The sequence below is a fragment of the Lolium perenne genome, chromosome 6 (genome assembly GCF_019359855.2).
Source record: "Lolium perenne isolate Kyuss_39 chromosome 6, Kyuss_2.0, whole genome shotgun sequence".
NCBI classification, from domain to species: domain Eukaryota; kingdom Viridiplantae; phylum Streptophyta; class Magnoliopsida; order Poales; family Poaceae; genus Lolium; species Lolium perenne.
The window spans coordinates 197,177,607-197,249,695 of NC_067249.2; the positions used below are offsets into that span (position 1 = coordinate 197,177,607).

The 72,089-nt window shown below is 41.4% G+C and overlaps 3 protein-coding genes across 3 annotated transcripts; 2 read left to right on the forward strand and 1 right to left on the reverse strand.

Moving 5' to 3' along the window:
- The first annotated feature begins 40,820 nt into the window (after positions 1-40,820).
- LOC127306475 (histone-lysine N-methyltransferase SUVR5) lies at positions 40,821-53,604 on the forward strand. The gene is made up of 12 exons (XM_051337111.2): positions 40,821-41,099; positions 42,426-43,315; positions 44,071-44,373; positions 44,453-44,563; positions 45,268-45,378; positions 46,805-49,573; positions 49,704-49,865; positions 51,696-51,812; positions 51,924-52,027; positions 52,634-52,771; positions 52,863-52,950; positions 53,040-53,604. Exons 2-12 carry the CDS (start codon positions 42,545-42,547, stop codon positions 53,145-53,147), a joined length of 4,782 nt encoding a protein of 1,593 aa, XP_051193071.1. The 5' UTR covers positions 40,821-41,099; positions 42,426-42,544; the 3' UTR covers positions 53,148-53,604.
- Positions 53,605-65,493: 11,889 nt separating this feature from the next.
- On the forward strand, positions 65,494-67,717 carry LOC127306473 (RNA exonuclease 4). Its single transcript, XM_051337109.2, has 7 exons — positions 65,494-65,702; positions 65,922-66,073; positions 66,155-66,285; positions 66,415-66,584; positions 66,820-67,029; positions 67,116-67,196; positions 67,289-67,717. Exons 1-7 carry the CDS (start codon positions 65,668-65,670, stop codon positions 67,515-67,517), a joined length of 1,008 nt encoding a protein of 335 aa, XP_051193069.1. The 5' UTR covers positions 65,494-65,667; the 3' UTR covers positions 67,518-67,717.
- A 60-nt stretch (positions 67,718-67,777) lies between these two features.
- LOC127306474 (uncharacterized) lies at positions 67,778-70,370 on the reverse strand. Its single transcript, XM_051337110.2, has 2 exons — positions 69,631-70,370; positions 67,778-68,221 (listed from the first exon to the last, which is right to left on the reverse strand). Exons 1-2 carry the CDS (start codon positions 70,229-70,231, stop codon positions 67,902-67,904), a joined length of 921 nt encoding a protein of 306 aa, XP_051193070.1. The 5' UTR covers positions 70,232-70,370; the 3' UTR covers positions 67,778-67,901.
- Positions 70,371-72,089: the final 1,719 nt, after the last annotated feature.

Below are 72,089 nucleotides of genomic sequence, written 5' to 3' on the forward strand. Positions count from 1 at the left end.
AATATGAAATGGAATTTATGAAACAAATTCAAAATTATGAATTTTCAGAATTTAAATAATAACTTGGAATTTAAAATTATTATTTCCTTGTAATTAAAATTCAAGGAAAAATCTCAAATAAGTTCAAATACTTATTTTCAAAAATTTCAAAATGAAATTCTACTAATCCAAGCCATTTCTTTTGAAAGAGGGTATTTTCCCAGAAAAATACTATACTCCTTTTTATTCCAAAAACTATAGAGTTCACTCTATAATTTCAAATTATTTTGGAATGACTAAGGTAATCATCAAGTAAAATCATTTTACTTTGAATTGTTGTACTTTGTGTGAATCACAATGATTAATACTTTTAAATCAATTGTAAATTACCGTCAAAGACATAAATCTTAAATACAACCCTAAATTGTAATAACTCATTGGGGTAAAGGGATTCAACATAAAATAATCCATCCATGATTGCATTATTTGGATTTTTATAACATTGTCCTTACCGGACAATGATGCTTCTTACAGAACCCGAGGTCCAGGTTCCATCAACTGCATTGAACTGCACTATCTCGCAGTCCACAGGCAAGTTCACCCTTGCTCATGTCAATTTGATTATTTTCTACTACTTTAATGCAAAGCTATATACTTATCATTCCTGCATCGCAAATGAAATGTTATTTTCCAACTATGAATATGACTATGTGGCTGGCAATGGAACCATGGTATGTGTTGATATGGTGGAGGTTCCATTGCAATGGGTTATATCACCCTAGGATTAATTACCAATGCCGTCCAGTGATTCTAGCGCCGTACAAACCGCGTTGACCATGAGATCTATAATGGCTCTGGAAAAGCCAGCTGTATCTTTTCCCTTCTGCACGCCAACGGATCGGAGAGCCGGTGGGGTCTTAGGCACTGCCGCAATAGGTTGGGAAATCCTTTTAAATCCCCATCCATTAGTGATGATAAGCTCTACGATCTATGAGGGATTGTCCGGAGTACACCATGAGTAAAGCCGTATTATCGGGGGAAGTCTACTGGAGGTGTACGGTTGGACAAAAGGGTGGGTTTGCAGTCGCGGAGAAGGCGGTGTGGGCTTGGATCTTTATACCTGGCCTCACACCAAAGGAAGTGTGAACGGGGGCAAGTCCCTGCGGATGGCAAAAAGGGTGAGATCTCTTGTGGGAAAAGTAACGCACCTCTGCAGAGTGTATCAAATTGTGGCTGTCACTCCTTGTTCCGGGAAGGGAACTGCGAACGCGGCAGGAAAGGAACTCCACGAAGTTCTGGTCAACCTGTGAAGACTGACGGGCATAGTTTTCATAATAAAAGCAACCTTTTGAAGAAATGTTTTCAAAACATGCATTGACCTGCGATTTCCTGATCAATGGTCGTAGCTAGTGCATCAAACACCTTTTTACTCTTTTAGAACTTGCTGAGTACCTCTGTACTCACTTTCTTTCGACACCCTTGCTAGACTGTGATCCGGAAGTGGAGGCTATCAACGATAGAGCACCAGAAGGAAGCTACGAGCTGGTCTACGAAGAACCTGATCTTACCGGCGGAGTGGAAGGCGTAGACTATGGGATAGTCTACGGACCAGATGACACGGAGGTGGAGGAGTAGTGACATACCCTAGCATCATAGAGCCGAGCAATGTAGAACTTACCTAAATAAGTTGTTGAGCTCTTTATATTTGTTATGAGTTGTAATCGTACTTAAGTAGTATCTTAGGGTGTTCTCATAGGACCTGTGAGAATACCAACTTGTTAAGACAATGTTTGTAATAAAGTATGGAGTGTTATGACCTGCAATGTTTCTGTTGTACCACTCTGAGGGATATGGCAATTTGTGAGGAAGCCCCTTCACAAAGATCATATCAACGACTTGTATACTACAACATGCAGTGGTATGCTGGGTCACCGCACACACGTCCGATGCTGATGCAAGGGCGTGCCACCTGACCTATACCTGGTCAGGAAGGTGATGGAGATGCCTCGCTTAGTTTCCTGCATGGCATACACGTAAACATTAAATACGAGCCTCGATCGGCTCTCAGGTTATCCTGTGAATCGGCTCAAGGAGCCGATCCACCCATGATTCGTACGAGGTGCACGAATATATGGTGGTCCTGCTTGATCAAGATAAAGCTAATGCGATCTACGACGATTTAGGGTTTTCACCGCATAATCGGATCATCCTACTCACGATTGGGCCTCGCGGCCACACACGGTGATCATAAGCCGATCCTAGGTAGGGCCTAAAAACCAACACGAGGTTGATCCCCGGAACATCCTGCCTAGGACTAGCAAACGACACCCTACGTGCCGCTGGATCCTCCAACCCTTTGTAAGGCCTAACTATTGCAGATATTAAACTAATCCTTGAAGAACAAGGAGCAACCGTAACGGATCGGATCTACTAAATAATGATCAAGCGGGGTGCCGCCCCTACACCTAAGATAGGTGTAAGGGCGGCTAGATATGCAAGGGTTGCACTACGATAGCATGTTATACGAAGAACAATGCTAACCCTAACATATCTAAGATAACTATGTTGCTCGCCATCAAAAAGGCTTCAGTACGAGCAACGCATGAACAACATGAAGCTTATGCTGCCTAGATCGCAAGATGCGATCTAGGCAGCATGATGCTTACCGGTAGAAACCCTCGAGACAAAGGAGTTGGCGATGCGCCGAGATTGATTTGTTGGTTGAACGTTGGTTGTTGTTTATTCCGTAAACCCTAGATACATATTTATAGTCCAGGGGACTTTCTAATTTAGGCGTGCACCTAACCGTGCACGGGTAAAACTCTAACTAACCGACACGTATCCTAATATGTTACAGATACACGGGCCAACTAGCCCACACTTTGCATATAAAGGCCGATTCACATATTTCTTCCATGTATATTCTTCAAATCCATCTTGATCGCGGCCCACCTCTGACTCGGTCAAATTCTAGTGATAACAAATTCACAAAGACCGGAACCGCATATATAATTTTTGGCCTCATGATGGAGAGAGTATTGCCCAAGCGTGGGGGAGATTGAAGTCTTTAATGCTCAAATGCCCCATTCATGAGCTTCCTGGTAATATTATTATTGATAATTTCTATGCAAAACTTTCTTTTCAAGACAAGACCTTGCTGGATACTTCTTGTTCTGGATCATTTACACGCAACAAAGAAGAGTTTAAAAGGGACCTTCTTAATCGGATCCAGGAGAATACTGAAGGATGGGAGAACGACAAAGATAGAGAGTCAGGTATAAAGTATGATTATAAATGCATTGAAGCTTTTATGGATACTGATAAATTTCGTAATATGAGTGCTACTTATGGTCTTGATTCTCAAGTTGCTGCAAATCTTTATAAAGCTTTTGCCTCTCATTATGAATTGCCTAAGAAGAATTTTGATAAGTATCATGAACCGTATAAAGATAAAATTGATTCATCTATAAATAAATATGTTGTAGTTGAAACTGTTGATCATGTTATTCCTGAAGCTTATATTGAAAAAACTCCTTTCCCTGCTAAAATGAAGGAGTACTCTGTTATAAATAGTGTGGTTAATAAAAGTGAAAAGAAACCTATAGAACCTGAAGAGCAAATAAAAGTTGAACCTGCTGTTGCAATAGTTAAAGATCTTGTGACTGAAAATGTGGAAGATGGTCATATTATTTTTTGTGAAGATGCTTCTAATATTGTTTCACATCCTATTAAGTCTAGGAAAACTAGTGTTCCTATGCTATCTGTTAGAATTGGTGATCATTGCTATTATGGTTTATGCGATATTGGTGCAAGTATTAGTGTTATTCCTTATGAGCTTTACACGGAGATCATGCAAGAAATTGGTTCTTGTGAACTTGAAGATATTGATGTGGTTATTCGGCTAGCTAATAGAGAAACTATCTCTCCAATTGGTATTGTTCGAGATGTGGAAGTTCTATGTGGTAAGATTAAATATCCTGCTGACTTTTTGGTACTTGGTTCTGCTGCTAGTAAGTATTGTCCTATCATTTTTGGTAGACCTTTTCTAAATACTTGTGGAGCTGTTATAGATTGCAAGAAAGAGAAAATTTTGACTAAATTTGCTGGTGAATCTTATGAGTTTAATTTCTCTAAATTTGCCAAAACTCCTTATAAAGCTGATTCGCCTAATAATGATTTTAGAGTTGAACAGTGTGCATCTATTGCTCTTGCTCCTAATAATCCTTTGCAGCAACATTTGGAGAATAGTGAGAGTGAAGTTTTTAGGGAAGAAAGAAATGAGCTTGATGAAATTTTCCTTCGTCAACCTATTCTTCAGCATGATTTACCGGTAGAAGATCTAGGTACAACATTGCCACCAAAGGAAGATCCTGTTTTTGATTTAAAACCATTGCGTGATAATCTTAAATATGCTCATATTGATGATAAGAAAATATATCCTGTTATTATTAGTTCTAAGCTTTCAGAGATTGAGGAAGAAAGGTTATTGGAAATATTGAAGAAACACCGAGGAGCTATTGGCTACACTCTTGATGACTTGAAGGGGATTTCTCCCTCTATTTGCCAACATGCCATTAATATGGAAGATGATGCAAAGCCTGTTGTTGAACATCAGCGTCGTCTAATTCCTAAGATGAAGGATGTGGTAAGGAATGAGGTATTAAAACTTCTTGAAGCTGGTATTATATATCCTATTGCTGATAGTAGATGGGTTAGTCCTGTGCATTCTGTTCCTAAGAAAGGAGGAATGACTGTTGTGCCTAATGATAATGATGAGCTCATACCTCAAAGAGTAGTTGTAGGGTATAGAATGTGCATAGATTATCGGAAAGTTAATAAGGTTACTAAGAAAGATCATTACCCTTTACCTTTTATTGATCAAATGTTAGAAATGTTATCTAAAAATACTCATTTTTGCTTTCTTGATGGTTATTCTGGGTTTTCACAAATTGCTGTTAAAACTAAGGATCAAGAGAAAACCACTTTCACTTGTCCCTATGGAACTTATGCTTATAGACGTATGCCTTTTGGTTTATGTAATGCTCCTGCTACTTTTCAAAGATGCATGTCTGCTATTTTTCATGGTTTTTGCGAGAATATTGTAGAGGTATTCATGGATGATTTTTCTGTCTATGGAAATTCTTTTGATAATTGCTTGCGGAACCTCGATAAAGTTTTGCAGAGATGTGAACAAACTAACCTTGTTCTTAATTGGGAGAAATGCCACTTTATGGTTAATGAAGGAATTGTATTGGGACATAAAATTTCTGAGAGAGGTATTGAAGTTGATAGAGCTAAAGTTGAAGCAATTGAGAAGATGCCCTATCCTAGGGATGTTAAAGGTATTCGTAGTGTTCTTGGTCATGCTGGGTTTTATAGGAGATTTATTAAAGATTTCTCCAAGATATCAAAACCTCTTACTAATTTTCTTCAAAAAGATGTACCTTTTGTTTTTGATGATGATTGTAAGGAAGCTTTTGAAACTCTAAAGAAAGCTTTAACAACTGCACCTATAGTTGAACCTCCTGATTGGAACTTACCTTTTGAAATTATGTGTGATGCTAGTGATTTTGCTGTAGGCGCTGTTCTTGGACAGCGAGTAGATAAAAAATTGAATGTTATTCTTTATGCTAGTAAAACCCTTGATGCTGCTCAAATAAATTATGCTACAACTGAAAAAGAACTGCTAGCTGTAGTCTTTGCTTGTGACAAGTTTAGATCTTATATTGTTGATTCAAAAGTTACAATTCATACTGATCATGCTGCAATCAGATACCTTATGCAAAAGAAAGATGCTAAGCCAAGGCTTATTAGATGGGTGCTTTTGTTGCAAGAATTTGATTTGCATATTGTAGATAGAAAAGGTGCTGATAATCCTGTTGCTGATAACTTGTCTAGATTGGAAAATATTGCTTATGATCATGTTCCTGTTAATGATAATTTTCCAAATGAACAATTGGCTGTAATAAAGGTGAGCTCGCGAGATAGCCCTTGGTATGCTGATTATGCTAACTTTATTGTTTCCAAGTACTTGCCTCCAACCTTTTCAGCTCAACAAAGGAGGAAATTCTTTTATGACTTGAGGCATTATTTTTGGGATGACCCACACTTATATAAAGAAGGAGTGGATGGTATTCTGCGAAGATGTGTTCCCGAATATGAACAACAAGAGATATTGAGTAAATGTCATGGTAGTGCTTATGGAGGACATCACGCCGGAGATAGAACCGCGCAAAAGGTTTCTACAATCAGGTTTTTATTGGCCAACTCTCTTCAAGGATGCAAGGAAGTTTATTTTATCTTGTGATGAATGTCAAAGGGTTGGTAATATCTCCAGACGCAATGAAATGCCTATGAATTATACTCTTGTTATTGAACCATTTGATTGTTGGGGATTTGACTTCATGGGACCTTTTCCCTCTTCAGAAGGTAACACTCATATACTTGTCGCTGTTGATTATGTTACTAAATGGGTGGAAGCCATACCCACAAAAAGTGCTGATGGTGAGACCTCTCTAAGAATGCTTTTAGATATTATTTTTCCTCGATTTGGAGTTCCTAGATATATTATGACTGATGGAGGTTCTCATTTTATTCATGGTGGTTTTAGAAAAACTCTTGCTAAATATGGTATTAATCATAGAATTGCTTCCGCTTATCATCCTCAAACTAGTGGGCAAGTAGAACTATCAAATAGAGAAATTAAATCTATCTTGCAAAAGACTGTTAATAAATCTAGAAAGAATTGGGCTAGTAAATTGAAGGAAGCACTATGGGCTTATAGAACTGCTTACAAAAATCCCATGGGTATGTCACCTTATAAAATGGTTTATGGGAAAGCTTGTCATTTACCTTTAGAACTAGAGCACAAAGCTTATTGGGCTGTAAGAGAACTAAATAAAGATCCTAAACTAGCCGGTAAGAAGAGATTGCTACAATTGAGTTCTCTAGATGAATGGAGGAATGAGGCTTATGAAAATGCTAAACTCTTTAAAGAGAAAGTTAAGAAATGGCATGATAAAAGAATTATCAAAAGAGAATTTAATATTGGGGATAAAGTCCTATTGTATTGGTCTCGTCTCAGATTCTTTGCAGGGAAATTACTCTCAAAATGGGAAGGACCATATGTCGTTGAGGAGGTGTATCGTTCAGGAGCAATTAAAATCAGTTCTCTCCAAGGCGATGCCACACAAGTGGTGAATGGACAAAGACTCAAGCATTATATCTCAGGTGATTCTTATAATGAAGATGTTGATGTTATTCGAGTGGAAACTCAGGAAGCTTTCATCAAAGGACAAATTGACAGTCCGGCAGAGTTCGACTTTGAATAGGTAACAGTACTGGTAATAAAAAGTTCGCGTTTTACTTTCTGAACAATGTTTTTGCTGTTTTTGGAAAAAATGAAAAATTACGAGATCGAAACGGAGTGGAGGAGATGCACGAGGGCGTGCCCCCATAGGCCGGCGCGGGCCCCAGCCTGGCCACGCCGCCCTATGAGGTGGCTCCCTCGTTGCCCCTCTCCGACTCTGGTTCGACCTGGTACTTTCCTTTTGTCGTAAAAATTCCTGCTATATAATCCCCCGGACCCCTGGAGGTCCGTATATCCTTTTCTCGACGTGTTTTGTTTCGAGCTGTTTCTGCCAGGATATGTTTTCAATGTATAAGCACCATGGTCTCCAACAACAAGGGCAAGGGGCTTTCGGATGAAGATATTCAAGATCCCGAGTGGAAAGAGGGGGACGAGAGCGTCAAGGAAGAATATGAAGAAGAAGTGGAGGAAGGCTCGCGTGCGTACCCGCGTGTTGCCATCGCAAGCATCGAGGTGGTGGAAAACCCTTTCAGTGCCAAGAGGAGCGCAAGAATTCGCACCGGAGGAAGGGTTCCACGTCACTACCTAGCTCCAAAGACATCTTCTCCAGGCACTTACCATCCATTCCGCAATCTAATTTACAATAGTCAAATTGAAAGGACTCCCAAGGCAGCATTGCCTAGCAATTGGGATATAGATCGTTCTAACACCGCAGGAAGGATGAAGCCTGAAGCTGAAGAGTGGGAGAATAACTCCAAGAGTTGGGACTCGCCGTCGGACATACTTCTTAGCCGCGTCGAGCACAATTCGGAGATGATCCGCAACCTCATGTACAAGATTGATGAGCTTCAGGAGCTTGTTGACAAGCTTGTCAAGAATGCATCACCACCGCCGCCGAAGGAGTAATTCATCATCGGTATTGGCATCCCCTTGGTTTGTTCCAAGCTTGGGGGAGTGCCGCGGTATCACATCATCACTATCTTTTACTTTTTACTATCGAGTAGTGTCATATCATGAGTAGGGAAGTTAGCATATAAGATGGGTTGCAGTGTGGAAGTATCTCTCTTTAGTTGGTTGTCTATGTATCCCTTGGTGTGAGTTATCGTTATGGAATATTAATGAGAAGTCTTATCATTTACATATTGCACATCTTATTTTAGTTTGCAATCTCTATTATATGATTGATCTTGTTGTTAGTATTGGTATCACTATGGGAGCATTGAATAAATCTATTTGGTTTTGGCAAACTTAGCATTGGTCAATAGCAACAACACTTTGAGGTTTAAGTAGAAAAGAGAAATACTTGTAGATATGTTGTTTCATTGTCTTTCTTTCTTGTTAGCTCTTAAGCTTATTATTCTGAAGTTAAAATTGTTTGTGCTTACAAGGAAGATGCATGATTGTTTCTATCACATGTATATTTGTTTGTTTCCCTCAACTCTATGCTTGCTAATCAACCTTGCTAGCCAAAAACCTGTACTGAGAGGGAATGCTTCTCGTGCATCCAAACTTTAACCCAAACCTATGCCATTTGTGTCCACCATAACTACCTACTACATGGTATTTCCTACCATTCCAAGTAAATACTTCGTGTGCTACCTTTAAACAATTCAAAATTTACTATCTCTTATTTGTGTCAATGTTTTATAGCTCATGAGGAAGTATGTGGTGTTTTATCTTTCAATCTTGTTGGGCAACTTTCACCAATGGACTAGTGGCTTCATCCGCTTATCCAATAATTTTGCAAAAAGAGCTGGCAATGGGGTTCCCAGCCCCGATTAATTAATTTTCATAATTTTACAAATAGACACTCCTCCATGGTATGTGATTGTTGGAAGGCACCCGAGGATTCGGTTAGCCATGGCTTGAGAAAGCAAAGGAGGGGAGGAGTGTCATCTAAATAAAACTAAAATAAAAAGACACTCCTTCATGGTATGAGATTGTTGGCAGGCACCCGAGGATTCGGTTAGCCATGGATTACGAAAGCAAAGGTTGGAAGGAGTGTCAACTAAGAATAAATTTTATGGGAGCCGCTCTTCGAGAGTTTGTCTGGCAAGGGGGTTAGAGAACCCGCTACCAGTCGTTGACAACAACAAACACCTCTCAAAATGTTACTTTTTTTCTCTTTATATGATTTCAAAACTGAAAAAGCTCTAGCACATGATTTAATCCCTGCTTCCCTCTGCGAAGGGCCTGTCTTTTACTTTACGTTGAGTCAGTAAACCTATTTCCCTCCATCTTAAGCAAGTATTTGAGTTGTTGTGATCAAACCATCTATATTGTGATCTATTTCATCATGTCCTTTACTCTTCCCTGTTTAGTACAAGTTTTATCTGAATGAATATAGCTTTGAGAGTTCTCAATGATTATGAAGAGATTATTATGATTGAGTACGCAAGTTATGCCATATAAACTTTAACATGAGAGCGCTGCTCGATAGATAAGTATAACCTGTTAATTGTTCTCTGACCAAGAACGAAGTTTGCCATCACCAATTATGATTTCTTATGCACCTTTATTCGTGATTACCTTATAGTTGTTTCAAGATGAATTATATGAGGAAGTTGTTCACTAGAATGTCTTGTGTGAATGAATATGATGCTTTTTGTCCGTATTTTATTTATCGACTCTTCACTCCATAAACATGTGGTCCTGTTTACCGAGTTCAGTTTCGCTTGGGGACAAGCAAAGTCTAAGCTTGGGGGGAGTTGATACGTCCATTTTGCATCACTATTTTATATCATAATTTGCTGTTATTCATTGATATATTTCATATTTGGAGATGATACTTATGTTATTTCATCTATTTTGCATGTTTCATGATTATTGGAGGATCGCGCACCGGAGTCAGGATTTTGCTGGAAAAAGCGTCGTCAGAATGCAATATTTCGGAAGATCAACAATTGACGGAAATTATATGAAAAATCCTATTTTTCCAGAAGACGAAGGGAGCCAAAAGGAGGAGCCGAGGAGGGGCGCCATGGGCCCCCCTCACAGGCCGGCGCGGGCCCTGCCCTGGTCGCGCCGCCTTGTGGGGAGGGGGCCCACAGCCCCCTCTGGCCTCCTCTCCTTCGCGTACATCTTCGTCCCGAAAACCTAAGCTCCAGAGGATAGTCGCGAAGAGTCACAGCCGCCTCTGCGGGGCGGAAAACACCAGAGAGAAAAGAGCTCTCCGGCAGGCTGAAATCTGTCGGGGAAATTCCCTCCCGGAGGGGGAAATCGACGCCATCGTCACCGTCATCGAGCTGGACATCATCTTCATCATCATCACCATCATCTCCATCATCATCACCGCCGTCTCCACCGCTGCACCTCGTCACCGCTGTAATGATTTGGGTTGGATCTTGATTGTTTGATAGGGGAAACTCTCCCGGTATTGATTTCTACTTGTTATTGATGCTATTGAGTGAAACCATTGAACCAAGGTTTATATTCAGATTGTTATTCATCATCATATCACCTCTGATCATGTTCCATATGATGTCTCGTGAGTAGTTCGTTTAGTTCTTGAGGACATGGGTGAAGTCTAAATGTTAGTAGTGAATTATGGTTGAGTAATATTCAATGTTATGATATTTAAGTTGTGGTGTTATTCTTCTAGTGGTGTCATGTGAACGTCGACTACATGATACTTCACCTTTATGGGCCTAGGGGAATACATCTTGTACTCGTTTGCCAATTGCGGGGTTGCCGGAGTGACAGAAACCTGAACCCCCGTTGGTATATCGATGCAGGAGGGATAGCAGGATCTCAGAGTTTAAAGCTGTGGTTAGATTTATATTAATTACTTTCTTATAGTTGCGGATGCTTGCAAGGGGTATAATCACAAGTATGTATTAGTCCTAGGAAGGGCGGTGCATTAGCATAGGTTCACCCACACAACACTTATCAAAACAATGAAGATTAATTAGCTGTATGAAACGAAAGCACTAGACTAAATTCCCGTGTGTCCTCAAGAACGTTTGGTCATTATAAGTAAACAAACCGGCTTGTCCTTTGTGCTAAAAAGGATTGGGCCACTCGCTGCAATTATTTCTCTCGCATTTTACTTACTCGTACTTTATTCATCTGCTACATCAAAACCCCCTGAATACTTGTCTGTGAGTATTTACAGTGAATCCTTCATCGAAACTGCTTGTCAACACCTTCTGCTCCTCGTTGGGATCGACATTCTTACTTATCGAAAATACTACGATACACCCCCTATACTTGTGGGTCATCAAGACTATTTTCTGGCGCCGTTGCCGGGGAGTGAAGCGCTATTGGTAAGTGGAATTGGTAAGGGAAACTTTTACTGTTAGTGCTGATTTTATTCTTGTATGCTGCTATAATTCATTATGGAGAGATCTTCTCTTGAATTTTTATTTGAAAAATCTACTACTACTGCAAAGGTAGTGGATGAGGCGCCAGGTGAGGAAGAAGTTCCATACAAAATACCTATAAAAATTATTGAACGTGTTGTGGATAACCGTTATACAGGGGATGGAATGGTTCATCCTGGAGATCATTTACTGTTCTTACATGAATTATGCGGTTTATTCAAGTGTGCAGGTATTGCTATGGATGAAGTGAGGAAGAAGCTAATCTCTATATCGTTGTCTAGTAAAGCGGCGCATTGGTATAAATTACTGGATGATGGGGATTCTCTTGAATGGAATGATATTGTGCCCCGATTTTATTCTAAGTTCTATCCTCCAAGTGAAATTCACAAAGACCGGAACCGCATATATAATTTTTGGCCTCATGATGGAGAGAGTATTGCCCAAGCGTGGGGGAGATTGAAGTCTTTAATGCTCAAATGCCCCATTCATGAGCTTCGTGGTAATATTATTATTGATAATTTCTATGCAAGACTTTCTTTTCAAGACAAGACCTTGCTGGATACTTCTTGTTCTGGATCATTTACATGCAACAAAGAAGAGTTTAAAAGGGACCTTGTTAATCAGATCCAGGAGAATACTGAAGGATGGGAGAACGACAAAGATAGAGAGTCAGGTATAAACTATGATTATAAATGCATTGAAGCTTTTATGGATACTGATAAATTTCGTAATATGAGTGCTACTTATGGTCTTGATTCTCAAGTTGCTGCAAATCTTTATAAAGCTTTTGCCTCTCATTATGAATTGCCTAAGAAGAATTTTGATAAGTATCATGAACCGTATAAAGATAAAATTGATTCATCTATAAATAAATGTGTTTTAGTTGAAACTGTTGATCATGTTATTCCTGAAGCTTATATTGAAAAAACTCCTTTCCCTGCTAAAATGAAGGAGTACTCTGTTATAAATAGTGCGGTTAATAAAAGTGAAAAAAAACCTATAGAACCTGAAGAGCAAATAAAAGTTGAACCTGAAGAGCAAATAAAAGTTGAACCAATATGGGCTAAAACAAAGTTAGACTTTAAGATTTAGTCAAATCTAAAATATAAAAATTGCGTTCATCAAACTAAGATTGGCCCGATTTGGCCTCCGCTATACGGCAAGAGTGGTCCCAAGGGCCTCCCAAGCTCTAGCTAATACACATGACGTTCTTATTGCACCACCTTCTATTTCCGAGTGCAACAAAATCGCAATAAGGGTTGGGTAATAACTTGTGACGATGACCTTACGAGTTTGTACATTAAGTGATCGAATCAAAGAGACAAAAAAACATGGACCATGCGGAACCGAGCGAGAGGGATTGGAATGATGGATAACATGAGGCATGGGCGGATCCAGGCACAAGCCCAGGGGGCGAATGCCCCCACTCGATTTTCTGGCCTCCTTGTACCTGGCCCATAGTATAGGGATTTGCCCCCACTCAGCCCAATACATTTGCCCCCACTACTCAGTTTTTCTGGCCTGTTTTCAAACACCGTGTATGGAAAAGCATAACCCAGCTCATCTTTTTTTTTGCCCCCACTCGTTTTTTATCCTGGCTCCGCCCATGACATGAGGAAGTGAGAAAAAAACGTGGTCACTTATCGTCATGCGGTCAAAAGGAAATTTTGATGTTTTGGTTTGTAAAACTTAATAACTTGCGTTCATTATATGTATCCTATATAACTAAGAAGTTCATCCCCACTAACCTATTTCTCTCAACATGCAGCTATGCCACGTCATCTTGACATGCCAACTCAGCACTCCAATTTTTTTCTTTTTAGTGTTTAGTTTCTATGCATGTGTTTTTCTGGGGAGATTTTTCATGCATGTGTTTTGTTTCCAATATGTACGTCGCACATAAGAGTAACCACACAACCCATTAGTTGAGCCAACATGCAGCCCATAACTACATCCTCTTTAATGATCATCTGATGAAACCGGACAGTCACACTCTCTCTTCCTCTCCTCAAGGAGTTCCAGAAATTTATGTGTCAGAAACTGATGGAGGCATGATACTAGAAGTTATACTCCATCTCTTCATCTCCTCCGTGATCTCAATCACTCAACAACCAGGATATTTATGGATGCATTTGAGACATGCAGGGACCGACCTTTAGGTAACTCGCCTCCTTTGGGCTTCAACCCTATAAATTCACCATTGTCATTAGCAGTGGCAGTCTCTCAGGCCCAACTTCACATTCAGCGGAGCACCACAGAGATGCTACTCTTTCATCCAGCTCCACTGCAATCATCGTTGCCGAGCAGTTTTGGCCGCTGCACGTTTTGGCTAACGTTCCGGGTAAAAGAAGGCCAGACTTTTGCTTGAGTTCCATTCCCATCTAGCCTCTGCCATGCTCGACTTGGAGAAGCTTGCCTGGAGGCTCAACCATCAACCGCTCGAAACAACAGGTGCAACAACGATGCCATATCAGTTCCTCGATCTCTAGATATTTTATAAATGAAGTTCCTCTTGGTTCTCCGTTTTCCACTCTCCCTTAAGTTATTTTTCGTATATGATTGATCTAGGATGCATCTTTTTTCTAGGATTTCGGTAGGACGGACAAGGCGAGTACATCCGTGGTTTGTTCGAGTTGGTGTAGTGCTAAGGAATTTCTGGATTGAGCAGAACAAGATGTTTTATACACAAGACATGGATAAAACCAGTCATTGTATGATTGGGAAGAGTACTACCGCTAATAACCGTTGACCTCATTATCTCTATTGAAGATAATTTTTAGTTTTTCTTTTGTCCAAACACTTGCAAATGTCTCTAGAGAGCAAAGGTTCTTTCTGTATTAGCTGATTCTTATAAAAAGCTTATTTCTTCTGTACTTTTTTCACGCTAACAAACAGAACACCACAAGGTATCATTATACGATAAACTTTTCCAGAATATCTACTCGGCAATAGCTATACAGAGCATTTTACAGAAATGCTGGATATTTACATGTGACAAAATGAATGTGCAAGAGATGTAGTCTTTTACTATTGAAGATTGTATGATTCACCCAGTAATAGCGAGCTTTGTGCGAACACTGTATATTTACATATGGCAGAATAATGTGGTAATTCTGTTTTGTGAATCCACCTCCATATGCTCTCTGTCAAATTTAAGTCAAGACATTTATATATTTACAATTCAAATTTCTTCAGATGAGTGATTCGATGTTTGCCTCTGATTCACATCCTTTTAGTGATGATTCATTTTCTATCTACCAACTTTTACTAGCATAGTTGATGACACAAACACAGATATTGTTTGCAATAGAAATTTTGTGGGAATTATGCACTTTTCTTCTTTACTGTGCTCCAAAGATTCTAAACAAATATACCGCAGCAACGTGCGGGACATCATCTAGTTACTTTAAAATATTGTAGCAACAAAAATACACTTAGCCTTTTTTAAGAGAACACATACACTAGCCTTTTTAGTGTGAGGTGAAAGTGAAACACTAGAATTTTTTTTTGCATGAAAAGCATAGGTTAGACTAGCGGAAGTCCTACATTTCCGGAGGCTAGCCATAGGGTGATCGGGCTCCGAGCGTCTCCGCTCGCGCGTAGAAAAACCGGTTGTTTTGTAGGCTACTTATTTTTGTCACTTTTAATAATTTTTTTCCTCTCGATCCTTATATTTTTTTAATTTTCAAAGTATATGACAATAAGAAGTACTCCCTCTTTTTCCAAAATAAGATGCTCAATTTTTTTCTAGGTACAAATGTATGTACACACTAAAAACATGTCGTATTTAGACAAACTTCAGCAGACTATTTTTGAGAGGAGGGAGTATAATATTTAGTGAGGACTTAGCTAGGGTAGTGGAGGTGTATAACACCAAATTCGTCCTAAATTTGTTTAGAACACCAAATTCGTCCTAAATTTGTTTAGGGCATCTCCAGCGGCGCGACGGAAACGGACGCTAAGCGACCGTTTGTGTCCGCCGTGACCGAAAATACGTCTGGAGTCTGTTCCAGCGGGGCGACGCAAAGTGATTGGGCCGTCCGCGGAGACGCAAATCTGGTCCAAATATGCGCCAGGGTTGCGTCTCTGCGGACGCTCGGCGGACGCGCAAAGTGTCCGCTCGGTCCTCGCATGGGCCCGCCTGGCAGCGGCACAACTGCTTCGTCTTCCGCGGCATTACTTCCGGGCGGCGCGCTCCAGCCTTTGCAGGCCGCGTTAATGGCGTGCCTCGGCTTCCGCGAGCGTGCACAGCTAGTAGGCGTTGCACTGGCAGGCCATTGAAGGCGAAATGGCATCGGAGCCTCTTAAAGGGACGCTGCCGACGCCCATTTCCCCGACCAAAACCATTGCCAAAACCCACAGTATCCACCACACCGACGCCATGGGGAAGAAATGCTGGCCGTTCCGGAAGACGAAGAACGACCAGGAGGCTAGCGGCTCGCGTTCCGGCAAGAAGGCACGGGTCGGCCGGTACGTCCGCGTTGACCTCGCGCGGCAGCTATGGGAGGAAAACCAGCTGGTACCATGGCCGGACACGAACTCGCGGCGCGTGCTGATACGTCTCCAACGTATCGATAATTTCTTATGTTCCATGTTTGTTTTATGATGATACTCACATGTTTTATACATACTTTATATCATATTTATGCATTTTCCGGCACTAACCTATTAACAAGATGCCGAAGAGCCACTTGCTGTTTTCTGCTGTTTTTGGTTTCAGAAATCCTAGTAAGGAAATATTCTCGGAATTGGACGAAATCAACGCCCAGGGTATTATTTTTCCACGAAGCTTCCAGAAGTCCGAAAGGGAAATAAAGTGGGGCGACGAGGCGGCGACACGCCAGGGCGGCGCGGCCCAAGCCCTGGCCGCGCGGCCCTGTCGTGTGGGCCCCTCGTGACGCCCCCTGACCTACCCTTCCGCCTACATATAGCCTTCGTCGAGAAAACCCCAGTACCGAGAGCCACGATACGGAAAACATTCCAGAGACGCCGCCGCCGCCAATCCCATCTCGGGGGATTCAGGAGATCGCTGATACGTCTCCAACGTATCGATAATTTTTATGTTTCATGCCACTTTATTGATGATACCTACATGTTTTATGCATACTTTATGTCATATTTATGCATTTTCCGGAACTAACCTATTAACGAGATGCCGAAGAGCCAGTTGCTGTTTTCTGCTGTTTTTGGTTTCAGAAATCCTAGTAAGGAAATATTCTCGGAATTGGACGAAATTAACGCCCAGGATCTTATTTTTCCACGAAGCTTCTAGAAGTCCGGAGAGGAAACGAAGTGGGGCGACATGGCGGCGACACGCCAGGGCGGCGCGGCCCAAGCCCTGGCCGCGCGGCCCTGTTGTGTGGGCCCCTCGCGTCGCCCCTAAACCTACCTCCTCCGCCTACTTAAGCCTTCGTCGATAATAACTCCAGTACCGAGAGCCACGATACGGAAAACCTTCCAGAGACGCCGCCGCCGCCATCGGGGGATTCAGGAGATCGCCTCCGGCACCCTGCCGGAGAGGGGAATCATCTCCCGGAGGACTCTACACCGCCATGGTCGCCTCCAGAGTGATGAGTGAGTAGTTCACCCCTGGACTATGGGTCCATAGTAGTAGCTAGATGGTCGTCTTCTCCTAACATGATCAAGATCATCTATCTGTAATGCTACATGTTGTGTTTGTTGGGATCTGATGAATAAGTGAATGCTATGTTATGTTGATTATCAATATCATCTATGTGTTGTTTATGATCTTGCATGCTCTCCGTTGCTAGTAGAGGCTCTGGCCAAGTTGATACTTGTAACTCCAAGAGGGAGTCTTTATGCTCGATAGTGGGTTCATGTCTCCATTAAATCTGGGGGAGTGACAGCAACCCCTAAGGTTGTGGATGTGCTGTTGCCACTAGGGATAAAACATCAATGCTATGTCCAAGGATATATTTGTTGATTACATTACACACCATACTTAATGCAATTGTCTGTTGTTTGCAACTTAATACTGGAGGGGGTTCAGATGATAACTTGAAGGTGGACTTTTTAGGCATAGATGCATGCTGGATAGCGGTCTATGTACTTTGTCGTAATGCCCAATTAAATCTCACAATACTCATCATAACATGTATGTGCATGGTCATGCCCTCTTTATTTGTCAATTGCCCAACTGTAATTTGTTCACCCAACATGATTATTCTTATGGGAGAGACGCCTCTAGTGAACTGTGGACCCCGGTCCATTCTTAACATCGAATACAATCAACTGCAATACTCGTTCTACTGTTTTCTGTAAACAATCATCATCCACACTATACATCTAATCCTTTGTTACAGCAAGCCGGTGAGATTGACAACCTCACTGTTACGTTGGGACAAAGTACTTTGGTTGTGTTGTGCAGGTTCCACGTTGGCGCCGGAATCCCTGGTGTTGCGCCGCACTACACTCCGCCGCCATCAACCTTCAACGTGCTTCTTGGCTCCTACTGGTTCGATAAACCTTGGTTTCTTACTGAGGGAAAACTTGCTGCTGTACGCATCACACCTTCCTCTTGGGGTTCCCAACGGTCGCGTGCTGCACGCGTATCAAGACTGTTTTCTGGCGCCGTTGCCGGGGAGATGAAGACACGCTGCAAGGGGAGTCTCCACCTCCAATCTCTTTACTTTGTTTTTGTCTTGCTTTACTTTTATTTACTACTTTGTTTGCTGCATTATATCAAAATACAAAAAAATTAGTTGCTAGTTTTACTTTACTTGCTATCTTGTTTGCTATATTAAAAATACAAAAAATAGTTACTTGCATTTGCCTTACTTATTTCATCATGTTTCCTCCTAATTTTACTTTAAAAGATATACCGGTAGGACAAGGGTCTATAATTGGAAGAGATAATATAGAAGAATTTTTCACCCATGTTAGTATGCATGAAGATCTTGAAGATATACCCCTGGCAAAACTGTCCCTACCTATGAAGATGTCTCTGTCTGTTTGGTGCGCATGATGGAAACTAGATTTATTAGTCTCAACCCCATGATACAACACATGTTTCTTACATTTTCTGATATGGAGAGGGGAGAAAAGAGAGATTTTGTTTTAAAAGTCCTTGTGCGAGAATTTGAGGATATAGCCAAAGAAGCTAGGAAAGTTTTTATTAAGCATAAGAGGCTTGGTATGTTCACCGATTTTAAAAGAACACTTGAAAAGATGGATATTGATAGAATTAAGTACACTAATAATGTTAATGATGGTGGGGAGATTAAAGGACCAATACCTTCTAAGCTCCTAGGAATGCATGAAGCTCTAGATGATAATTATGCTTGGCTTGTTCCGGAAAATTTGTTTGATGAGAGTAGCAAGCCCAAGACTAATGAAAAGGGAGCCTCTGAAACTTATGTATACAAAATACAATGCATGGTTGAGAAAACTCAAAACCCCGTTGTAGATGCATCATCTCTTGATAATACTTGATACACACTTTCTGCGCCTAGCTGAAAGGCGTTAAAGAAAAGCGCTTGTGGGAGACAACCCATGATTTTACTACAGCACTTTTGTTTTATATTTGAATCTTAGAAGTTGTTACTACTATAGCAACCTCTCCTTATCTTAGTTTTGTTGCATTGTTGTGCCAAGTAAAGTCTTTGATAGTAAGGTTCATACTAGATTTGGATTACTGCGCAAAAACAGATTTCTTGCTGTCACGAATCTGGGCCTAATTCTCTGTAGGTAACTAAGAAAATTATGCCAATTTATGTGAGTGATCCTCAGATATGTACGCAACTTTCATTCAATTTGAGCATTTTCATTTGAGCAAGTCTGGTGCCTCCTAGAAATTCGTCTTTACGGATTGTTCTGTTTTGACAGATTCTGCCTTTTATTTCACATTGCCTGTTTTGCTATGCTTGATGGATTTTTCTATTCCATTAACTTTCAGTAGCTTTGTGCAATGTCCATAAGTGTTAAGAATGATTATGTCACCTCTGAACATGTGAATTTTGATTGTGCACTAACCCTCTAATGAGTTGTTTTGAGTTTGGTGTGGAGGAAGTTTTCAAGGATCAAGAGAGGGAGATGATACAATATGATCAAGGAGAGTGAAAGCTCTAAGCTTGGGGATGTCCCGGTGGTTCACCCCTGCATATTTCAAGAAGACTCAAGCGTCTAAGCTTGGGGATGCCCAAGGCATCCCCTTCTTCATCGACAACATGATCAGGTTCCTCTAGTGAAACTATATTTTTATTCCATCACATCTTATGTACTTTGCTTGGAGCGTCTGTTTGTTTTTGTTTTTGTTCTGTTTGAATAAAATGGATCCTAGCATTCATTGTGTGGGAGAGAGACACGCTCCGCTGTTGTATATGGACAAATATGTCCTTAGGCTTTACTCATAATGTTCATGGCGAAGGTTGAATCTGCTTCGTTAAATTGTTATATGGTTGGAAACGGGAAATGCTACATGTGGTAATTGGTAGAATGTCTTGAATAATGTGATACTTGGCAATTGTTGTGCTCATGTTTAAGCTCTTGCATCATATACTTTGCACCTATTAATGAAGAAATACATAGAGCTTGCTAAAATTTGGTTTGCATGATTGGTCTCTCTAGAGTCTAGATATTTTCTAGTAAGGGTCGAACAACAAGGAAGACGGTATAGAGTCTTATAATGCTTACAATATGTCTTTTATGTGAGTTTTGCTGTACCGGTTCATACTTGTGTTTGTTTCAAATAACCTTGCTAGCCTAAGCCTTGTATCGAGAGGGAATACTTCTCATGCATCCAAAATCCTTGAGCCAAACACTATGCCATTTGTGTCCACCATACCTACCTACTACATGGTATTTCTCCGCCATTCCAAAGTAAATTGCTTGAGTGCTACCTTTAAATTTCTATTCTCTATCTTTGTAATATATAGCTCATGGGACAAATAGCCTAAAAACTATTGTTGTATTGAATATGTACTTATGCATTTTATTTCTTATAAGTTGCTTGTTGAGCGATAACCATGTTCCTGGGGATGCCATCAACTACTCTTTGTTGAATATCATGTGAGTTGCTATGCATGTCCGTCTTGTCTGAAGTAAGGGCGATTTACCATGAGTTGAATGATTTGAGCATGCATATTGTTAGAGAAGAACATTGGGCCGCTAACTAAAGCCATGATCCATGGTGGAAGTTTCTGTTTTGGACAAATATCCTCAATCTCATATGAGAAAATTAATTGTTGATGAATGCTTAAGCATTAAAGAGGAGTCCATTATCTGTTGTCTATGTTGTCCCGGTATGGATGTCTAAGTTGAGAATAATCAAAAGCGAGAAATCCAATGCGAGCTTTCTCCTTAGACCTTTGTACAGGCGGCATCGAGGTACCCCTTTGTAACACTTGGTTAAAACATATGTATTGCGGTGATAATCCAGGTAATCCGAGCTAATTAGGACAAGGTGCGTGCACTATTAGTATACTATGCATGAGGCTTGCAACTTGTAGGATATAATTTACATGACACATATGCTTTATTACTACCGTTGACAAAATTGTTTCTTGTTTTCAAAACCAAAGCTCTAGCACAAATATAGCAATCAATGCTTCCCTCTGCGAAGGGCCTTTCTTCTACTTTTATGTTGAGTCACTTCACCTATTTCTCTCCATCTCAAGAAGCAAACACTTGTGTGAACTGTGCATTGATTCCTACATACTTGCATATTGCACTTATTATATTACATTATGTTGACAATATCCATGAGATATACATGTTACAAGTTGAAAGCAACCGCTGAAACTTAATCTTCCTTTGTGTTGCTTCAATACCTCTACTATGAATTTATTGCTTTATGAGTTAACTCTTATGCAAGACTTGTTGATGCTTGTCTTGAAAGTACTATTTATGAAAAGTCTTTGCTATATGATTCAATTGTTTACTCATTATGTTTACCATTGTCTTGGATCGCTGCATTCATTACATGTGCTTACAATAGTATGATCAAGATTATGATGACATGTCACTTCAGAAATTATCTTTGTTATCGTTTACCTACTCGGGACGAGCAGGAACTAAGCTTGGGGATGCTGATACGTCTCCAACGTATCGATAATTTCTTATGTTCCATGCCACTTTATTGATGATACCTACATGTTTTATGCATACTTTATGTCATATTTATGCATTTTCCGGCACTAACCTATTAACGAGATGCCGAAGAGCCGATTCTTTGTTTTCTGCTGTTTTTGGTTTCAGAAATCCTAGTAAGGAAATATTCTCGGAATTGGACGAAATCAACGCCCAGGATCTTATTTTTCCACGAAGCTTCTAGAAGTCCGGAGAGGAAACGAAGTGGGGCAACGAGGCGGCGACACGCCAGGGCGGCGCGGCCCAAGCCCTGGCCGCGCGGCACTGTTGTGTGGGCCCCTCGCGTCGCCCCTAAACCTACCTCCTCCGCCTACTTAAGCCTTCGTTGATAATAACTCCAGTACCGAGAGCCACGATACGGAAAACCTTCCAGAGACGCCGCCGCCGCCAATCCCATCTCAGGGGAATCAGGAGATCGCCTCCTCAACCCAGCCTGAGAGGTGAATCATCTCACGGAGGACTCTACACCGCCATGGTCGCCTCCGGAGTGATGAGTGAGTAGTTCACCCCTGGACTATGGGTCCATAGCAGTAGCTAGATGGTCGTCTTCTCCTAATTGTGCTATCATTGTTGGATCTTGTGAGCTGCCTAACATGATCAAGATCATCTATCTGTAATGCTACATGTTGTGTTTGTTGGGATCTGATGAATAAGTGAATGCTATGTTATGTTGATTATCAATATCATCTATGTGTTGTTTATGATCTTGCATGCTCTCCGTTGCTAGTAGAGGCTCTGGACAAGTTGATACTTGTAACTCCAAGAGGGAGTATTTATGCTCGATAGTGGGTTCATGTCTCCATTAAATCTGGGGGAGTGACAGCAACCCCTAAGGTTGTGGATGTGCTGTTGCCACTAGGGATAAAACATCAATGCTATGTCCAAGGATATATTTGTTGATTACATTACGCACCATACTTAATGCAATTATCTGTTGTTTGCAACTTAATACTGGAGGGGGTCGGATGATAACCTGAAGGTGGACTTTTTAGGCATAGATGCATGCTGGATAGCGGTCTATGTACTTTGTCGTAATGCCCAATTAAATCTCACAATACTCATCATAACATGTATGTGCACGGTCATGCCCTCTTTATTTGTTAATTGCCCCACTGTAATTTGTTCACCCAACATGCTTATTCTTATGGGAGAGACGCCTCTAGTGAACTGTGGACCCCGGTCCATTCTTAACATCGAATACAATCAACTGCAATACTCGTTCTACTGTTTTCTGCAAACAATCATCATCCACACTATACATCTAATCCTTTGTTACAGCAAGCCGGTGAGATTGACAACCTCACTGTTACGTTGGGACAAAGTACTTTGGTTGTGTTGTGCAGGTTCCACGTTGGCGCCGGAATCCCTGATGTTGCGCCGCACTACACTCCGCCGCCATCAACCTTCAACGTGCTTCTTGGCTCCTACTGGTTCGATAAACCTTGGTTTCTTAGTGAGGGAAAACTTGCTGTTGTACGCATCACACCTTCCTCTTGGGGTTCCCAACGGTCGCGTGCTGTACGCGTATCAATCGCCTCCGGCACCCTGCTGGAGAGGGGAATCATCTCCCGGAGGACTCTTCATCGCCATGATCGCCTCCGGAGTGATGTGTGAGTAGGTCCCCCCTGGACCATGGGTCCATAGCAGTAGCTAGATGGTTGTCTTCTCCTCATTGTGCTATCATTGTTGGATCTTGTGAGCCGCCTAACATGATCAAGATCATCTATTTGTAATGCTACATGTTGCGTTTGTTGGGATCCGATGAATATGGAATACTATGTTATGTTGATTATCAATCTATCATCTATGTGTTGTTTATGATCTTGCATGCTCTCCGTTGCTAGTAGAGGCTCTGGCCAAGTCGTTACTTGTAACTCCAAGAGGGAGTATTTATGCTCGATAGTGGGTTCATGCCTCCATTAAATCTGGGACAGTGACAGAAAGTTCTAAGGTTGTGGATGTGCTGTTGCTAGTAGGGATAAAACATCAATGCTATGTGTAATATCCCAGGTAATGGGGTTACAAAAATAGAGGAAACAGATGTGTGCATTGCATTCATGCATAGAAAATCTGGGGAATTTTCGCGCTTTAAAGTAAAACAGATCCACGAATCGAAGTTTCACTTGACCTTGGTGGAATTGAAGTAGCTCATCAAGTCAAGCGCTATAAACCTCAATGTGACTTTACTAAAACCTTGTTTTGGGTAGAGATGATTTGATCTAAGGGGTTAGATCAAATGGAATTAAAAATCAACACAAGAACTTATTAATCAAGGAGCAACTACTTGATCTTATAACAGATCATAATAAGGTAATCCTTGCCATAGCATATGAACACCAATTCAATTGCAAACCAAGTAACAATAATTGGAGAAACTATTCTTCACTTAACTTCTCCATGTCTTAAACTAATCCATGCACTTATCATAAACCCTATGATATCCATTCTACTTTAACTTTGGAAACAAGACAAGGAGATTCAACTTAAGAAATATATATTCTTCCCTATTCCAAATAGTTTTACATCAAACATAGAGAGGTGAGAGTTCTATTATAATTATTAAAGAAGCAATAACAAACCTTGAGTTAAACCTTGGATATACATCCAAGTATTCAAATCATCATCTTCAAGACAACCCTAGAGAGAGATAACCACTAATGTTAAACATAGATCTTGATGATCACATCAACCTCTATGGAGCCTAATATTAGGTTAGCATTGAAGTCCTCCCCAAATGAGAGAGACCATCCATACTAATACTAGTTCTATCTATTCAAATATCCAAATGGTTAAACCATCAGTTCTTGAGGGAACTTTAAGTAAATATCTCAGGCGTTTTCCTGGGATATAAAACTATTGAGACAACCATGACCATGACCATCCTAGAAAGAGAAATAGTAGTGATATATCCTAGTTGATCAAGACAATACTTGATCTTCGAAATGAGAAACCATAATTCAGGAGAGATACTTTAGGAAGCCAAACCTTGATCATTATAAATTAAGTGATGATCATAAACCCTAAGAACTTGAGGTAGAGATATTAAGAACAAGTTGATCATGCCTAATCCATGATCATGCTCTTGAGATATGTGAGGATAAGTTAAACCCTACTAGAATAAGTAGATCTCATTCCCACATGAAATTATGGGAAGATCACTAGTAATAAAATCCAGGCTTATACCCCAACTTTAACTTGTGAATCACTTGGTGATCATAAGTAGAATTCTACCATATCTACATTCCACCTATTATTCATTTAAGAAACATAAGAAAACCTTAGAGTAAAACCCTATACTTTATATGGTGAGAAACCATATATCCATATGACCAAAGTTAACTATAAAAAGAACTATAACCAATGCAGTTACTTAAATGATAAATTGAGGTTAACAATAGAAGCCAATTGGTAGAAGATAAAACTAATTCTCAATATCATAGTAACTAGAGGAGAACATAAAATGTTAAGTACACAACCACCTTATCATGGTTAGGGAGGATTAAACCCTAGCACATGAAATATGGTGTCATCTCATCTCTACAATCTAGAATTAAATCTCAACCCTAGTTTGTGTATCACTTAAGTAATCATAACTAAAAACCCTAAACCATATTTGAGATCCAAATCATGTGTCATTAGGTAAATAGCATTTGAACCCTAATGGTTCATTAATTAAATCCTATGTTTCAATTATAAAACATAAGAGCCACCTAATGCTAAGTCCTATAATTAAACCATATGTGTAGTGATCAACCAATTATCTTTGTAACCAGATAAACCATGATGGAAACAATACCTATTTAGATACTTTCAAAAATAATGATAGTATTAACCTTAATAAGGGAGGTTATGATAGAAACTATAAAACCCTAATACATTTGAGCTCACATAAAATCATGTGCAAGTGACCAATTCCCCAAATGGAAGTCAAATCCTAATGATACCTTCTAAAATACTTGGAGTATAATTATTAACTCTACCCATTCCAAAAGGGAGTGGTATTCCAAATGGAAAAGGAAATTAAAATGAATACTTAAATTCTGGTCTAATTAAAAGTTGCAACAATGCTCACATATAATTATGTTTATGCACAAACAATGCAGTAATACAATAATCTTTTTATTAGTCCTCATGAAAGCAAAATTATCAAACACCTGAAAGCATTATGGAATTCAAATATGAATTCAAAACAGAATTATAAAACCAGAATTGAAAACGAGAAAATAAAACGAGAAAAAGAAAAGAGGAGATAAGGACTTACCAGGCTCACCTGGCCGACGCAGCCCAGCAAAGCAGCCCAACACCGCAGCCCACGAACCAGCCCAGGAACCCGGCATTTCAGCCCAACAACCGTCCACGTACCGTTTCACTGGATAAGAACAGAGACGCCGTCTTCGTCTTCGTCTTCGCTCGCGTCGACGCACGGCAGCTCGACACCGCGATGGAGAGGCCACGTCCCGCGTCGTCGCCGCCAATATTGACCGCCAGCACACGAGGAGGAAGCTATAAAACGCGCCGAAGCCCACCATTTTCCCTCCTTTCGTCTCAATCGACCAAAACACCGAAACCCTAGCTTGCCGGTGACAATCTCGCCCGGCGATTCCGACCACCCTGTGGTCCGCCGTAGAGCTCGGGAGGAGCGCCTCGATGTCCTCTTTCATCGGTAAATTGGCGCATCAAAGGGAGCTCGGAGGAGAGCGACCCGACTGCGTTCCCTTCTGTGGTTCTGCGGAGGAAATGGCGACCACCGCGTTGATTCCGTCTCCAATCGACACCGGCGACACTACAGGAAGCCTCCAGGTGACCTTACGCATCTCGTTAGCATCTTATTAAGCTCTAAATCATGCCGTAGCACCTCTGTCACCGTCGACCATCATCCGCCGCCGCTGAACCTCACCGTCCGCCGTGCTCCGATGACCATTCCCGAGCGGCGCGGCCACCAGTAGACTCACCTCGTTGTCCTATTTTCAACAAGCACACACACGCGTCCGCGGGAACCCGGGAACGCCGGCGCCGTCGCTGATCACCTCGCAGACCACCGTGAACCATGCCACGTCGATGCCACCGTGGCGTGTGACATGGCCACTGGCCCACGAGTCAGTGACTCTGTAGGTAAAATAGCCGGGTGTAGTTAGTAGTTTCATTTAAATTTAAATTCCAGAAAATACTGCAACTTCAAATAATTAAAGAAAAATCATATTAACTCAGAAAAATAAAAATAAGACATCAAAATTCTTATAAAAGTAAATTCAATTTAATAAAAATATAATATGAAATTTTTATTTTTAATAAAAATTTAATTGTTTAATACTTGTTAATTAAGCCTTTAATTTAATTTTAAATACAATTAAAAAAATTCAGAAATTAAGAAACCATTTATAAATTAAATAAAACCAATAAGCAAATAAAGAAACATGAAAACTAATTTTCTTTATTTGCAATCCTATTAAATCATTATTAGGGAAATTTAAACCCTAATTAATAATTACTCTAATTAGTAAATTATTTTAAAATAATAAAAAAAAACAAATTAAATATTAATTCTATTTCCAAGTTATTAATAACTTCAACTTTAACATGAAGTTATTAATCATAGGATTAAATGATAAATAGCAAACCCTAAATTCCACATGGGATGATAATACAACCATATCATTTCATGTGAAACCCTAAACCCTAAATTCATTTAGACCCTAGTCCCATTACTTCATATGAACCCTAAATTATTCCCAAACCTAAACCCTATGTAACATGTGATCTTGTTACTTCATTAATAATCATGGATGCATATCTAGCAACTAATTACTTGTCTTGATCACATAAAATGTAGAAGACCTATCTCTAATATATGGGTATCCCATGTATTCATCTTCATCAGACCTAGATGATCAAATGGGGCTGACCAGATGTAAACCCTAGCTCCAATCCTCAGAGACATTAACCTTATCTACCCATGCTTAGCATCACACCATCGTGATGAACCCTAACAGCAACCATACCTATTATTTTATTTTACAGAACCCTGATCCACTAAAACCTACCAGTGCGTGATACTTATGAATCACCTTGTTTAGGAACCCACAATTCTCTACTTAGAGATCCAATGGCTAATACTAGACCACTTCAACCCTAATTGATATACTTATTATTACTTAAGAAGTATGTTCTTCGAAAGTTATTCTTTTGAAGAAAATAAGAGTCACCATCAACCCTGCTTATAAAAAACATATAAACCCTAGTTAGCAATCACCAGCCAGATAAATTAACCTTGATAGCAACCTTGTATGAATAATTGCTTAGAATGCCTAGACTTAACTCAACCTTACAAGCCCTAGATGTTGATGAATCCAACTAGGTTGTGATCCATCTACTACTTACTCCAGAAACCAATTAGAACCGTAGAAAAACATAGAACCCCACAAACTTAATTATCATACTTGTTCTTCATTAAAGAACATGTTCTTCAAAAGTTATTCTTTTGAATTATATAATAAGTAATCATCAACCATGTATTATGGGTATTAAAATTGACAACTGCTCTTCACTTTTCATACAGCTACTATTCCTGATTGTGTATGATTGTTACTATTCATTTTGCCATCTGCTTATAATTCTAAATCAACACAACCCTGAATAAGAACCTTGTTTGTGAATCACTTTAAAAGTGCAACACACCCTGAACCAATCATTACCACTCACTAATCCTAAATCATCGGGGTTAGGTCACGCTTAGAGCGATTGCATCTCATACTTATGCATTATTGCATCCTTGCCAATATTTTAAACATCGTCCTTACCGGATGATGATGCTATTTCAGAATTTGGAGATATTACGTATCGAAGACCTTGCCTGCATAATCTTGCAGTCAAGAAAGGCAAGTTCATCACTTGCTCATGTCATTTGAGTATTTTTACCAAATTACTTGCAAAGTATTATGTTTATCACTATTGCATAAAAAACCAAAACCACTATTTTCATAACTATGAATATGACTATGTGGTGGGCAATGGAACCATGAATTGTGTTGATATGGTGGAGGTTCCATTGCAAGGGTTTATATCCATCTAGGATTAAACAACAAATGTCGCCAGTGATTCTTGTGCCGTAATACCCGTGTTAACCATAAGATCTGGAGTGGGACGGAGTAGTCAAAAGTGTTTCCACCTCTCGTACATCAACGGATGCGCTTACCGTAGACACTTGACCCAGGTTGGGCAAGCGGTGGGGTGGGGATCCCATTCTAATTCCCCACGGTAAGTGGTCTATGATGGGTTGCAGCTACCGGCGAAGGAGTTTGGTTAACGAGTCCCAAACTGTTGTCGTGGTCGGGGTCCATCCTTAAGTGGTATAAGAGGACCGACGAGGACCCAGGGTCGGGGTATGCAACAAAGGGTGGGTGTGCGAGGTAGCGGAGGAACATGATTGGCTAGACCTTATACCGGGCCTCACACCAAAGGAAGTGTGGACGGGTAACGTGCTTGGTTGGCAACAAGGTTAAGATCACTTATGGGTAAAGCAACACACCTCTGCAGAGTGTAAAGAACCGTGACCTGTCACTCCCTGTTCCGGGATATGGAACTGCGAACGCGGCCGGAAAGGAACTCCATGAAGTTCTAGTAAACCGGTGAAGGCTGACGGACATAGTTCTTCTGAATAAAAGCAACCTTTTGAAGAAATGATTATGAAAACCTGCATTGGTATTAGACTTTCTGGTCTAATGCTGTAGCTAGTGCATTAAACACCTCTTTCCTATAATGAACTTGTTGAGTACGCTCGTACTCATCCCACTCTTAAATCCCCTGCTTAGATATGGAGGCATCGAAGGAGGATCTACAGTGCAACTCGAAGACCGAGGAGTCAACAACTACTTCAAGAGACAGGACCCTGTCAGAGGAGTCAGATACCACAACCAACAAGGAGAAACCTAGATTAGCCATAGAAGGGAACTAGCTTCCTATACCTAGCTCCTATTTAGCTAGAATCTATTCTTAGCCTCTATAGCTAGTCAAATACTCTACAAATAGAGTTCGTGATAGGATTGGACTACCTTCTGGAGTTTATTTGCAGATTTACCTCATTGTAAAGTAGGAGGTTGTGATGATCTTATGTAACTGAGTCAATGTTGTAATTCTATAGACATGCCTTGGACCCGCATATGTTTCTGTTGTACCACTCTGAGCGATATAATGCTAGTGGAACGGTGTTTCATTGGTATTATATCAGACTTGCATACTACACCATGCAGTGGTATGCCGGGTCACCACAGTTGGTATCAGAGCAAATGCTTTGACCTAGGATTGAAACTCTTTAAATGAGACCTATAGGTTGGTAGTGTCTATAGGAAGTTGTCTTAGTTAAACCAAATACTTCTTATGACTTGAGATGGATATTCACTTGAGAATAATCCTGACACACTTGAGTCAACTTTTCTTATCTATCCTTCCTAAGTGAAGTTAGTTAGCTAATCCCAGACATGTAGCACACCACTATATTTTTAAAACAATAGATGAGTAGATCACAGTTGGTATACAATACATGGTAGTCCAAAGAAAGGATACAACCATAAGGAAGATATCCTATTGGAAGATGTGTACCAACCCATGTTATAGTTAAATAAGAATTACTCAGACCTGCACTAGAAGTAATATCAAGTGATGAAGATAATTAAGATATCCTAATAGAAAATGTAGATCAAGTCAAGTAATGAATAAGTAAATTTATCTAAACTTGTGAAACAACTGGTAGTAAGTGATAAAATCAAGTGATATGAGGTAGTATAAATCATGATGAGTCAATCATGGGAAATAAGGAAGAGTGATAGGGATAATATATGTCTACTTACATGATAGAAATATTAATCATATATGATTCACCTGAGAATCATTATGTGATGGAATAGAACGTCATAAACATTTAGGAGGAGAACAATGAGAAGCCAGACAATAGTGCAAGAACTGTGTTCCAAGAATATGGGAAGTGTGCCAAGCACATCATGACCATAGTCTCATGATAAGTACAAACACTTGGAAGTAAGGAGCTATATTCCAATAGTTAAGTACTTAGAGTAGTGATGTTAGAATCTAGATATATCATGTGAGATAGTCCTCAATAAAATGAAGGTTAAGTAGTACTTCCAAAGAAAATTAGGTTAACCTTAACCATCCCAAACCACTTTGTGTCAAGTTTATCTCATTGCAATTGTGCAATTAAGATAAATGTTGAGACAAATAGTAGAATCCCATATACTCGTGCTAAGTATTACAATATAAACCTATATTATGTGGTGTTATATACTACACATCAGAGACTGATGTTTAGAGATGTCTTACTCAACTATTATATTCAGGCTTATGATGGTGTGTATTATATGCACAAAGCTGAATCTTCTTGGATTTTATTGGATTTTCATTGTTTGACTAGATCCATACATGAAGTTTGACTTTGGTATGCAAATGCATGTTGCAATATCAAGCCCTTACTTGATGCTATAGATCTAGAAGGTAATAGTATTCGTGTGAGGAAGTGACGAATTCTAAGTCTTCTGAAGAAAAGATGAAGGTTCATCAGAAGAAAGGAGTAAAGTTGTGGGAAGTAACCACAATACTCAGAAGGAAGTACCAATCAAAACTCACGCTTTACCTCAACAGAGGAGTACTTTAGTACGGAAGAAGCATGAAGGTGAGAAATACGATGATTATGGTGAAGCTCAAGCAGATCCATAGTTAATATAGAAGAGGGAATGCATGGGAAATCACTTCAGATACTATATTCATAGTGTCAGCTAGTGGTTTTCTTGCAACAATAAACCCTGAAGAAAGGAAAATGACCTATGAAACTATAGCAGATATAAGAAGACCATAGTTGATATCAGAAGACCACAATTGGTATAGCATAAATACTGCGAGATAAAGTAGAAGTTGTCTCGTTCAGCTGATCAGAACCTATAATAGAATCCATTTTTAGATATCAAATAGCCACAGTTGGTATAATAACCACAGCTGGTATCAGTTGGTATTACAAATAGTCCACGATTTAATTATTTGTAACAAAAGTTTGTGAACAAATAAAAATCTTGTCAGCCAAATAGCTAGATCTATAATCATTTAGTTGAAGGATTCACATTGGATGTCCACAATTGAGTGGATACACCACAAACATTCTTCGCGAGACCTTAGAAGAAGTAAAACCCATAAGTTAGAACCAGACCAATATTCCAACCATAAGTCCAATAGTTGGAAGAAAAGGAATTGAAGACCATAAGAAAACTCTAAGGGGTAGAGTAAAATATTGAGTTGGATGTACAATGACTCAATACTTTGAGTAAGATGGAGAAGAAGGTCTGAACTGAGAGGAAGTTCGATCTTGTTTTCATAAGATTGTGGAACACTACTTTCAGAAGAATGTTAGACCGGAAGCCGAGGTTCATACCTCGAGGAAGTAAGAAGTGGACTATAACTTGAGAAAGTGAGTAGTGTTTACTCAGAAGTACGAAAGCTCAAGTAAGTTAAGCATAAAGAAGTTGGACAAAGAAAATACCATCGACCAAATACAGCTCAAGAAGGCCAAAGACCGGAGGAAATTGACCATACCAGAAACACAGACTAATAGAATGATTCCTTTCATGGAACCTAAATAACCCAAAATAGTTATAGGTATCAACTATAAACCATGATTGGATGGACTAAGAGAGTCTAATCCATTATTAGGAAAATAAACTATCACGACCAATTCCATAGTTAGTACCTTACTAAGTACCATTATTGCACTTTTGGTAGTAAGGGAAAACAAAGACCTATTTAGCAATTAGGAGTTTATTATCAAATTAGCCTTCAAATAAGACCAACAGCACCAGAAGAAGTCTCAATCATTGAATCTTCAATGAGAAATGGAACAAGTTTATAAAGTTGGAAGAAATCAAAGAATCAAAGTAAGAACCATGGTTCAGAGACAGACACTAATGGATTCCAGGAAGAATCTGGACAAGGGATATATTCAAATATATCCAACAAGATCAATACGGAGTTCGAGAAAAGATATAGTCTGCACAAGTCAGATCCACACTTCGGAAACGTGAGAGAGTTCAAACTTCGAGGACGAAGTTTAGTTTAAGGGGTAGAGACTGTAATATCCCAGGTAATGGGGTTACAAAAATAGAGGAAACAGATGTGTGCATTGCATTCATGCATAGAAAATCTGGGGAATTTTCGCGCTTTAAAGTAAAACGATCCACGATGGCGAAGTTTCACTTGACCTTGGTGGAATTGAAGTAGCTCATCAAGTCAAGCGCTATAAACCTCAATGTGACTTTACTAAAACCTTGTTTTGGGTAGAGATGATTTGATCTAAGGGGTTAGATCAAATGGAATTAAAAATCAACACAAGAACTTATTAATCAAGGAGCAACTACTTGATCTTATAACAGATCATAATAAGGTAATCCTTGCCATAGCATATGAACACCAATTCAATTGCAAACCAAGTAACAATAATTGGAGAAACTATTCTTCACTTAACTTCTCCATGTCTTAAACTAATCCATGCACTTATCATAAACCCTATGATATCCATTCTACTTTAACTTTGGAAACAAGACAAGGAGATTCAACTTAAGAAATATATATTCTTCCCTATTCCAAATAGTTTTACATCAAACCTAGAGAGGTGAGAGTTCTATTATAATTATTAAAGAAGCAATAACAAACCTTGAGTTAAACCTTGGATATACATCCAAGTATTCAAATCATCATCTTCAAGACAACCCTAGAGAGAGATAACCACTAATGTTAAACATAGATCTTGATGATCACATCAACCTCTATGGAGCCTAATATTAGGTTAGCATTGAAGTCCTCCCCAAATGAGAGAGACCATCCATACTAATACTAGTTCTATCTATTCAAATATCCAAATGGTTAAACCATCAGTTCTTGAGGGAACTTTAAGTAAATATCTCAGGCGTTTTCCTGGGATATAAAACTATTGAGACAACCATGACCATGACCATCCTAGAAAGAGAAATAGTAGTGATATATCCTAGTTGATCAAGACAATACTTGATCTTCGAAATGAGAAACCATAATTCAGGAGAGATACTTTAGGAAGCCAAACCTTGATCATTATAAATTAAGTGATGATCATAAACCCTAAGAACTTGAGGTAGAGATATTAAGAACAAGTTGATCATGCCTAATCCATGATCATGCTCTTGAGATATGTGAGGATAAGTTAAACCCTACTAGAATAAGTAGATCTCATTCCCACATGAAATTATAGGAAGATCACTAGTAATAAAATCCAGGCTTATACCCCAACTTTAACTTGTGAATCACTTGGTGATCATAAGTAGAATTCTACCATATCTACATTCCACCTATTATTCATTTAAGAAACATAAGAAAACCTTAGAGTAAAACCCTATACTTTATATGGTGAGAAACCATATATCCATATGACCAAAGTTAACTATAAAAAGAACTATAACCAATGCAGTTACTTAAATGATAAATTGAGGTTAACAATAGAAGCCAATTGGTAGAAGATAAAACTAATTCTCAATATCATAGTAACTAGAGGAGAACATAAAATGTTAAGTACACAACCACCTTATCATGGTTAGGGAGGATTAAACCCTAGCACATGAAATATGGTGTCATCTCATCTCTACAATCTAGAATTAAATCTCAACCCTAGTTTGTGTATCACTTAAGTAATCATAACTAAAAACCCTAAACCATATTTGAGATCCAAATCATGTGTCATTAGGTAAATAGCATTTGAACCCTAATGGTTCATTAATTAAATCCTATGTTTCAATTATAAAACATAAGAGCCACCTAATGCTAAGTCCTATAATTAAACCATATGTGTAGTGATCAACCAATTATCTTTGTAACCAGATAAACCATGATGGAAACAATACCTATTTAGATACTTTCAAAAATAATGATAGTATTAACCTTAATAAGGGAGGTTATGATAGAAACTATAAAACCCTAATACATTTGAGCTCACATAAAATCATGTGCAAGTGACCAATTCCCCAAATGGAAGTCAAATCCTAATGATACCTTCTAAAATACTTGGAGTATAATTATTAACTCTACCCATTCCAAAAGGGAGTGGTATTCCAAATGGAAAAGGAAATTAAAATGAATACTTAAATTCTGGTCTAATTAAAAGTTGCAACAATGCTCACATATAATTATGTTTATGCAGAAACAATGCAGTAATACAATAATCTTTTTATTAGTCCTCATGAAAGCAAAATTATCAAACACCTGAAAGCATTATGGAATTCAAATATGAATTCAAAACAGAATTATAAAACCAGAATTGAAAACAGAAAATAAAACAGAAAAAGAAAAGAGGAGATAAGGACTTACCAGGCTCACCTGGCCGACGCAGCCCAGCAAAGCAGCCCAACACCGCAGCCCACGAACCAGCCCAGGAACCCGGCATTTCAGCCCAACAACCGTCCACGTACCGTTTCACTGGATAAGAACAGAGACGCCGTCTTCGTCTTCGTCTTCGCTCGCGTCGACGCACGGCAGCTCGACACCGCGATGGAGAGGCCACGTCCCGCGTCGTCGCCGCCAATATTGACCGCCAGCACACGAGGAGGAAGCTATAAAACGCGCCGAAGCCCACCATTTTCCCTCCTTTCGTCTCAATCGACCAAAACACCGAAACCCTAGCTTGCCGGTGACAATCTCGCCCCGGCGATTCCGACCACCCCAGGGTCCGCCGTAGAGCTCAGGAGGAGCGCCTCGATGTCCTCTTTCATCTGGTAAATTGGCGCATCAAAGGGAGCTCGGAGGAGAGCGAATTCGACCGTTCCCTTCTGTGGTTCTGCGGAGGAAATGGCGACCACCGCGTTGATTCCGTCTCCAATCGACACCGGCGACACTACAGGAAGCCTCCAGGTGACCTTGCGCATCTCGTTAGCATCTTATTAAGCTCTAAATCATGCCGTAGCACCTCTGTCACCGTCGACCATCATCCGCCGCCGCTGAACCTCACCGTCCGCCGTGCTCCGATGACCATTCCCGAGCGGCGCGGCCACCAGTAGACTCACCTCGTTGTCCTATTTTCAACAAGCACACACACGCGTCCGCGGGAACCCGGGAACGCCGGCGCCGTCGCTGATCACCTCGCAGACCACCGTGAACCATGCCACGTCGATGCCACCGTGGCGTGTGACATGGCCACTGGCCCACGAGTCAGTGACTCTGTAGGTAAAATAGCCGGGTGTAGTTAGTAGTTTCATTTAAATTTAAATTCCAGAAAATACTGCAACTTCAAATAATTAAAGAAAAATCATATTAACTCAGAAAAATAAAAATAAGACATCAAAATTCTTATAAAAGTAAATTCAATTTAATAAAAATATAATATGAAATTTTTATTTTTAATAAAAATTTAATTGTTTAATACTTGTTAATTAAGCCTTTAATTTAATTTTAAATACAATTAAAAAAATTCAGAAATTAAGAAACCATTTATAAATTAAATAAAACCAATAAGCAAATAAAGAAACATGAAAACTAATTTTCTTTATTTGCAATCCTATTAAATCATTATTAGGGAAATTTAAACCCTAATTAATAATTACTCTAATTAGTAAATTATTTTAAAATAATAAAAAAAAACAAATTAAATATTAATTCTATTTCCAAGTTATTAATAACTTCAACTTTAACATGAAGTTATTAATCATAGGATTAAATGATAAATAGCAAACCCTAAATTCCACATGGGATGATAATACAACCATATCATTTCATGTGAAACCCTAAACCCTAAATTCATTTAGACCCTAGTCCCATTACTTCATATGAACCCTAAATTATTCCCAAACCTAAACCCTATGTAACATGTGATCTTGTTACTTCATTAATAATCATGGATGCATATCTAGCAACTAATTACTTGTCTTGATCACATAAAATGTAGAAGACCTATCTCTAATATATGGGTATCCCATGTATTCATCTTCATCGGAACCTAGATGATCAAATGGGGCTGACCAGATGTAAACCCTAGCTCCAATCCTCAGAGACATTAACCTTATCTACCCATGCTTAGCATCACACCATCGTGATGAACCCTAACAGCAACCATACCTATTATTTTATTTTACAGAACCCTGATCCACTAAAACCTACCAGTGCGTGATACTTATGAATCACCTTGTTTAGGAACCCACAATTCTCTACTTAGAGATCCAATGGCTAATACTAGACCACTTCAACCCTAATTGATATACTTATTATTACTTAAGAAGTATGTTCTTCGAAAGTTATTCTTTTGAAGAAAATAAGAGTCACCATCAACCCTGCTTATAAAAAACATATAAACCCTAGTTAGCAATCACCAGCCAGATAAATTAACCTTGATAGCAACCTTGTATGAATAATTGCTTAGAATGCCTAGACTTAACTCAACCTTACAAGCCCTAGATGTTGATGAATCCAACTAGGTTGTGATCCATCTACTACTTACTCCAGAAACCAATTAGAACCGTAGAAAAACATAGAACCCCACAAACTTAATTATCATACTTGTTCTTCATTAAAGAACATGTTCTTCAAAAGTTATTCTTTTGAATTATATAATAAGTAATCATCAACCATGTATTATGGGTATTAAAATTGACAACTGCTCTTCACTTTTCATACAGCTACTATTCCTGATTGTGTATGATTGTTACTATTCATTTTGCCATCTGCTTATAATTCTAAATCAACACAACCCTGAATAAGAACCTTGTTTGTGAATCACTTTAAAAGTGCAACACACCCTGAACCAATCATTACCACTCACTAATCCTAAATCATCGGGGTTAGGTCACGCTTAGAGCGATTGCATCTCATACTTATGCATTATTGCATCCTTGCCAATATTTTAAACATCGTCCTTACCGGATGATGATGCTATTTCAGAATTTGGAGATATTACGTATCGAAGACCTTGCCTGCATAATCTTGCAGTCAAGAAAGGCAAGTTCATCACTTGCTCATGTCATTTGAGTATTTTTACCAAATTACTTGCAAAGTATTATGTTTATCACTATTGCATAAAAAACCAAAACCACTATTTTCATAACTATGAATATGACTATGTGGTGGGCAATGGAACCATGAATTGTGTTGATATGGTGGAGGTTCCATTGCAAGGGTTTATATCCATCTAGGATTAAACAACAAATGTCGCCAGTGATTCTTGTGCCGTAATACCCGTGTTAACCATAAGATCTGGAGTGGGACGGAGTAGTCAAAAGTGTTTCCACCTCTCGTACATCAACGGATGCGCTTACCGTAGACACTTGACCCAGGTTGGGCAAGCGGTGGGGTGGGGATCCCATTCTAATTCCCCACGGTAAGTGGTCTATGATGGGTTGCAGCTACCGGCGAAGGAGTTTGGTTAACGAGTCCCAAACTGTTGTCGTGGTCGGGGTCCATCCTTAAGTGGTATAAGAGGACCGACGAGGACCCAGGGTCGGGGTATGCAACAAAGGGTGGGTGTGCGAGGTAGCGGAGGAACATGATTGGCTAGACCTTATACCGGGCCTCACACCAAAGGAAGTGTGGACGGGTAACGTGCTCGGTTGGCAACAAGGTTAAGATCTCTTATGGGTAAAGCAACACACCTCTGCAGAGTGTAAATAACCGTGACCTGTCACTCCCTGTTCCGGGATATGGAACTGCGAACGCGGCCGGAAAGGAACTCCATGAAGTTCTAGTAAACCGGTGAAGGCTGACGGACATAGTTCTTCTGAATAAAAGCAACCTTTTGAAGAAATGATTATGAAAACCTGCATTGGTATTAGACTTTCTGGTCTAATGCTGTAGCTAATGCATTAAACACCTCTTTCCTATAATGAACTTGTTGAGTACGCTCGTACTCATCCCACTCTTAAATCCCCTGCTTAGATATGGAGGCATCGAAGGAGGATCTACAGTGCAACTCGAAGACCGAGGAGTCAACAACTACTTCAAGAGACAGGACCCTGTCAGAGGAGTCAGATACCACAACCAACAAGGAGAAAACCTAGATTAGCCATAGAAGGGAACTAGCTTCCTATACCTAGCTCCTATTTAGCTAGAATCTATTCTTAGCCTCTATAGCTAGTCAAATACTCTACAAATAGAGTTCGTGATAGGATTGGACTACCTTCTGGAGTTTATTTGCAGATTTACCTCATTGTAAAGTAGGAGGTTGTGATGATCTTATGTAACTGAGTCAATGTTGTAATTCTATAGACATGCCTTGGACCCGCATATGTTTCTGTTGTACCACTCTGAGCGATATAATGCTAGTGGAACGGTGTTTCATTGGTATTATATCAGACTTGCATACTACACCATGCAGTGGTATGCCGGGTCACCACACTATGTCTAAGGATATTTGTGTTGATTACATTACGCACCATATTTAATGCAATTATCTGTTGTTTGCAACTTAATACTGGAAGGGGTGCGGATGCTAATCTGAAGGTGGACTTTTTAGGCATAGATGCATGCTGGATAGCGGTCTATGTACTTTATCGTAATGTCCAATTAAATCTCACACTACTCATCATATCATGTATGTGTATTGTCATGCCATCTTTATTTGTCAATTGCCCAACTGTAATTTATTCACCCAACATGTTATTTCTTATTGGAGAGACACCACTAGTGAACTGTGGACCCCGGTCCATTCTTTTACATCGAATACAATCTACTGCAATACTTGTTTTTACTGTTCTCTGCAAACATCATCATCCACACTATACATCTAATCCTTTGTTACAGCAAGCCGGTGAGATTGACAACCTCACTGTTACGTTGGGGCAAAGTATTTTGGTTGTGTTGTGCAGGTTCCACATTGGCGCCGGAATCCCTGGTGTTGCGCCGCACTACACTCCGCCACCATCAACCTTCAACGTGCTTCTTGGCTCCTACTGGTTCGATAAACCTTGGTTTCTTACTGAGGGAAAATTTGCTGCTGTACGCATCACACCTCCTCTTGGGGTTCCCAACGGACTACGCGTATCACGTGCCGGTCCCCCCGTGCCGCGCGAGGGCCGAGAGCGGCGGGAGGATCCGGCGTACGGGCTAAACTCCTACAACTGGATTTTCTTCGGGACGTGAGAGTTCGACGCGCGGCGCCGCGCTGCCTACCTCGCCGACGTAGACTACTTCGAGCGCGAGATCGCCTCCGAAGAAGAAGAGAACAACCAGGAGGACGCGGACGAGGACGGCGACGAGGACGAGGACGGCGACGAGGACGTGACCATGGGGCAGTACGACCACGACGACGGCGGGCCGACGTGGGATCCGGAGACCCAGCCGCCGGATATTTCCGGGGAGGAGGCCATTGCCATGGCACTGACCAACAGCGAGCAGGTCGAGCTCAACGAGCTCGCTTTGTGGGACGGGCTAGCAATCCAGCTCCGCGAGTCAGCGCTCGCGTAGGGGAGGCCGGCGACTCCTCCGGCCACGCCGACGCGTTCCAATATCCGCGCTCCGCCTGCTGCTCCAGCCTGGGATCCCTGGCCACAGCCTCCTGCCCGTGCGGCTGTACCTCCTCCACCGCCGGCGTACGAGCTTCCATGGCCGACGCCGCTGCTGATTGACCTCGTCAGCGATGACGACCAGTAGACAACACGTACTTTTAGCACGCCTTTCTGGCTTTTTTATGTTTTTTTTTATCATGTAAATTATGGCCTATGAATGAAAAAAAATATGTGTCGTGCCGCTGGAGCCACCCCCGACGCATACGGACGCCCGGATGATTTCGACCATTTGACCCACACGACGCGTCCGTTTGGAGTGCGTAGAACATCAAATTCGTCCTAATGGTCTCCAGTTTATCGTGCTGGGCCGTTTGTCTCTTCCCACTGCATACGGACATGGACTCGGGCCTTGCTATTGGCAATACTACCACATGGACTCCAAACGGGACCAGAACCTGGGCCTACTTTCCCCCGATCTCCGCATCCAGCCCAAACAAAGAACACCAGTTGGGCGTCTTACTCGTTCTGCCAAGTAGGCCCGACCGGGTAATTCGGGAAGAAGTGAAATCCGGATGCGGGTTTTTATTTCGCTATTTCCTTTTTTTACCTGTGGGTATCGCGCACGCCGCCCACCTCCCGCATCTCTCCCTTCCCTTCCCTTCCCCCACGTCGCAAACCCTCCGTCGCCACCACCACCACCACCGCCCGCGGCGACGCCGCCCCGCCCCGCTCCCTCCTCCGGTCGGCCCCGCCGCAGGCCCGTCGACGAACGCCCTCCCGTCGCCTCCGCCGACGCGGCGGGCGCTCCTGCCCCACGCCGTCCCGCCGCCCCGCCGCTTCCGCCGCCACCGCCGATGCCACTGCGGCGGCTCGTGGAGACCGGTAATTCGCCCCCTTATCCCCTCGCATCGACCCCATTCCTCGTATTCCGCGATTTGAATCGTTCGGCGCCCGAGTACCCGTATATGTGCCGATAGCGAAATCTAAAACTCCGTCGCGGGGACGCCTCGACGATGCTGCTGCTCTTAGGCTAGATCCTACATGCGCGCAAATAAATTCGTGGGTTGAATCCGTTCTCCTATCGCGATGGGTTTTCCTAGGCATTGAAACGGGCGGGCCGTTAGGGTTTTCATGGAACGTTATTAATGGTACCGGTTCCCGTACACCAATGCCGCCCACTTTTCTGCTGTTGTACGGTTTAACAAATAACCTACATCCCTAATGTAATTTTTTGATGTTAGCTGATGCATAAAAATTATGGGACCGGGATGAACTCATATGATTTATGTAAACACTCGATTGCTCCAGCAGATTTCAGAATTTCTGTTGATGGTGTGTATTTTTTGTATTTTATCTTTAGGTAGGGGCACCTGCAGTGTCTTCATATCAGTCTCAGTACTACTAGTGTTATATCTGTAGCCTTGAATTCCTGTGGGACCAACAAGTTATTTTGTGTAGTATGTATCACCAAGTGTCGCGTATTAACTCTATTATGTATCTTCATTTAAAATGTTAAGTACAAGTTTTGTTGAGTGCTTGAGTTACGGGCAAGAAATTAGCCCGGTGAATCAAAAGGAACTACACATTGTTGTGCATAGTCATTGAAGTGGTAAATTCACAGCATTACAACAAAGGTGAACTTTAATCATTGTACCAGTTTTGTATTTTTACTAGAGCTCTGTTATCTGTTCTACAAGGTTCAAGAAAGCGTTAAGCGTAATTGGTGCGGTGGCCTTCCGCTTAGCGCTTCAATGTGCATAAGCGGCACCTGCAGTGTCTTCATATCAGCCTCGGTACTAGTGTTACATCTGTAGCCTTGAATTCCTGTGCAGCCAACAAGTTATTTGTTGTGTAGTATGTATCGCCAAGTGTCGCGTGATAATTCTATTATGCTGCTTAATTTAAAATGTTAAGTAGCTGATTGTGAAAGCAAGTTTTGTTGAGTCCTTGAGTGCAAACACTTGGTGTTTAATGGACAAGAAATTAGCTCGGTGAATCAGAAGGAACTACACGTTGTTGTGCATAGTCATTGAAGTGGTAAATCCACAACATTATAACAAAGCTGAACTTTAACCATTGTACCAGTTCTATATTTTAACTGGAGCTCTGTTATCTGTTCAAGCATGTTTATTTTTGTTTGTTCGGCCATGCATATGTGTTTTTATCTGAAACGTTATTCGTGCTCCTAAACAACACCTTTGTTTCTAGGTGCTGAGTAAGTCGCAAGTGTGTATGGACTTCAAGCCAGTAAAGGATTTTCCCCTCGCTGCTTTTGGAATTCCTGTTTTGTTTCACAGTGTATTGGCGGATCAGCACTTGTCAGAGAAATGCTGATGGATCCTCCTGTTATGCAAGCTGATTGCCAGTTACAGAATGATGTGGAGAAAATGCCATCGATTGCTTATGATAGGAAACATACCATGCCACATGATAATTATGGGTGGCAAGGTCCTGGTGCTCATCTAACAGATGACGCACATAACCCTGTTGAAGTCAACAATTCTTCTTCTCGAAAAGGCGCAAATGAGAAATCAGATGGTTCCTCTGAAAATTCTTCTGTCAGTTTGGATGGTTTACCTCAGGTGAACTATTTCGTACCACATAAAGAAAAGAATGGTGAGGATGCTTACTTCAATGATGTAAGATTTCAGTTGAATATAAACATGGAGGATAATGGCTCCCCAAGCGAGGATACCAACTGCAATAAGGAGGATTTACATCATTCTCAGGAAGAGATGCATGCACCTACCGGTAGAGTGACAGGACTAAGGGCATGCCAGTCAAATGGAGATGCCAAACAGAATGCAAATGTTTATGGAGAAAGTAAGGGTGTTGGGAGTGCAATGGCAAGGAAGGAAGTCAAGACTGACATGGTAGGGTCTCATGCAGTGCAAAAGGAATCACATTGCACAGTTGAAGATATTTCAGAATTAGCAAATGACATTGGTTTGGTATATAAAAAATCTCAGGAAGAGAATGAGACATCTGTCTCACCTAAAAATGGCATGGATCTGTTTATTCATAACAACAGTTCTAATGGTAATACTGCTGGCGGAGAGATGGATATTGAAGATCATGCTGGGGCACTTTGGGTAAAGGTATGTTTCTTTATTGTGAGCTACATGATAGTATCTGCGATTTATATGTCTTTGCATTGATGCTGTTGAGACCTTTACATAATCTGTCTTCTTTCCAAATTTTGTATTTTTGAGATGCTATAGGTGGCATCATTTTCTCTTTCTAATTTCTTGTGCAATTAATTAGTATAGCAAGTTTACACCATGTCACAAGATTTTCAGTTTATTTAGGAATCTCTATTCATAGCCATAAAAGCGACTAATGCTTATATAACTAAAATGCTACTATGGAGGGTTTTGTTCGAAGTCCTTGAACTTCAGAAGCTTCTACTTTCTGAATACTACCAAACCTTTTATTTCTATTTAGCAAATTGTCAGCCCTGTAGAACCTAGTATGTACACAATGATACCAATGTTTCTACAAGGTTTTTTGCAGTAGTAGTTACTAGGATTCCTGATCTTGCAATTCTGTTCCAAACTGTGAACATATAACATGAAAAATAGCCCTGCAAAGCTCATGTCTGTCGAATGTATACCCTAGAGGCCATAGAGTAGGCGCTAAAAGTCATTTCTATACAGTTACATCACTGCACCATTTAAGTCAACAATGGGGTTTCTCATAATTAAAATGACTATGTTGTTGCATATGAACTTAGATATTGCAACAATGCGGCTCTACCTTTGCACGTTAATCACTTACCTTTGCACGTTAATCACTTCCAATATATCTAATAGCTTCACCCTGAACTATCAATTACTTTTTCGTTTGAAAACAGTGGAGAGGAAAATGGCAAACAGGAATTCGATGCTGTAGAGTAGACTGTCCTTTATCTACTCTCAAGGCAAAACCAACGATTGACAGAAAGAGCTATATCGTTGTTTTCTTCCCACGAACTAGAACTTATTCTTGGGTTGATATGCTTCTTGTTCTTCCAATTGATGACAATCCTGTGCCACTTGTGAACGGAACTCATCGCAAATGGCGAAAGCTTGTGAAGGATTTGAGTGTTCCTCGGCGATTCATCATGCAGAAACTTGCTATCTCAATGCTGAATGTTGGCGATGAACTTCACACAGAGGTATGCTCGTTCCCGTTAATTAAATATTGTATTCATATAGCATCGTTATTGCTCTTGACACTGTTTATATGTTTAATAGGCCATAATTGAGAATGCTCGGAAGGCGACAGCTTGGAAAGAATTTGCTCAGGAAGCATCATGCTGTGGAGATTATACTGATCTTGGGAAGATGCTTGTCAAACTGCAAAACGTAATGACCCTATTCCACACTCCATGGTGACTCGCTTAATTTTTCTCCTTGCGAGTTTGATGCTCTTTTTTATTGCTGCAAATCTTAAGTGGTTTTTCCTATCATTTGCACTCATTGTGTAATGGAAAGATATCGGTAACTTTTATGTGTGTATTCCTTTATTGCCTTATGTGTGTCAGGCATCAGAGTGACAGTGATTTGGCTGTATATTTCTCTAGGCATTTTTGTTTGGTAAATAGCTTTGTTTGCTGTTCCTGGATAAGAAACACTCATTGTTGTGCACCTTGACACCTTCTCTATTCTATCTAGGACTGCCATGAAATGTTGCTATCTTGCAATTGCCACAACTATGTCTGGTCTACAGAATAACTTTCTGTGCAGCAGCATTACTTTGCAATCTTCATAAAAAATGTTAAATCTCCATTATCAGAAATTGATTTGGTTGCTTAATGTGTAAGCACATTCTTGAGTATTGTAGGAAATGACATTATATGTGGTACATTGCTAAAGGTCCAATGCCAGCTGATCATATATTAAAAAGGACATACAAAAATAGTTTTTGGCTGCATTAGGCCAATACATCCTCCTGTTTATTGGTGTTGTAAAGAATTCTAAGAGCACAGCTGTCCAATGCCAGTGTTCTGATTCTTGAGTAACATCCTGGCATTTCTTTGCATTGTTTCACCTTGGTTTTTTAATTTCAGATGATTCTTCCAGACTACACAAGCTCTCATTGGCTGCAAAGTTCTTTCGACTTGTGGGTCCGGAAGTGTAACGTTGCTCATGATGCTGAGACTGTTGAAATCCTTGTGGAGGTAATATGGATTCTGTTCTCCTGCAGGTCACACTTTTATTTTGGAGTCTGTGGTTTAGAAATAATTACCAAACAGTTTATTTAGTTTTTAACTTTGCCTGCTTATAAAATCTGAAGTTACACGTTTTCTTGTGTCCATTTCTTTTCTTTTCTTAGCATGAGCTTTGATGTCTCAATTTGATTTTACACAATACACATATCAATATGGATATGGTGGTAACCTTGTTCCTGAGTTGTGATCATTTTCTGGACAACATGTTCTTGAGTTAAGATTAGACATATGGCTCAGCACTTGAGCTCCTTGCACGAGCTGCATATATCCAGATCATTGAAGCTCATAAATAGTCCTGTTTAGGTATGCCCTACCTAGCCCAGTTAACTCTTACAATACAGACTGCTTCTGTGTCATACAGTTAAACTTTCCGGCTTTCTGCCTGTTCAGCTGAAGCATTTATTCTGGTGTCCATGGGTCAGCTGTTTGGCTTTCAATTTATGTAAAAATCAGAGGTTCTTAGGATCCAAATCCAGTTGACTTGCCACATGATGAGTAGCTGTCCAGTTAGTCTTGATCTGGTATTTGTTGCCTACCACAATTCATCCTGACGACATGTACCTCGTTAGATTAAGTGGGTGAAATGGTGTAAGATGGATACACCCAGTAGGAAGTGTTTTTCGTGTACATGTTTTTTGGAAGACTAATTAGTTTTCATTTAATTGCATAGAGATAGGTAATTTTGGTTGGTTTACTCAATACTTTCTGTGTTTCACTATATTGTCACCATCAGCTTGACCTACGGATGGACAATGAGCCCTGTATCTTAGACAGAGTTATTGTGAAATGCCACACATACCCCTAATGACCTGCTACAACTGTACAACAGCTTGACCTGTTCCAAAAGCATTGAAATAAGGTTATAGTGGATACATCTCATCAATGACACTCATATGTAGTGGTGCAGAGGGTGAATTCTGTTGATTTGATTTGGTGAGAGTGTCGACATGAATAAATGCCCACTCCTTTTAAAATTAAGTAAGTCACCGCGGCCTAAAAAGTGGATGTTGTTAAAAGAACAGAATCCTATCAATTTTCAACTTGTAACTTGAAATTTGTGTAGCATGAAGTTTGTCAACAATGACATTGGTGTTACAAATAAAATTCTCTAGCCAAAACTCTAGGTTTCCAATGTCGCTTTACTGATGAAATTGCATCATGCATAACTGCATATGTAAGATTTTTGCACACTGTCTTCATTTGGCTTATATGGATTATTCCTTTGTTAGTTTTGACATATTATAAAACTCTATCTATGCAATGAAATGAAATGCAAAAGTCTTTTGCCTTTTCACGAAAAAAAAGTTTTGATATATTATACCATTTCTAAAGCGTTAAAACTTGGCAACCTTGCTAATGTTTTCCTTTTACGCAGGAACTTAGGCAAGCTGTTCTTTGGGACAAGGTTGATGAATTGTGGAATGCACCAATGCAGCCTGAGTTATTGCCAGAGTGGAAAACATGGAAGCAGGAAGTCATGAAACAGTTCTTTTCATCACATTCTGTAGGTAACACGGGCAACTTTGAACAAAGCAATAGCTATGACGATCCAGGTATGGATCAACAAACTCGCAGAAAGCGTCCCAAACTTGAAGTACGCCGAGGAGAAACACATTTTTCTCGCATGGATGATGCTAACTGCAGCACTCCAAGCGAGAACCCAAATGGTAATAACCTCCCTAGTAGACCTGTTGCCGATGGAAATATAGAAGCACCGGTATCAATGAATCAGAATAACACTCTTACCTTCCTAAGTAATTCCGAGCCCCGTGAGATTGCAGAATCAGGCAGCATCATCCCAGCTTTACAGAATGCCAGACATGAGTTTGATTCATTCAAGAATTCTAGGCAGTGTTCTGCATACATAGAAACAAAGGGAAGACAGTGTGGCAGGTGGGCGAATGATGGTGATATTTACTGTTGTGTGCATCAAAGTATGCATTTTGTTGACCATTCTTCTTGGGAGGACAGGGCACTTACTAGTGATACTGCAGTGTGCACTGGTATGACTAATCTGGGTAGGCAATGCAAGCATCGAGCTCAGCATGGTTCTGTTTTCTGCAAAAAGCACCGTACCCAGACAAACCTGGATACAGTAAGCTCAGATAATTTATTCAGTTCAGCTGAGGGTCTTCATAAGAATGAAGAGTCTCCAAATAAAGGGACGGAAAAGGATTGCAACTCGAATGCAATATGTGTCGTAGGCTCAGAAACCGCAAGTGGTTCCCAAGTTTCTGTTCAAGTTAAATTAATCCCAGCCATTTCCGAAGAGATTTCAGGTGACAAAGCTCCTGGATTAGAGAGCACGGATTTGCTCTACCCCATCTCAGCTTCCATGGCAACAGCTAATTTAGATACCCACCTTTGCATTGGAATTCTTTCTCATGACAACAGTGTTGAATGCCAAGATTACGCCAAGCGGCACACACTTTACTGTGACAAACACCTTCCAAAGTTCCTTAAACGTGCCAGGAATGGAAAGAGTCGACTCATCTCTAAAGATATCTTTATCAATCTGTTGAAATGCTGTGCATCAAGGAAAGAAAAATTATGTCTACATCGAGCATGTGAGTTTCTTTATTCATTCTTAAGAAACAACATCTCTCGTCAACATTCTGGTCTTGATAGCGACTATATGCCGCAAATACTAGCTGAAGTTTCTAAAGATCTTGATGTTGGAGAATTTTTGCTAAAGTTGATATCTAGTGAAAGAGAAAAACTCTCAAACCTTTGGGGCTTTGGTTCAAATGAATCGAAGCAAATATTACTTGATAACACAGAGGGGCCTATGATGGTATTACAAGAAGAAATAACTAATCCTTCAGCTGGTCTGAAGTGCAAAATATGTTTTCAGGATTTCTCTGATGGTCAATGTCTTGGGTTACATTGGACAGAAGTTCACAGAAAGGAGACTCGATGGCTATTCAGAGGGTATTCCTGTGCTGTTTGCATGGACCCATTTACGAACAGAAAAGTTCTTGAAAAACATGTACAGGAAAGACATGGTGCTCAATTTCTGCAGTATTCGATTCTCTTCCGGTGTATGTCGTGTAACAGCAATTTCTTGAACATGGATCTGTTATGGCAACATATTGTATCAGATCATATCCACGAGTTCAAGCTTCTCGATGCCCCTCAACGACCAAAAGGTCCGTCTGTTAAAAGAACAGAAGGGACAAGTATCAAGGCTCTTTATGATAACCATAACCCTGGAAAGGATGATGGCTCTCAGAACTTAACCTGTAGACTATGTGGATTGAAATTCGATCTACTGGCAGATCTTGGACGTCACCATCAAGTTGCTCATATGGACCAAGGCACCGTTGGCCTGGTGCCACCAGGACGTGGGAAGTATCAACTCAACCGTGGTCGACACTACTATTCTGCCTTCAAGAAATCCTTACGGCCGTCAAGTTCACTAAAGAAAAGGAGTAGTTCTGGTATTGAGAAACATTTTAAGATTTCAAGCTCTGATTTATCTATGATAACATCACAAATTGTGGATTCTGAAACAGCAAACCTTGGTAAGTTGCTGGATTTCCAATGCTCAGATCTGGCGCAAACTCTATTTTCAAAGATACAAAAGACAAGACCTCATCCAAGTAATCTTGACATTTTATCTGTGGCCCGCTCTGTATGCTGTAAGACAAGTCTTCTTGCTGCATTGGATGTTAAATATGGAACCATGCCTGAGAACATATTTGTGAAAGCTGCAAAGCTTTGTAGTGACATTGGCACCCAAATCAATTGGCATCAAGAGGAGTTCATTTGCCCCATGGGATGCAAATCTGAATATAGTACAAATACCCTGCCACCTTTACAGCCTACCCAAGTTGATATTCCCGTAGTTCCTTCTGTGATGAATCCTCCAGATAATGATGGAACGTGGGGCATGGAAGAATACCATTATGTTCTTCATTCAGGGGACTTCAGGTGGAAGCTTAAAAATGAGAGGGTTGTTCTTTGTGAAGATGTAAGCTTTGGTGGCGAGAAATTCCCAATTGTCTGTGCCATTGATGTTGATGCAAAAGTATCTCTGCCTATGAAACCTGAAGAACTATTGCAGCATTTCAGTTCTGTGCCATGGCAAGGTTTTCAATACGTCACAGTGCGTTTGATGGATTCATCCCTTATTGATTCAGAGGTACATCTTGGAAGTAAATTATCATCTATAAACAAAATCATATAGGTTCCACAAAAGGGTCTTGCTGTTCATGTCTATGCAAATTTGGTTTATCTTCATCAAAGTTTTCTAATAAACTATGTATCTGCAGGATTGTCTGGTCAGCTGTGCATGTTCTCATGCCCATTGCTCTCCTGGGAAATGCGATCATGTGAACCTCTTCGACAGTGTCCATGAGAACCCAGTGGATGTCTATGGTATACCCATGCATGGCAGATTTGCTTATGATGAAAATAGTAAAATCATTTTGCAGGTAATAATTGTTGGCACTTACACATCTTTCATCCTAGATATTTTTGACAAGTCTGTCAGCACACGTAGAATTTGGAACAATGAAAGATATGAAAAACATTGTGGACAAATTGTTTTTAAGGCGGTAAGGCGTCCTAAAGCGCTTGGGGGCGCTCTATCGCCTAAGCGTCCTACAGCGGACACCTTAAAAACCATGTTGTGGACTAAACAAGTGAAAATCTGTCCTTACTAATTGAATTGTTTTGCCAGTCAAAATTCTTCTTCTGCACTTAGTATGCTGTTGTTGATAGCATACTAAGTTGTGGACTAAACAAGTGAACAACTGTTCTTGCTAAATAAATTGTTTTGCCAGTCAAAAATTTCTTCTTCTGCACTTAGTATGCTGTTGTTGATAGCAGTGGCGAAGCCAGCATATGAACAATGGGTGTACACTAAAACACACAATTTTACTGATATTTATGATCATGAACCCTAAGAACCTTAAGTAAGAAGCTATTGAAAATGAGTCGATCATGTCTAATGCATGATCATGCTTTGGAGATATATAGTATTAATTAAAACTTTATATGATAAGCAGATATCATCCATCACATAAAATCATAGGGAAACCACTAATGAGCAACCCTAGTTAACTCAACATGATATCAACCACACATATAACCCTGTGCCTATATCTCAATCCTAACTTGTGTATCATTTGGGGTGATCACAAATAAAGCCTCCAGACCATAGCTTAAACTCAAGTACAAGTGAAGTGATTAGTTGATCACCATAAAACCCTAGTACTAAACCTCATACCCAAATCCAAATAGTATGCTTGATAGCTTATCATTTGAGTTGAAGTCGAGCATATCGAACCAGGGACTAAATTAATAAGTGATATATATATATAAACCTAAATCTCCATTATGAGAAAATACATACTTGAGGAGAGAAACAAGATCTATCCTAAGAATTCCAAGCCAAGGTCTAGGAAAGGCATAAAAATCACTTTGGATAGTCCTAGACCAATTCCCAAGTTATTAGAAAGTTTGAGCACATGAAATAATGCTCTGAGATCATTTCCTCAAATAAAAAAATCATATGAATTAAACTCTTATATATCACTAGGTAATTAGTAAAATATTTATAAAAATAATTTGAATATCAAAGCAATAATATTTGAACACACCTCTATTAGAGTTCCTAACTTAAAATTCCAACAACATACTAATTGTTTTTATGTATATTGCTATCAGACACACTCCCTCCGTTCGAAATTAATTGACTTGGGTTTGTCTAGATACACATGTATCTACACACTAAAACGTGTCTGGATACATGCGTATCCAAACAAAGTTGACTCAGTTGAAATAATGGGTGTAAATTTGTATCTGCCTCCGCCCATGGTTGATAGGGTGGTTGATATCAAGATAAGTGACCAGTAGGTTATGTAATTTTTTTATCTTTCTGAATCCAGAAAGGTTTTTGGCTGTCCATTATCATGTCCGTCTCATGCACCCTCATACAGGGCACCATCCACACTCATGGTTCGCATACTTCAACTGTTTTAATTGGCAAAGCAACCTCCTCTGTGTCATGTAAGCTTGTAACAGTGTCAGGACCCAAAAGCCTAATACTCTTCTCCATTGTGAGTTGCACAGACAATACAATAATGAATCTCAAACCAGCATTTACTGTTATTTTACATCCATGGTGACTGTTATTAGTGCTTATGCCTCACAAGTTAGGCTCGGCACGAGTTTTTTTACTTCAAAAAATTGCATCCATCCTCTAGCATTATTTTCATCTCTGTTGTTGTACTGGTGTGCTTATTTAAAAAAAAATGCAGGAAGGATATCCAATATATGAGTGCAATTCGTTGTGCGCCTGTGATGCATCATGTCCAAATAAAGTATTGCAGCAAGGGCTGCTGATTAAGATGGAAATCTTCAGAACTGAGAATAAGGTTAAGTATTTATAACCACAGTTTGGTTTCCCTCAACCCTGCTCACATACCTTTGCTATTACGATATAACATGTTGCACAGATCATATTATAATGGTTTCATTTGCTGCAGGGTTGGGCTGTTAGAGCGGCAGAACCTATTCCACGGGGCACTTTTGTGTGCGAGTATGTTGGGGAGGTTGTGAAGAATGACGATGCCATGAGAAACATTGAAAGGTTTGCTAATTCTTTTTCACGCCTTTCTGTTTGGGCTAAAACTTACTGAAGCTTTCAGATGTACAGAAGTACAGAACGTGGACATCATCTAAAATTTCAACATTTAATTTAATGCCCATATTTTAATTAGAAACTGTAGGGAGTAGACAGGAGATGTACAAGGGGGATGGGGAAGGGCAGAGGGCTAGGACTACTGTACTCACAGTGATTAAGCAAGCTGGTCAAGCCAGTCTCTTGAGAAGGAGACACAAACTCTTCCATCCAAAAAAGAAAGAAATAGATCCCTTTTCTAGAGAAAATACTGAAGTGATGCCCATTATCTGATTTTTGATGCTACAAGTTACAGGTCCAATTGGTATTTCATCTAAAGTATCTGTAGATATAGCACTTAATTGCTGGGTGAATCTGAGCTATTGGTTGTGGTGTGTCCGTGTGTGAGATTTGCATGGTTGGTTCTATTGCCCTGGCAGGCACATAATATTGAATTCTCATCCGGCAAAAATCTGGTCTCGATTGCAGAAACATGTGATGGTCATTTCCTATATTTCATGTTCTGTAAAAATAATTTGTGTTCACTAAATGGACATGAAACTTCTTGAATTCCAGTGAGGCAAAAGGTGGGTGCAGCTACTTGTTTGACATCGCTTCACATATTGACCGGGAAAGAGTTAAGACTTTAGGGGCTTTCCCGTACATGATTGATGCTACAAGATATGGGAATGTATCCCGCTTTATTAATCATAGGTAATTGGACTATTTAATTTATTTTAGGAGCATATATTCCACTGGAGCAAATTGATTTTGAGATGCTTATTTGTTTGTCTCTTCATGACAGCTGTGCGCCTAACCTCAATACCCGTTTAGTTATGGTGGAGAGTAAAGATTGCCAGCTAGCTCACGTTGGCTTGTTTGCTAATCAAGATGTAAGCATATTTTAGCTGTACTACATATGAGCTGAATCACCATACAAACTTATTTTGTTGTTCCTAATTGCTGCCACGCTATTCTCTAGATTGCTGCTGGAGAGGAATTGTCCTATGACTATCGACAAAAGCTGGTACCTGGCGATGGCTGCCCTTGCCATTGTGGAGCTCAGAATTGCCGAGGCCGTGTTTATTGATATTGCAGGGTGAGCAAATAAGAGGAATGGTTCATTGCTTAGTACTGCATCTTCAGAAGCTTGTAGAATGTTGATCACTTAGCAACAGATAGCATTGTTTTTCCTAGAGCTTGAATGCAGGGGTAGCCAGGTAGGATCTCATTCTTGATGCAACCAATTGAATGCAGGGGCAGTATCTTGTTCTGCAGGCAACCGATAGTGTTTGTGATATAGGACTCACAACAGTGACTAGGTACACCATAGAATTAATTTTAGTCATGGCACTTAACTGGTGATTTGTTAGAAGCGGCCAAAAATTAGAGCAATTCAGGCTGCATTCCTTTTTAGGCAAGAAGTCAGTGTCTTTGTAAAATATGTTCATTCAATTTTTACTGCTCATAAGCTCCATTGTCGCGGTTGAAGCAAGAATCTTTACTTGTTAATCGGCTGATGATGGTGGAGTTTTACTTGTGTTGCAGTGACTGTTTTGGTAGTGTTTTAGGAAACTGTGCATGCACTGTAAGTATGGATTTGCGCTGAATTCTGATCTGCAGTCTGATCGTACCACAACCTGTGGTTCTTCTATTTGGACGTGACACATTTTCGTTTGTAAAAAGTGGATTTGAACCACAATTTCAAGGCTAACACTTCGACGCAAGCAAGTGGCAGCAGGGCGGAGTTGCGCCAACATGACCCTTGGTTTGCCTGCATGCATACTTGGAGAAACGGCCCTGTGGTGTGCGCAGTGCGCTGTGGCGACCTGCAGCTGTGCTGTCAACGTAGGAGACGAGTGTATGTCCAGTGAAGTTGACGATGCACTGTCGCAGAACAACATGAATCCTATAGTCTATCTCTGTTCCAACAAATTTGCACGCTTCTTCAGAACCACATGATTCAGGACGTGACATTTTAATTAGTTGCAGCTGTGCTCAGTAATTTTACTACTGTAGCTAGTTGCGGATGTCAACAGACAGCATCAAAGCACAGGCCAATAGATCTTGCTGGATATTCATGCGCCGGACGAACAAGTTTTCCACGCAGGATAGGGACAGTATCAGAGAATGCGACGGGGGGGAAGAATGAAGGTGCGGCCCGGAGATGCCCATTGACCACCTTTCTCGTAGCAACGGAACGCATGTGCCACATGCCTGCATCTGTTGCAAACTAGTAGCAACTCTCAAGACCAATAAACTCTCGACACAAAGTCAGGAGATTAAAACCAAAACCCTTCACTAGCTCCGGTAGGTACGGGCGACAAGAGGTACAGCTCGATGTCGCCACTAGATTCCCCAAAGCCATGATTCTCATCCGAGGTAAAATTTGCCACTGGATTCTCCAAATCTATCGACGATTCTCATCGATCCCAAGGTAAAAAATTTGCACACGCAGGTAACAAGATAATTATTTTGGCTAGGGATAAGTAAACAAGATAAGCGACACACCACTTTGAAGGTCGTACTGGGAATCACATTCACCCGCGCTTTGCATATCTACGGATCTCTTTCGCTTTACAAGGAGGAATCATCTCAAAGTTGGCATATACAGAAATTAATATTTGAAGGCAACAGCGCGATAACGTCGACTGGATCCACGTGTGGCCACGACAGGGTGCACGCTAGTCACTTGGTCAAGCATCGGTTACTACAGGGTTTATTACAGTTTGCAGAGGCTATCTCCGCTAAGAACAGCAAGGCATATACATAAACAAGCACCCTTTGGGAACATCAGAAAAACAGAAGTCGCAGCATCGAACTGAACTTTGCAACCCACCTTGAAACTGACTTGGTTGGACCCAGCAGTGCATCAACTTGTTCTTTGCTTCCACCAGTCCAAAATTCCATGTCTTTTAGGACATCAAAAGTTTCCAAGATGGTATCTTGACCATCAAATTATGTACACATGTGTTGTGTCACATAAATATAATTATATAACTACACAAATATATTTCACGATAAATCTACTAAGATCAACTTGATGTTCCATATTAGTTATTACAAACGCGATAGGCAATAACGAAGAATGAAAAGAAAATCACGGCGAGAGACACAAGATTTTAACGAGAAAAACCCTCTTCAACAAAGAGAGGAAAACCCACGGATGCCAGGCAACAAAACTACACTATATCGATAAGTGTTTACAAATGCCGTGGATTATCTTAGGAAGCGATTACCCCTCTCTCTGCTCGTCAGAATTTAGCCTTCTTATAAATTTGGATCACAATATAACACTAGTAGCCCATTTCTCCTCGAACAGGCTTTTGCCAAGCTTTATAGATAAAGCCAAACGGACGAACCGATACAAAGTGACGAGGAATTCCTCTTACAAGCAGATCATAGAAAAACAAAAAAGAATCACCGAGCTTGCCACCGAAAACACCATGAGACTAAGGATACCTGGGCTCCACGACAAGGCCCCCAAGGAGGTAACACCGTCAAAGGTGCCACCGTTACCAAGAGCACATAGGTCTAGGGTTTTCACTGGAGTCCTAATGCGGAGAGGGTAGCCACAACTACGCCCTCAAGAGGGTCACGACACATACATCTGTCGCCATCGTTGGCATCGAAGCGCTAGGATTTCGCACGGAAAAACCCTCGCCATACCCGATCCCTCAACGACAAGGCATTCCCGATCCGAGCTTCTACCACGCGACCTAGGCACTGACCACGCCGAGGCGCCCCCAACACCAGGAGCTCCTGATGCCCACTCCTCGCCACCCTCCCGGCCCCAAGAGACGGCCATCACTACCGCCACGTCTCCTGCTGCCGAGTCGTCCATGCAGTCCACCTTTCGGGGCCGCCACCCTGACATCCGCGAACTCACGCCCGTGCCGCGAGGTCCATCGCGTGACCTGCGAGTTGGAGGAGGTAGGAAGGTTGGAACCTGAGGGCGGCAGCTGCACACCCATCTGGAGGACGTCCTCCACCGCCACTGGCGCGTGCTGACCTAGTAGTCCATTTCTTATAGATGGCCAAACTTAGAATGCTTAGGACTAGAGGTAGTAGTTTTCTAGGGCCAAGAGAGAACTTTGTTTATCTGACAAAGAGTTTGATGAATAAACTCCATCAACAACATGATCAATTGGAAAAGGCACATGGAGTGCCACACCTTGCAAGTATTGTTCACCCGAGAAAAGACAGCAATCTCATGCGTCGTCTTGGCGTGCTCCCTCCTAACCTTTGTGATCGTGTAGTCTACTGGGAAATTTGTCATCACTTTAATTTCTCGATAAACGACTCCCATTTTTCCCCTGCAAAAAGAAAACTCCCATTCTTGGCACGTGGATGATCGTGTGTGTGCACTCTGTGTTGTCTACTTGTACACGTTCAAACGTGGCAGAAATATCAAATCTTTGATTAGGAATTGTTTTCGGAGTTTGCGCGAGTTGCAAGCCTAACCCATGACGTGCGGCTGGTGGAGGCTTTAATATTTCTAGTTAACGATCATGTGTGTGCACTCTATGTGCGTCCGCCTATACTCTAAAAAAAACTGATATGAGGTAAATACTATATCTTAGATTATGAATAGTCTTCTCTAGTCATTTTTTTATCGCTAGTCCAGCAAGACTATGTAGCCACCGGCTCTTTGTTTGGTAATACATAAAACCTAACACATGGCATTAAGCAATTAATCAATGAAAGAGATTAGAATCGTTTTTTTGAATTAGCAAACAACAATTGACCACTCAAAGATAATTATGAGAGTTCATGATATGACAACAATTGACCACTCAAAGCCAAGCATGCATTTGTTTTTCGTATTCACCCCATCTAGATAGATTTTGTTGATCTTTTAATAAGCTATCTTCTGAGCTACCATGTCGGGCCCACTGGCTAAAGGCCCAGAATAGCAAGTGCAAGAATACCACACCTGCCCATGTGTAATTGTCCCCTAGCCTTCCACTTTTTATATTCCGCGATTGCTACCACAAAGAGGTAAATAATATTCCTATCTCGCAGAACAATATGTAGGTGAGCAGAGGCTATAAAATATCGAAAATGTACATATACCTATTTGGGCACATACATTCTTAGGATTTATAAGAGCAAGTCCAATAGAATAGCCGATTATTGGCTATAAGCAAGTTGACATATCATCTATAGCTAATTTATAGCTAACATGTATAATTGTTGGCTATAAAAATGTAGTACTTTATCAATGTATAGTTCATCTTTTACTCTCACAAATTATCTAGAAGTATGATTAAGCTAGCTCTTGCTCTCTCTCCTCCAACTAAATAAAAATATGTTATTTTTATTTCTTATACCTAGCTGATCGAGAATCCACATGACATTAGGGGTAGCGAGCCTTCAATGCATGCATCTACACCTGGGAGCTGGCATGTGGTATGGGCGGGGCCTGGCCAACCTCCTAGCATATATTTTCATTTCTTTAGACAGATACAAAAAAAATACCTCATACTCCCTCTGTCCCAAAATGTAAGGCGTTAAAGGACTGGTCAAAAGTCAAACTTTACTAGCTTTGACCAAATATTTAGAAAAATATATTTACTTCTACAATATCGAATGGATATATTAAGAAAATATATTTTATGGTGAATCTATTCATGTTGATTCAGTACTGTAAATGTTTATATTTTTATGTATAAACTTAGTTAAACTTAAAAAACGTTGACTTTTGACTAATCTCTAGACGCCTTACATTTTGGAATGGAGGGAGTAATTAATAAAGAATTCAAGGTTTGTTACAAAACCGAGTGAGGCTCTAAAGCAAAGGAATCACTCTCACGGCATTGATAGAATCCAAGTGCCTAGCGTCCGTACCGCTCCAAACCTAAGGCTACGTACCTCCCTTTAATTTTAGTTACAACAATGGACGACACATAGTTGATACATTGCGAAAAAATTCTCCTGTGCTCATTCCAAATCTCTCGAGAGTCTGGCATGGTAAATGACGCAAAAGATTTCCGCTAGTGCCGTTGGTGAAGACGAAGGAGAGCCACCAATCTTGAACCGCGTGGAAGGGTGTCCCAGAGCCAGAGGGACGGAGGCCAATCCTCCCACCATATATTATTGCAAAGCAGCAGGAGAACGATCGATGGATCGATCTTGCAGGAGCTAGCGCGCGCGGTGTCGCCGGACAGGAATCCGCCGCCGTCGCCGTCACCTAGCTCAGAATTCCTTTGACCAGCCGTGCCCATCCGGCCACCTATACCGCGCGCGGCTTCTCCGACGGGCCGGTCGCCCGGCTCGCTGAGAGGATGCCGTCCGTCGCCGTCGACGGACGGGCGCGTCGCATCCCCCCTTTTCCAAGCCCATCTTTTTGACCGGGAATATACATATCTTGATCATCCCCCATCCCATGACCGTCCCAAAGAACACTCTAGCCAGGGCCAAAGCCGGAGATGTCGAGGTCCATCGATATGCTATGCTCGTGTGCTTTCCCGCATGCACGTACGGCTCATCCTCTCCTCTTCTTTCCCACTAATTTGGCCACTAGCTACGACTATAGAAGCTACATTAGGTGTGGCTGACAGATGGGGTGTCGACTGCATTGGTGAGCAGATCTCTACACGAACCAGTCATCACGTGCCTGGAGGATGTGAGCTCCAGGGACGCAGGATCTAGCCAGGCCCGCGTTGCTTATAAGCAGAATTCCAATCTACACGTACTCCGACGTTAACCATTCTCGCCGACTTTAGCCGATCTAGAGGCTGAAAACCTCTCTGGTATTGAAGCTCAAGTTGCTCCAGCCAGCTTCATAAACTCTTGGTCAAAATGACGCGACGCGCCTGGCCCTGATGCTAAAGGGGTTGGTGCTATATATGACACACTTGCATTATTTCTGACGTCGAAACATCCGTTGAATTAAGGTTATCTGTCGGCAGGTTGTAGCAGCCACAGGGGCGGGGCAGCATTCCTCATGCTGTTTCAACTGGGCTACTGGCCGGTCTTTATCCGCCATACCAAATAACATCGGGATTTTAGCGTGCGTAATAAACGCGACCTTTGGCGGTGCGAATACTAGCATGTTTGCAAGAGCTTCCCTGCCGATCAGAACCATGGCTGGCGACGATTTCATTCGCCTAGCCTAATAAAGTAGACATCGGTGCAATTACCGGGAATGCTCTAGCTAGCCTTCATTTGTTGGGTCGAGCCATTTAGCCTTGGTCATATCTTTCGTGAATACATTCTCTTGGAGTTTTGATGAACTCTAGGGTGAAACATATGTTCTGGCCTTTACAGTCTACTTCCACCAACATTGTCGAACGAGTCTTGCATCTTCCTTGGTTGTTCGATGATTGTGGATATATGTTTGTTTGTAAGTCACCGCCTAAAATGACAAAGTTGCCGAGTGGCAAATAGTTTGCCGAGTGTATTTCACGGACACTCGGATAGACCCCCCCTCCTCCATAGCTAAGTGTCACGGAAAAACACTAAGCAAAGAAAAACACTCAACATAGACATATTTTGTGAGTGCTTTGCTTGCCAAGTGTCACGCTTAAAAAAGGTTTTGCTAGGTGTATAGCATCCTTTGCAGTTTGTCGTGCTACCGATGGTGGGATTCACCGACCTTAGCCACCATGTGGTTTATTTTTTGCCTTTTATGATCCTCATTTTGATGAACCTTCCATTGTATAAAAATACTTTTCTTGTGAAAAAAAGGGTATAGTACAAATGAAACATGAAGCTACGTAACGGGAATATGCAAGATTTAGTTGGCCATGATAGTATGTGTAATTAACAAATTATAGGTCGCCAAGGTTCAGGAGTGCGTCTGATTAATGTTGCATGCAAATTAATTGTAAGCGTAGATTAGATGAAATGAGCAATCTTAAGAAACTGATGATGTTGGTAGCCAGAGGTAGATTATCTTTGCTGCAGTTAGTGGGATTTTTCTTTATAAGAAGTACATATATGCATATCATATTAATTTTGTAAGGATGACGATGAAATAGACAACCTAGATGCCAAGAGGCTTATACATGCTTTAATAATTCTCCGAGAGGGAATTTCTTGCCGTTTATTGCATCCACACAGATCGTATGGACAAGGTTGCCTTTGGTAGATTACTATTATGATGTGTTTGGTTGCAATGAATTGGGCTCTGAATTGGGGAATCTAGAATTGAGGGCCCAGTTCTGCTGTTTGGATGTGCTAGATATTGGTGTGGGGAATTGCTGCCCAATTCTAAGCGCAGGCCCGTGCGAGGCAACTTATGCCGTGCCCCAATTCAGAGCTCCCGACCTCCGTATTCCCTCTGAATCGAGCGACGGGCTCGTCTCTCCCGAAAAAGAACGACGCGCTCCTTCGTTCGCCCTCCTCCGCGCACCTTCGAATCGCCGGCCGCCAGGTACATCGCCGCCCCATCTCTCCCTCCGTCACCACTCCGGCCGCCCTCCTCCGCCCCTCCCATCCCTCTCCCCCTTGGTCCCCTTCCCCCTGGCTGCCCACTGCTCGGGCGACCCGAACCCTAGGTAGCTCCCGTCGTCGGCCGTCGGTGGTAGAGAGGCGGCGGGAAGTGGACTCGGGCGGACGAGAGGCGGCCTCCCCTCGCGCGGACGCGCGCCGGCCTCCCCTCGCGCGGACTCGCGCGGACGCGCTGCGGCCATCCCTCGCGCGCCGGCCTCCCCTCGCGCGGACTCGGGCGGACGCGCGCCGGCCTGCCCTGTGTGCACGAGCGAGGGCTTCCCCTGTGTGGACGAGCGAGGGCGCCTCCCCTTGCGCGGACGCGCGGCGGCCTGCCCTGTGTGGACGAGGTCCGTTCCTCCCCTGTGTTGTATGTACTGACAACAATTTTATTTCGATTTTTGCTGAACTTGAGGAGAACAAGTGCTGAGACCAATTCGTGTTGCGACCAAGAATTGGTTCATTACATTTGTGAAGAGAACAAACAAAAAAAAAAGAAAAAGAATAATTCTCACAAAGATGTATTTTGAGGTGTCTATGGTTGCATTAGCATATGCTAGTACTCAGAGGTCACCGAGGGACCTAGGTGACTTCGATGAATTGTTTGACACATAATGTATCCACTTTGTGCTATTTGTGAGACGTAATGTATCCACTTTGTGCTATTTGTGAGACATAATGTATCCACTTTCTACTATTTGTAAGCATAATTGTCCACTTTGTGCTATTTGTGCTATTTTCATTCATATTACAGAGGTTATATTGTTCAAAGTCAAAAATACTCTCAATTCCACACATGTGACATCCAAACAGGATTTGTTATTCCATTGAAATCTGAATTCTGTAGCTGAATACCACGCTCATCCAAACGCTCTTTGTGGTATTCCATTGAATTGGTTGATTTGGTTTTCCATTGCCAATTCAATTCAGAGCTCAATTCATTGCAACCAAACACAGCATTAGCCTCGTTTGATTGGACCGCCACGCTTTGTTTCCTTTTACTCCATCAGTTGCGAGAAAACTTGTCACAACTTTGCCTAGGTACAAATGTAACATTTAATATATATAGGGACATTTGTACCTATGCAAAGATGTTACAAGTCTTTTTTTTAAAGGAAGTATTAGTCTATTTTCCTTTGAGAGAAATAAATTATGTCTTGAAAGGCTCAGCGTGTCTGACTTAGACATATCAAAACCATGCAACTTAAATTTAGCACCACCCTAAACATGTGTCTTGGTTAAGCATATATGCATATGATGGGAGAAACACCTACTCTTGCAGTAAGTGTACTCCCTCCGTTGTGAATTAGTCTGCATTCTAAGCCTAAAATTTATTCTAAAATACTCTACATTCTATCTTGTACTAGTCAACAAGAATAAGGAAAACGAAGTGTTCCTCTTTATCTATTAGATGTCACTATTTCCAATGTAGCTTGGATTGAATGTTTACCAATTTAAGTAATAAATGCACTACTAATTTATCTGATTTTTTCTAGAATGTAACGGAGGGAGTATTGTTTTTGTATAGGAGTAGTAAGTTTGAATGCAATTAGCTTTGCCAAATAAGGTGCTCATTTTCTGGCGGCTACTTTTGCACAACCTTATAAATTAGTTCAACAAGGCAAAATTTAACAACAACTATGCCTAATTTGAGATGCTAACGGCTGTGGTCCATGTTAGGCCTTGAAAGCTCGCAAATTGGATTTATAATATGATCATCTGGGACGTGCTACTAGTATTTATCTATCTCGTCTCCATTCTTTAAACGAGATGTCTAATCATATTTCTACTGACTTTGCAAGTCATCAAGCCATAAAACTCGCTACACCCACAGTTTCTTTTAAAGAGAAGACATTCAGACGTCTTTGCCGATACGAGATGCTTATGCAACTAGATGACCCGGTGCGCCCCGGCGCAGAGTCAAAAGCGAGATGAAACTGTTACCATAAGTTTTAATCGGTTAAGAAGTAGTGTTTTTTTCTTTAAAAGTCGGCTAAGTAGTGTTATTTTCTTCAATAAAAATACAACAGTATCATCACTAATAAGTAAAGAACAAATGTCTATGGTTAAATAAGGTTCCTTCAATAATAAAAATACACCTGTTGGGCCTCGCGCAAAGGCAAAAGCAGCAATGAGCTCCAATGCATGGAGAGGTTTCTTCCATGGTATCAGTCACGGAACCTAATTACAGGTAAGTCGAACCAAACACAGGCCGTAATCAAGTTACATAATCATGAACCAAACACAGGTCGTAATCAAGTTACATAATCATGAACCAAACACGTTCTTAGCATCCAGATACATGGTGACCATCTCACTAACACCTTAATGCACCCTTCTTAAAATACATATGCACGGTGACCATCTGCATTATCATCTTATTGCAAGTTGGATATGAAACCACTGAACACTAAATGATACATAGCCCAAATACAACTTTAGAAATGAAACAAATTATATATTTATAGTCAAGCTCCTGCTTTTTTAGAGAACCTTTTTTTTTACATAACTGTAATTCCAATAACCCAAGGCCCGGCTGCATCGCTAGCCACCACAACTGAGATAGTCGGCAAGTTATTATGATAATGCAACTACTTCAAAGTGCGCATATCAGGAACTCGAAGCTCAGCTCCTAAGTGCGCACATCGGGAACTGGGAATCAGTAGTTTCAATTTGAACATGGAGCATTTCCCAGCTCACCAGTTTTCATGCCGTGGAGACGGGCTTCCGTTTTATTTGCACAATCCCTGCTTGATGTTTGATGAGAAAAAGCATACATGAATCTGAAAAACGGTTTTGAAACTAAAACTGAAAAAAGATACAGGATTGGCCAATTGGACCTTACGGAGGACAAGTATATAAAAAATAGAATAATATATAATTTTCCATTTAAACTAAATCACTTGTACAAAAAAAATGAAGAAACCATAACATGAAGTTATTACTTCACTTAATTTAATTAACTCTAATGCTTATAACCGATGCACCATGACGTCCAAAAGAGAAAGGGCAGGCTGCAAAATTTCAGAGAAACCAAACTGAGATCTTAAATTCCAATCACATGGTCAGAAAGGCACATAATTGCAGTCAACTACTTGTATAGGAAAAGTAAGGAAATGCCATTATACATGTCAGGACACATTATATTTAGTCGCGTTTCTGTGTAATTAGCCCTCTTTTTTGAAGGTATTTTCCTTCATACATTCATACATCAGTAGCGACTTCATGTTTAAGCTAAAAACAGAAGAAGCGTCACATACCTCAGGAGCAATGTAATTTTCCATGCCACAGTTGTGTGAAGAGGCCTACTCCCTGGAATTCCCAAAAATTAAGAACTCTCAGTCAACACAGTAAAATATAAGTAGGCATTGTCAGCAAATGGAATCTCTTTATCACGTTTCTAGGAAAAAGTCCGAAACTGAAACTTTTAAGTTCCCATGTGAATCAAGAAGCAGGTTTTCAGGCTACAAAAGCAGATTAGAATTGTCAAGCATGAGAAAATGCAATTAGAGAATGAGAGAAAAGAAAGTGACGCATGCATCTCTTATCCAGAACGGACCTTCAGACCTCTATGATAGACTCCTTTGGTATGGCAATAATCATTGGCGTCAATAAGGTGCTTGACGTACTTCCTAGCTTCATTGTCTGGTTGCCAATGAATTCTTCAGTACTGTGCATTTCTGCACAAATATTCTTTCTCCATTAACAAGGAACAGAAACAATTGAAAAGCACATGTGGCACTTCTTTTAACACAATATGATGATTTTCTCCATTGGATGAGAGTTAACTTTTCTATAAAAATGTTCTTTCCACCATTCAAACATGAACACAAACAGTTGCAGGGCATATGTGACACTCTTTTTAACATAGCATAATGGCCACCTAAAAATAAAATAGAGGGGCAGAAATTACTGCCGGTACCAACAACAATGTCTGGTTGCTTATCTCCTTCGTGTGTTTACCACTTTACCCCAACCAGACCCGCTGCTAGATGCAAGGAAAAGGCACATCGATGTAAACCAAAAAAATCTGTTGAGCCAGCGACTCCACAGGCGCCGCCGCCCCTCCTCCGGGACCCTCTCCTGCAGCGCTTCCTCTCGTCTACCACGGCGGCCGTCCCGTCCGGCCCCGTCTGCTCGCTGCTCAAATGCGCCGGCGAGCTCTCGGAAAACGACGAGCGATGGTGGCGCCTCCGGCAGGAGGATGCGCGTGGCGGCCGCCGGCGATGGGGCATTCGCTCGCCTCCACCCTCTTCCAGCCTGGGAGTGCACTCTCCGGCCTCACATGGGGCTAGAGCAGGGGAGAGAGGTCGTCCCTGGGGGACACGGATCCGGTGACATGCCCATGGCATGTCACCGATGAACAGTGCGGTGACATGCACTATGGGTCGTTGGATCAAAAACGAGCGGACCAGATTAAGTACTGTAGCGCGTCAATGTGGCCGTTCCTGTAGCAGGTACGCTGTAGCGTACGTACTGTAGCATATACACTGTAGCACGTGCACTGTAGCATAGTCCTATTCATGTTCATCTGTCCATCGAGTTTGGATCCAACGGCCAAAAACTAGGTGCATGTCACAGTTACTGTTCATTGGTGACATGCCCATGGCATGTCACCGGATCTCAATCCGTCCCTGGGAGGAGAGACGGGACTGGGGACGAGAGGAGGGGGCGTGAATTGGGGACCCCGGAGGGGAGAGCGATCTACCTTTTCACCAGCCCCAGAAAGATGGCGACCAAACAAGCGGGCGTGGATGCCTCTCACCACCGGCCCCCGCACGTAGTTGGGCCCACCCGTCATCGACTCTTTTGGAAGCTCAACAAGTGAGAAAAGCCTTTACAGATCCAACGGTTGGAGTGAAAAGCGGGGCAGAGTTTTTACTGTAGCACTGCCAATGGACGAACGCGATGAAATCCCCCCCTCAGACCCCCTGGCTGGCCGAGTTGCCCAGGCTCCTTTCTAGGAGTAATGTGTCACGGATATGCTAATGCGGCCTTAGAGAAAACTGGACGCATGTTCTCGGCATGGAGCAGTGACAGTGTAAGGGCTTTTTCTAGTGGAGGTTCTATCTCTCGTGGACACTGCCTATAAATAGGCTCACCCATACCGCTCATCCTCGCCAACCTCGAGATTTGAGAGATCTTGATCGATCTGCAGGAATCTCAGGAGTGCGATGGACATCAGAAGGGAGTCTGCCGAGACCTTGAGGTACTAGCATTCTTGTGCCACATTAACATATTTGCATACTTTTAGATCATCAATCGACTTGAAAAAGAGATGAATAAAATGCTTCAGTTAGATCTCTTGTCCTAGCTTCGTTTCAATAAATAAAAATCTCTTGTGCTGGCCCATTCCAAATTATAGTAGGGGAGGCTAGAATGCTAGGTGATATATGAAGCTAAATCATATGCATGTCCCCATCACCAGGAACAAATGCTCAGCGTGCTTCAGGCAGTACAACAAGATGGAGCACCTGGTGGAGCACATGAAGGTGTCGTACCACTCCGTCCATGAGCCCAAGTGCGGCGCGTGTCGGAAGCACTGCCGCTCCTTCGAGTCGCTCAGGGAGCACCTCATCGGTAAGCACTGCAACTTAAACGCTGCACAGATCGATGGCACCAAAGGACAACTCTGATGATCTCTCTCTTTTGGCAATGAAGGGCCGTTGCCCAAGGTGGAGTGTGCGCGCGTCTTCAGCGTCCGCGGCTGCAGCATCTGCCTCAACATCTTCGACAGCCAGACCGCCGCCAGATATCACCGCTCCGCCTGCCAGTACTCCCGTGCTGCTCCGGTAGTGCTTCCCGCTCCGTTCAATCAACTTCTTCTTAACTGAATGAATGCTAGAGCTCCAGGACAGTAAAGTGCCGAGCGACAAACTAAGGTTCTGATGTTTCTTTTCTCGTGTGGCCTTGTATCTCAGATGCCGAAGAGCGGCGCAGGTGGACGTGCGGTTGCCATGGCCTGCAAGATGGTCGGAGGAGGAAGCGACGGATCGGTAGACCTCTGTGCGAGAGTGTGCCTTATTGGAGATGATGAGACCGTTATCTTCCAGACCTATGTGAAGCCTATGGCGCCTGTCACTAACTACAGGTAGTTGACTCTAACTACCTTGGACTGGATTCTGCTTAGCTACTGGTCTTTGTCAATGGCATTTAAAATTGATGATAAAGCTACTGGTTTGGTTTTTTTTCCTTCTCTTGATGGATCATCAAAACACGGATGCTAATAGCAACCGGTCTAGCAGAAAACATATTGCTTGGACTAGGCAAGAAATGAAAGACATGAATTGACTGTTTTCTGGAAAAAAAATGATTCATTTGTTCAGGTATGAAGTCACAGGAATAAGGCCAGAGTATCTGAGGGATGCCATGCCACTGAAGCTTGTGCAGAGGAGGATACAGGACATCCTCTGCAACGGAGAGCCACTGTGGAAGATACGGCCGAGGAGCTACGGAAGGGCAAGGATCCTTGTTGGCCATGGCGTGGAACAGGACCTTGAGCGCCTAGGGCTGGATTACCCCACATTCATGATCAGGTATATATCTTAGCTTTATGAGCATGGTTCAGGAGCTACAGTGGCTTCTACTATCTTCTTGACACAATTTATCTCTGGGTATGCAGGGACACTGCAAAGTACCCACCACTGATGAAAACCAGCAAGCTGAGCAACACCCTCAAGTACCTTACACAAGCATATCTTGGGTATGTAACTTGCTACCTGGGCTACACCATCTCTCTGCAACCTTTGGTCTTCTGCAAAATGCTGAAGAATTGTCCACCTATCCCATTGGCAGGTATGATGTCCACACTGGCATTCAAGATCCATACGAGGACTGCGTAGCAGCAATGAGGCTATATATCAGGATGAGAACACAAGCTCACCCGAGAGATTACGCCTCCGGTTCAGGGGAGGTGCAGAATAACTACCCGGCCTGGAGGCAGAGAGAGCTGGAGAGGATGAGCCCAGAAGAACTCATGGCACTTTCAGCATCAGACTACTACTGCTGGTGCCTGGACCCTTAAATTGATGAGCTAAAGAGAACAAGGCAGGACCGACTGACGTTGGTTTTGTCATACTCCATCCATAGTAATAATGATTACGTATGTCTAATTATCTTTGGGCTTATGTATGGCTGGGTTGAGTATAGCATCGGTGATTTAGAGTGGTACGATTCATATTTAACAGCAATGATATATATATGGCAAGAGGATTTCCACTTTGATTTATGTATCTGGAGAATGACAAAATCAGAGCAATAACTATACACAGAGACAGAGGCAGATAAACAGGCCTATAACATCACACATATAATGAATGTACATTTTGTACAGATTGTCAGACTATCTCAGCGCTAAGGATACATCGTACCTGTGCGAATCAGTCTCTTGAAATGCGTTACATTTGAGTCATTTAACTTTGGGAACTGTTTTAGCATCTGCCTGTTGGTTTAGCCGCTTGACGTCCTTCTCCTTGGACTGACTCCTGTTTAGCTTGATGAACTCCAGACATTGCCGAATTATAGTCAGCACAGTGAAATGTGTCGCAAAGTCGTTCTTTATCATAGGAGGGTGGCGAAGATTGGGCCCATTGTTGCTCCAGGTGTAGTTCTCAATGAAGTATACACAGTCTGTTCTGGCCCTGAACGAAACCTCTCTTAGAAGCTCTTCAGCTTGCCGTACTGATCGCATAGCCTTCTTAAAAGTCAATACAATTATCAAATTAAGCCCTGTTTAAAACAGTTGAGGTAACAGTTAGATTCATCCCTGGTTAACAGATGTTCAGTAAAAATTGGTCAGGTGCAAGACTTTCTGTAGACGTGAAACAAACAAAAAACAAAAATCTCAATGTTCTTTTCAATACCAAACCTAACATGGCAACTTTGGATTTAAAGTATGTATATAGAATTAAGTATACATCTGTTCCAAATTATAAGACGTTTTGGAGAGAGCAGATTTGGTGCACTCAGGTGCCAGTGCTCCTGATTTTTTTAGTATTTAAAAATAATATTTGTGTGTTTCAAAAAATTATAAATTTTATTTCACAAATACATACACATGTTCTGAATACACGTGTAAATATTTGGTAGAAATTGCGTTGTATTTTGAGCTAAGTAAAAATAACAAATTTGTAGGGATGGAAACTTTAGATTTTTGTCAGAAATTTGTCTTTTTCGTATAGCTCAAAATACAACATATTCTCATCCGAAATTTACACCGCACCTTCGAAATGTTTATATATATGTACGGATTTAATTTCAGATGTTTTGGAATTACAGAAATATGTTTTTTAAATACTGGTGCTCATGTGCCAAAGAGACTTTTCGGTTTTGGAGGCCATTTTAGAGTACCAAAACATCTTATAATTTGGGACAGAGGTAATAGCATTTAGCAGAGCCTTGGTGTTCATAGATTAGTAAAAGGTGTATCATTAAATAGTCAGTCTTCTGATCACCACCAAAGTTCATATCTAAAATCGTCATGATACATACAAGAAAAGGCAAAAAAAATAATCCAAAAACTCTGATAAAAGAAAGCAACCCATGACAAACAATTTTATGGCATCATCAGATAGAGGATACTACTCCTATGTTATATATCTTGCAGGTTAACAATAGCCGTATCATGTCAGATTCTTGATAAAAAAAGGTACCATGTCATGGGAAATTAATGATGTTTCTTCATATATGTAGTAACAATTAAATGGTGTTATGTTGCTCAGTTTTTTCTATCCAGCTTTGATCATCTCTTAGTTTTAACAACTCGAAGTTTTTTTTTATCCAGAGACGTATGCCATTCATATCAATGTTGTGAATCCAGCTTTGATCGTCTCTTAGCCTTAACAACTCGAAAAAAAAAACTCCAGAGATGTATCTCATTCATGTCCATGTTTTCATTAAAAATTTAGCAGTACATAGCATAAAAATATACTGGGGGAGGGGGGTCAGTTGGATTGGAAATTTGTCATTTCTTGTGGAGAAACAGCAGGAAAAACCTATCACCTAGCGTTCTGTCATTTGGATCTATGGACTGAATACTGCTATTTTATAGGTTGGGCTGCAGGGTGGTTTCACGGCCCAATATACAAATAGTGCGAGAAACAGGCCACACGAGAAGATCTTAGCAGAAGCCGACTGACCTTTGGCCCTGACGGCGGCGGAGATCTCCGGCAGGCGCTTGACGGCCGCGTTCCGCTCCTTGCTGGGCGCGTCGCAGCGCAGCACCAGCACCACGCACTCCGGGCTCCCTTCGCCGATGGCCGCGGTGATGTCGTCCCTCGTCAGCCTGGCGGCCTCGGGGAGCGGCGGCGCGTCCAGCAGCTCCACCGCCGCCTCCTCCGCGCCCATCTCGCCGTCCGTCCCGCCGACCACCGCCTTGACCCTCAGCCGCTTCCTGGTGCCGTCGGACCCGCCGCCCGGCGGCGACGCCTCCGCGCGCAGCAGCAGCGGGCCCTCCTCGCCCGCGAGCGCGCGGCACGCCGTGTTCACCAGCGAGCTCTTCCCGTGGGCCCGGAACCCGGTGATCAGCACGGACGGCGCCGGGGCGTCGTGGTCGTCGGCGCTGTCGTCGTTGCCGTCCTCGTCGCTGGGGGCGAGGGCGGAGACGGCGTCGCGGATGTCCCGGCGCAGGGAGGATACGGCGTCATCCCGCAGGAGGCGCGTCGCCGCAACGATCGCCAATGCGCCGGCGGCCGCCGTGGCGGCGACCTTGAGGAGGAGGGGCAGCCGCTGTGCGGGCATTCGGCGGGAGAAGTGGGAGGCGAGGGGCCTCTTCACTATAAGAGAATTTTACGAGGGGCTGTGTTTGGTAGAAACCATGCATCTGTTTTACGATCAGCGCTACAGTGTTCCATAAACGGCACACATGGTATGTAGCTTTGCCTCTTTGGGCAAGGTTTCGAAGAATAAAAGTTTCTCCTTCGTGAAGCATTAAAGCAGCATCACGAGCAAGATTGGAGCACAAGCTATGGTCTTTAGGGTCATGTGTACATGATTAGAGTAGACACTAAGTACAGGTTAAGACCATCTCTGAGCTGAGCAGATGCTGATAATGGAAAAACCACATTGCCAATAATGCAGGACGGCTGCTAATCTTGGTTTAAGATAGAATAACAATTGATCGCAATGCAGTTTTGTCCACAATGCTTATAGTGGAGCAATGAGCATATATCACTGAATTCGTACTGAGTTTAGCATCGCACTATTAATTGGTACGAGGAGGAGACACAGGAGTGAAGGATGGATTTCCCTCGGTGGGTTCTTTGCTTTGCTTCTTTTCCCCGAGATCTTCCGCAGCATTTAGCCCAGCTAAAGACACGAAAAGGATCAAATGTGGTGGGTACTGCTTCTCCTTTCCACGGCTCCACTGCTCGTTTACTTCGTTTGTAGATGCACGGATACACTCTTGGTTCCCCTGCTCTTCTACATGTGTGCTTGAGGTGCTCTACCGCTAGGAAGAAGCGGCTGCTGGAAATCCTTTGCTCACAAGCAAAAATTATACCAGACTCCCTCCATCCCAAATTCCCGATGTATATCGCGACATTGATTTTCGTGCCTTACAAGTTTGACCACTAATTTGATCAGTGATAGTAGTACATATAATACTAGCACTATGCCCGCGCGTTGCTGCGAAGCAGAAAAAACAATTATTAACTTATAAAAATAGAAAACAATGCATCTGCAATATGCTCTCGCATGGTTAACACACCTTGTAATAAAAAAAACTACCATTTTTTGTTCAAACTGGATATGGTTGTCGGAAAATTTTCATTAATCTTCTCCTTCCTATAGGTGGGTTGAGGGCTTGATACCTGATTAATAAGCTAGAAACACGATAAGAGCAACTCCAAACGAGGTACCAAATCTCTCAGTCGTCAAGTTATCAAGTGAGTCCCAAGCACCAGATGTCACTCACTTATTTTACGTTTACTCCAACCATCGTACCAAAATCCCACTGTTCTGCACAACATGTCTGCAACAGAATTTCGCGACAAAACAACAATCAACATGCACACAAATATTCTGAAAAATGGATATTCAATGGTCTATAAAGTTCGACTTCAGTATGACCATTAATAATCTAACAACGCTATGGCAGGGGACATGCCCCTTGTTTGTCAGTGACAACAACCCCGCGCATTTCGAAGTGCAAACCACTGACAGATTCACAAGGCCTACTACCAGTACCTGGTAAGGCATGGTGGACTGCTGCAGTTAGACCATGAGTTCTTGAACGGCAACTCGCAGCATGCGCTGGTGAGGCAGTACAACAACACCGTGAGCAAGTTATCGACCAAACATTCAGAGTAACTTGTAGCAGTATATGGTAGCTAGAACACTCGCGCTGTTCAATATGAGTCCTTAGCATGTACATATTAGTGATACACACACACAAAAAAAGACCTAAGTTAGGATGTTCGGATACTGTTTTGCTAAAATTATTTAAGTTGTTAAAGGCTCATTCCAAGTGAAAACATAGTAATAGTTTCTGCATTGTATGGTTACTTGAACCAATAAGATTGCCAGCCAGGTTGAGGCCAACGCATTTTCTGAACAACCCTATCCTAAATAAGCTATTCAGTGTGCATAAATTCAATCA

Excerpts from the sequence above, each read along its gene's own strand:
- LOC127306475 (XM_051337111.2), top strand. The coding sequence starts at position 42,545 with ATGCTGATGGATCCTCCTGTTATGCAAGCTGATTGCCAGTTACAGAAT. Across the intron at positions 49,574-49,703 it reads CATCCCTTATTGATTCAGAG|GATTGTCTGGTCAGCTGTGC; the intron begins GTACATCTTGGA and ends ATGTATCTGCAG. Across the intron at positions 52,951-53,039 it reads GCTTGTTTGCTAATCAAGAT|ATTGCTGCTGGAGAGGAATT; the intron begins GTAAGCATATTT and ends GCTATTCTCTAG.
- LOC127306473 (XM_051337109.2), top strand. The coding sequence starts at position 65,668 with ATGGACATCAGAAGGGAGTCTGCCGAGACCTTGAG. Across the intron at positions 67,030-67,115 it reads TACCCCACATTCATGATCAG|GGACACTGCAAAGTACCCAC; the intron begins GTATATATCTTA and ends CTGGGTATGCAG. Across the intron at positions 67,197-67,288 it reads CTTACACAAGCATATCTTGG|GTATGATGTCCACACTGGCA; the intron begins GTATGTAACTTG and ends TCCCATTGGCAG.
- LOC127306474 (XM_051337110.2), bottom strand. The coding sequence starts at position 70,231 with ATGCCCGCACAGCGGCTGCCCCTCCTCCTCAAGGTCGCCGCCACGGCG. Across the intron at positions 68,222-69,630 it reads CGCCGCCGTCAGGGCCAAAG|GGCTTAATTTGATAATTGTA; the intron begins GTCAGTCGGCTT and ends TGTTTTAAACAG.